This window comes from Benincasa hispida, chromosome 1, assembly GCF_027475165.1.
Source record: "Benincasa hispida cultivar pf3 chromosome 1, pf3_genome.v1.1, whole genome shotgun sequence".
Classification (NCBI taxonomy): Eukaryota; Viridiplantae; Streptophyta; class Magnoliopsida; order Cucurbitales; family Cucurbitaceae; genus Benincasa; species Benincasa hispida.
The window spans coordinates 65146695-65218783 of NC_143478.1; the positions used below are offsets into that span (position 1 = coordinate 65146695).

The following is a 72089-nucleotide window of genomic DNA, read 5'->3' on the forward strand; positions in this document are numbered from 1 at the left end:
ACTCGTATACCCGGTACACGATTCGCTTATAACTTTTTTTTTCTTTTTTTTTTAAGTTAATTGTTAAACTTAATTCCTTCATTATTGCTTATAATTATTTTTTTAATTGTTAAACTTAATTATTAAACCTAATTTCTTAATTATATATTTAGTCTACAATGAAAACATCTTGCACTTATATTTAAAAAAAATACCATGATATTAAAGAATATTTACAATTAGTTTTTTAATTTACAATTTGAAAATGATACAATGTGGGATTTAAAAACGACCCCCAAAGGCCTTTACTCCTCATGGGGGTTGTCTTCGTGTCCCTCTAAATTAGGTTCACCCCATTGTCGCTGTCATCTACGACGAATACGTCTTCGATCGGTGTCAACAACATTGAGTTGTCTTGTTTGTTGAATAATACCTTCTACGTTGACCAATGTTTGCTGACACATTGAACCCAATTCTGGTAAGTTGTTCTACACTGAATATTGTTGAACATCGCTGATAAAATTATTATGTACAATAAAAAAATAAATATTAAAAAATATTCATATCATATATATGAAAATGTCTGATTTTAAATCTCTTACCATGTAGTAATAGTAAGCGTCGTCAGGTGAGATAAATCACCTCGTGATCAAATTGTACCAGGGAAAGTAGTCGTCTGATATAACTGGTCCATTTGTTAATTCTTCCTGTACACAATGATCACGTCGTCCATGCCAATAGGATAAATATTCCACATGGATTCGACACCAGTCTTGGTCGTGCTTACCTCTTAAATCGATCTGGTGTAGTGATGGGAGTGTATAGGACAACGAAGGTATAGTTTGTCGCATACCGAACTGTCTTAGCACACGATCTGGATGATGTCACTCTACTATATGGAAGCATATAAAAGGGCTAACAGTCAACCAGATGTCTTCACCATCACGACAATATTCAGGTAAGGATGACCAAATCTGTGTGTATGGCGTCCAAATAACCTGACAAAAAAAATAATAAGTATACATATAAAATGTTTTAAATATTCATTTATATACATATTTACTACCTGATTGTGCATCAGCATGTCGGATATTTTTCTGTACATGAGCAACATATTTGTTGACTGTTCAGAGGTAGCTAATACATTACTCCATCTAAAATTATAAAAAGTACAATTAATTTATATTCTTACATAAAATGATAACGAAATAAATATATAAATAAAATAATACCTGGCACTAAGTGGACGATGATCTAGGGCCTGTAGTTGGACTTGTGGTGCTATAATTGGAAATCGATCATAAGCCCATACTTGTAATAGTATTAGTGACCCCGCTATTTCCAACGCTTGTGCATTGGAAGCCCGACAAAGTTCTCTGTACAACCATGCAAGACATACACCACCCCACGGGTACGTATCAGCGTGCTCGAAATTAGACAATAATGGGAGGAACATGAGATGCACCAGAGTATTTGACTTGTTTGCAAATAAAAATCCTCCAATAAGCTGCAGGATGTATGCTTGTGCGTACCTACGTACATTGATGTCGTCAGCATCGGGAGATAATTCGGAAAATTGGGACGCCAACCAAGGGATACTCAATCTTGACCCTTCAGATCCTCTGGTAGAACGACTAAGAGCTCTTCACAAACGTTTTTCCAGTCATACTGTAGTGAGCCTGTCAGTGGTTGCTCGTCCACTTGTAACTCAAATTGTATGGCAACATCTTGCAACGTAATCATACATTCCCCACAGGGCAGGTGAAATGTGTGGGTCTCTGTTCTCCAGTGCTCAACTAAAGCAGTAATAAGGTGCCAATCAAGCTGGATGAAACCAATCTGTGCAACCCCAAGAAAACCTGCCTCCTGAACATATGGAATAATGCGGTGATCAAATGGGATAGTATGTTATGCAGTCGCCTCCCTTCTCCGACAACTCAATACTATAGTGGAAGAACTATCCCATACTGTCTGTGAACGATGCATGTTTTGTTGGTACAACTGTACAGGATTAGAAGGACTAGGCTCCATTACCTAAAAAGTTCAAATTATATTACATAATAAAATCCATGTATAAAAGATATATAAAAAGTACCTAAAAAAATACAATTAGATAAATTAAATTTATTATATAAATTCATTACATAAGTTCATTATAAATATATAAAGAATACAAATACATGAAATATACAATTACATGAAAAATATAAATACATAAAGAATGCAAATACATGAAATATACAAGTAAAAAAAAAAATACACCTAATGACCCAAAAACGACGAAGCACCTAGTGTACGGTGTGGACAAGTGCGTCTGTTATGTCCTTCTCTTTTACAAATTATACATCGCACTTTTTGGCTTGCTTCTTTCCAATCCATTTCATTATGAATGCACGAACTTTTTGGTCGACCTTGTTCTCTTAGTAAGTCCGCATTTGGACGAACTTCTGTAAATGATAATTCTGGCCAATAATCTGGGTGTTGAATTGGATGGAAGTGGCCTTCATAACAACGCTTGAAATTGGACAATTTGTAGCATTCATCAATAAGTGGTAGGTATGTCATATGCATGTAATTACAAACTGCAATTACATGAAAGCATGGAATCTTGAATGATTGCCACTTATTGCAAGAACATGTCCCTTCTTTCAAGCTTAAAACTTGGGTGTGTTGTCCTTTGTAGGGAGAAATCATACTTATGTCAGTTTGTACTTCGAAAGTTTGACTTTCCCTGTCAATGGATGTCACCATATGTGTCGATCCTCATTTTTCCCACCTCTTTAGTTTCTTTAGGACATATTCTGTATATATGTCCCTACGATCGAGTGCTTCACCGATTTCTTGTCTCTGGCGTTCAAAATACAATATTGTGCGATAGAATGTTAGGCTAACCAAAGAAGTAATTGATAACATTCTAGCACCTTTGAAAATGTCGTTCATGCATTCAACTGCATTGCTGGTCATCCACTCGTAGCGGTACCCACCGTCATGTGACTGTGTCCTTTTTTCCAAGTCAATGTCTGAAAAAAATTCGAGACATTCAGGGTGCAATTGTTTCAATTCTTTCATGCACCAAATGAACTTATGCCTTTGGTGTTGATTTCTAACCTTAAATACCAAATTTTTTAGTTGCTTCGATTTGTATTTTGTATTGAAATTACTGGCAACATGGCGAATACAATATCGGTGGTACGCTCTAGGTTCACTCTAACCAATTTCTTCATTATTAATTGCAGCAAGAATGCCCTTATGTCTATCAGAAATAAAGCAGATGTCCTCTCTTTGGGTAACATATTCACGCAATGTCCACAAAAACCATGACCAACTGGACGAATTCTCACCTTCTACGATATCAAAAGCAAGGGGAAATATATGTCCGTTTGCATCAATAGATAAGGTTGTCAATAATTTCTCCTTATACTTTCCGTAGAGATGAGTTCCATCAATCTGGATTAATGGCCTACAATGGTTGAACCCTTCTCTTGCAGGACCAAAAGACCAAAAAACTCGTCCAAAAATAGTCGTATTTGGCACATCAGAGGGAAGGAAAAACCAATATGTTCGTGTTTCTGGATTGTAATGAACAACAACACTTAGCCAATACGGAAGCTCCGAATATGATTTCTCCCAATCGCCAAACACAACAATTAACGCTTTTCTCTTAGTTTGCCACACCCGTCTATAATTGACATTATAGCCATATTGTTTTTTAATGGCTTCTTGAAGTAGGACCACAGGTACTCCAGGATCAACTCTAACCAAATTTTGAATTTCGATACTCATGAAACTTGAATCCAGCTATGAATGATTCTGTGTCAATTTTGAAAAAAAACATGAGGGTTCTCCTTGAAATTTTGTGATTTCGAACATCCCATGAGTTTTGTGCCGACATGCCCGTAGGCTTCAAGCACAACCGTCACTCCATGATTTACATTTAACATACCAAAGATCCTGATTTGATTCCACTACGACAATTTCATAGTGTTCTGTCACACAATATTTTTTTTACAACAAGCTGTAAATCTTCTTTGGTATAAAACAACATTCCCTTTTGTATTAAACTACAGTTATCTACTCCTACATTCTTTTCTTCTAAAGTAGACCCTAGTTCACACGTTGAATTTGTCATTTCCCAATCTATTTGGGTGAACATTTCCGACGGTACCAACTTAAGATCATGTTTACATTACTGTCGTTTCCAAATAATTCATCAATTTCAACGTCAATGTCATTATCTCTATCATTTCCAGGTTCAATAATTACTAAATCTTCAGGACGCATCGACATATTTATTATGTTTTTTTTCAACTGTTATAGTTGACAAAAAATATGTTAATATGTCAACCCAACAAACTCCAATTTCTAAATTTAACATATAAGATCTAAATATTATAGATTTAAATCAGACTAAATCTAAGATTTATAAATTATATATTTAAATCAGGCAAAACAAATAAACAAATATAAGATCTAAGATTTAATATCTACAAACATATACATATAAGATCAACCCAACAAATACATATAAGATTTCTAAGTTTAAATCAACCCAAACAAATAAAAAAAATATAAGATCAGCCCAAAAACATACTATACATACAGATAAAAAACATATATAAACTAGATCAGCCCAAAAACATACATAAACTAAATCAGCCTAAAAACATACATATACATACATATAAAAAAGATACATAAAGTCAGCAAAAAACATACATAAATTAGAGAAAGAATTCCAAAAACATACATATATTTCTAAGTTTAAAATATATTTAAAAACAACTAGAGAAAGAAATATACCACAGAAACGAGCAAAAATCAACAGCAAAAAAGATATGAAAATCGAGCAACACGACCGTTACAATGGCGGATTCGGTGAGGATCAAATGGAAGACTGAAAAATCGAGCAAAATCGAAATTTTGGAAGATTTCGGTGAAATGGAGGCATCGGTGAGGAAAATCAACGAGATTTTGGAAAGTAGAAAGCAAAATAGAAGAGGAAATCGAAAGCAAAAATCGACGAGAGGAAGAAATCGTTCATGCAAAAACAATCCAAACGGTTTCGGTGAGGAAGAAAAAGGGGCCGTTTCGGTGAAGAAGAAGAAGGAGCGGGCGGAGTTTTTAATGCGAGGAAGTCGTGTACCCAGTACACGACTTAGGGTAATCGTGTACCTGATACATGATTCCCTCAGTCAAACCTGCATGACTGCCACGCCAGACTGGGCGTGCCAGGTAGCAAGGTACTCGTGTACCCGGTACACGAATTAAACACCTATTTTTGGGAATACTTTCCCTCCAACCCTATTTTTGTCATTATTTATTAAAAAACATTATTTAAAAAAAAATCTTTTTTTGTTTAAAATGGTAATTAATGGTGTATTGGGAAGCGTGCATTAAGCGAAAAAAAGGAAAAACCTTTTTCTTCCTTCCTTCTTTTTTGTGAAGCATACCCCCAACCTCTTATTCTCCCAGCCACCAGTTGTCTGCGTCATGCGCTGTCGACTCCACGCCAGCCGCCTGTGTCGTGCGTCATCCGTGACCGTGCGCCGTTGAATCCACGGCAGTCGATCGCATCATATCTGACCGTGCGACCTCTAGCTGTCCTCGTCTGCACCGTGCGTCGATAGTCCGTTGCTATTACTCGGGGTTGAGCCTCGTTCGTGGTGAGGCTTGATGTTTTGGGTTTTATTGAAAAATATTAAATGGCCATTGAACCTTTGACTAAGTTTGACATACTATCAATGTGTTGATGTTAGATTTAGGGTTTTAGAGATCGGTGGCTCGCTGTCCAGCAGATTAGAGGTTGTTTTGGAAAAGTTTTGGTGAGTATTAAGATCCTGTAAATCTCTTTGGTAACATTGGTGTTTGCTGGAATTTTGGGTTTCTAACCCTTGGAATGGAATATTGCTTAGGTTGGGTTTATTGGTTGTCATTTGTGGAGTAATTGGGAGTCAAACTACGATTTGGACAAATGATTTGAGAAATTTTAAGATGGTTTTGTGTATGGAACTAAACCTGAAAGTCTAAACTGATTTTGCTTCAGGTAGACGTGTCTGGCTCAAGTTCTTGAAGCTAAAAGGGAAGACCAAATTGTTTATACTAGAGGTAAGCGATTTACTACCGGTTCGCCCCCGCATCCAACCTGATTTGAGATTGTGATTGCACTGAAAGCATGATTATGTGTGGATTGGTTTAATTGCTATGACTTATTACGGTGGGTTGTTGGTATTTGTGGAGACCCATGTTTATGTGATGAGAAGTATGATATTATATGAATGTTTGCTACATTTTATTGATGATGGATTTTAGAGACTGTTTTGAAATCTTTTAAGCATGGGTTGAGACTATGCCTAAATGCCTATGATTATGTTGGATTGACCGTGGTTGTTAGCTTTATTTTTGGGCTATGCACATCGCATGTCATGAATCTTCGGGTTCACACCCTATGTCTATGTTGCAGTGTTCACTTGGGATCACCACTTATGCTTATGACTGTGCCCCTCTCCGGGGTCACTACTTATGAATGCGTGCCTTCAGGTTCGCCCCTTATGCTTATACCTATCCCTATGCCTACGTTGCGTAATGTGTACCTAGCCTCAATAGGAAATTTAATAATTCACTCAGTGGGCCCAGTAGTGGGTCGTTTAGTGGGTATGTTTATTTACTCATCCCTTCCCTTTCATGTTTTTTAGGTAAAAGTAGAGATAGACCGACAAATGACAAGAGGGATCCGTGACCCGACCGTTTGGGTATATTACCGCTTCCGCACTTAGGTTTCATTTGATAGGGTCCAATTAGGAATCTAGCATTTTAAAATTTATGAATATCTCTTTATTTCATTTATTAATTTGTCTAACTGCTATTTATTTTAAATTTGGGGTACCCCGAATGATATTTTTTTTTCTAGGATTTTTTTAGCTTTATTTAATGAAATAAAAGTTTTACCTCTTTTATTTTTTTTCCTTCGAGAAGTTTATTTTCGAGTCTAGGCATGAATACAATAACATCCTAGAAACATAATAGAAATTTGGGTCATTACAACTACATTCAATCTATTTCTCTAGCAGGCATTCAAACTTAAGTCTCACCCAATTTTTTTTTTCTTTTCTAAAAAAAACTTAAGACACACTACTAACTTAGTCATGATTACTATACCTCTCCATCAATGAAATGAGTTTCCGAATTTGCAGGGCCTCATCTTGATCGGTTCAATATTTTCATTTAAAAGATCAAAATTTTTTTAGTCCACACTAGTTTTGAAAATGTTTCTATGATGGAGGAACCATTTGGGGACATGTTAACTTGAAAATTGGCAATAATTGGCTATGAGACTATCAAATTTTTTATTGTATAGATAGACTATCACACCCATACATGAAAAAGTTGTGTTGTTTTGATTTGGAGTTGCATGGGAAGTTAATTTTCTTCATGTATCTATTTTTTTTTTAAACAAAGAGTGCGTGCAATCATATAAATGCAAGGGCAGAATAGTCTTTACAAAAAAAAAGTTAAGGGTAAAGAGGGAGGTGAAAAATTTTCTCATCTTTTAATACAGTATAGATAAATTGTATGTGATGCATATGAAAATAAATAAAAAATGGAGAGAAAAAGATTGTTTCTTTTTTCTTCCAAAATTTTATCTAATTATTATATGAAAGAATAAATAGTTTCTTTTACAGAAATTTGATAAAAAGCAACACATTTAGTCGATTACTGACCAATTAATATTTCTAAGGACAAAACTCTATAAATTTTCAAGTTTTGGAGCCCAATGGTGGTATAAGTTTGAGTGTAATTTTTTTTATCTCTTAATCATAAATATATCAAGTTAGGCACAAATTAAGAAATACTATCTATTAATTGATGTGGTTGATAAAATATGATATTTAAAATATTATTACTTGTACAATAAAAGAAATATTAGAAAAAAAATCTAAATTCGAACTAAAATAGCTTATACCCCAATCATTGTTACTCAATTAAAATAGTATTCATTTCAAACCAATGGCAGCTCTAGAAATTTTGTTAATGGGGCTAAACGATAAATTTATTACTGGGTTAGTTAGTGATTTTGATATTATGGCAGTTTATATATATATATATATATATATTATATAAAGAGCATAAAGTTGGGGCTCGAGCCCCTAGACCCATACTAAACCCACTCTTGCTTTAAACACGTATTATTATAACATGAATAATACACGGTCTATTCTCCCATTTCCTTTACACATAAAAAAATATTTAAATTTTCTTTTTTCTAAATATAGAGTATTGCATGTCAATTTTAATTGGATGAAGTTGGGGTTGCACAGTACCTAGTGCATCCCATATTACATCCAAGTTTTTTTATTTAAAAAAAAAAAAAAAACTATAATAACAACTCCAAATAAACTATAATAAAATAGAAACTAAAATGATGGGTGAGTAGGGTTCAACTCCTTTATTTCTTTTTTAAAAAAGAAAGATAAAAAACTCCTTTATTTGAAAGGGGCAGTTGCCGCAATGAAGTCGGATGTATTTGATCTGTTGGGAACGGCAATCGAAGATGTTCTAATTGAGAAGACGAGATGGTGCACAGTGCTTACGATTCCTTCGAGCTACTCAAGGATAATCCCTCCAAAATCGAATCCATCGAGTCTTATGGCTCCAAACTTTTCATCGGTTGTTCCGATGGATCTCTTCGTATTTACTCCCCGAATTCCTTCGGTTCCGACCGCTCTCCCTCGTCTGATTTCCACTCCAAGTCGACGGAGTTGCAAAAGGAACCATATGTACTGGAGAAGAACGTGTCCGGGTTCTCCCGGCGGTCTTTGGTTTCAATGGAGGTCATTGATTCGAGGGAGCTCCTTTTGACTCTCTCTGAATCAATCGCCTTTCACAAGCTTCCCAATTTGGAGACTCTTGCTGTAATTACTAAGGCCAAGGGTGCTAATGCCTATTCCTGGGATGATCGCCGAGGATTCTTGTGCTTCGCCAGGCAAAAGAGGGTCTGTATTTTCAGACACGACGGTAATTATCTATCCAATCTATGCCTTCTTTCTTCCCTTTCCCAGCCAGTTTGTACACTTCGAGTTTGAATTTGATTCGGTTTAGAAAAGCAGCAATTCAGGGTTTGATATTTTAGTTTGAATTGTATGTCGTGGAATTGATTTAACCTTTTACAGTATTTAGTTATGGAGTCTAAATTCTTGCTCCTTTACGTTTGCTCAGTCACTCAGCAACGTGAAGGAGCATTTGCTAAGAATTTCAATATAAAAGTAACCCATTTTCGAGATATATCTAATTTTTCGCGGGGAAGTTAAGATGTTTTTGACATTGTAGGCGGACGAGGATTCGTGGAGGTTAAAGAATTTGGTGTCCCTGACACAGTGAAGTCAATGTCTTGGTGTGGAGAAAATATATGTTTGGGAATCAAAAGAGAATACGTGATATTAAATGCTACCAGTGGTGCATTGACTGATGTATTTCCTTCTGGGAGGCTAGCCCCGCCTTTGGTAGTCTCCCTACCTTCTGGAGAACTTCTTCTTGGAAAGGTATGTATCAATTCTGTAATATACTCTTTACATTCCGCTGCTTATGTGTTTGCTCTGGAAAAAAATGTTTTATTCTAATGCAGAGGGTAGAATTAAATCATTGATAACTATAGAATGGAGAGAATCAGTTTAAGGGATGAAACATGAACCGCCTCCGCCCCTAGTCTGTTGTATTTTTTAAAAAATATATCTTCTGTTGTTTCTTATATTAAAAAAGGGATAAAACATGAACCTCCGTACCCTCTAAGAAGTACGGCTTTGAAGTTGATACCCTACCTTAAAATATCCCTTGATTATGGGCTTCTCTTACTCCTTAACGCTATATTGCCATGTCAGCCCCTCATATATAGAGTGCAGGTAGCGTTGCTTCCTTTGCATTTTCTGAAACAAATATTATTATTTTTAAAACTTCTTGGTTTAGTTAGTATGCTGAGGACGAGCTTTGTTATTATGTGGAAGAGAAGAGGAGACAATAAAAAATTTGGTGCAATGCCATTATGACTGCGTAAGCGTTAATGGAGGTGCATTTGGAATGGAACTGAAATGGGCCAAAAGTATATCCTTTTGTAGTAAACAGCTTTCACTGAACATATGAAATTGCAAAGGGGCGAGGACCCTCAACCCAAATCAAGCAAGATCACAGAAAACTCCTACAGTAAGTGAGCGTTTAAACCATAGCATGAGAGATAGTGGAAATTAGGGAAAGTAATAGAATTTGGATGTCAGAATAAGTATACTGCGGCACTGTACCAAATGATACTTGTATACCCAATTATTCATGCATGTTTGCTGGTGTTCATTCTAGACGGGCAGTTAGCTCATGTTCCACTTGGTTTATGCTGCATTTAAATTGAAAACAAAAACAACAGACAACACTGTGTAACTTTTACTTTATTTTATTTAAATTTATTATTATTATTTTTGGGATAAGAAACAGTGGTGTGTATATTCATCAAAAGCACGAAAGAAAAAAACTAGGGCAAGGGGTTGAGATTACCCCTTCCAAAGAGCTAGACAAGGAGATCATTCCAATTGTTAATAATCATCAAAATGTTATAATTACAAAAGGATATGGTGTAATTTTTTTACCACCAATAAGCCGTGTATTGCACCAAAAGCCAAAGGGAACAAAAAAGGGGCATTTACCTTCAAACACCCTACTATTTCTTTATTTCCAAAGACACCGAACAATACTGTATAACACCAGTAGTCATTTTATTTGATGTATAAGGAATGGGCACATTATGTCTCACTTTTAGGATAACATTGGTGTTTTCGTGGACCAAAACGGGAAACTGCTTCAAGAAGGTCGGATTTGTTGGTCAGAGGCTCCTTCTATCGTCGTCATACAGAATCCCTATGCAGTTGCTTTGTTGCCAAGATATATTGAGGTATCCTTGATCCATTGTTAGCAATTTAAAACACTTCATTATTGAAATCTCTACATATACTTCCATTATTTAAATTTGCAGATTCGGTCCCTCCGGTCTCCATATGCATTGATACAGACCATTGTCCTTCGAAATGGTCGGCATCTTATTGACAGTAAGCATGCTCTGGTTGTTGGATTAGACAATTCTGCTTATGGCCTCTTTCCTGTTCCTCTTGGTGCACAGGTGATCTTCAGCCCATTTACCATAATGTGTTAGTTATGGATGGTTGTAGTTATAGATGTCCATGTTCACATTTTGATTGTCAAAAAAGAGAAATATGTACAAAATTAGATCGTTTTATGATTTGAGTACGATAGTAATAGTTTCAGTATTTTAAGTACTTCCATTTCCATATCTATCCTGTGTTATTAAATAGATCTGAAGGGTTATTTGGTTTATATGCTCCAAAGTCTGGATACAGCACAAGCATACTTCAATGTCACATATGTGTAAGAAACTGGTTTTTGGGCTGCAGATTGTACAATTAACAGCATCTGGTAACTTTGAGGAAGCGTTGGCTCTGTGCAAATTGCTTCCACCTGAAGATTCAAGCCTTCGATCTGCAAAGGAGAGTTCAATTCATATCAGGTGGGTTGTCCTACTAAGAAACCTACTGCTGTGTTTTTTCTTCTTTCCAATTTAGCAGTGAAAGCATTGTTTGTTAATCATCTTACTTAATAACCCTTTTCTTTTTATTATTATAATTTTTTTTTAAATAAATAGGAATTCATGTAATTCTTATTCCAGATATGAAAATTACAAAGAACTTAGTTTTAAATCCCCAAAAAACCCTTGAGCTTATAGAAGGAGCTCAAATTGGAATAAACCAATAAAGAATCATACTCACCTAGACAGAGTATGCCAAGTAGAAGCAAAAAGTTAAGTTGTTTCTCCAATTTTATCCCAGTCACCATTCTCTATAATTTATCATAACTTCTCTGATTTCCACCTAACCAAATCTCTCAAAGTATAGCCATGACTACAATAGTCCATGGGAATTATGAATTGCCACGGATTGACCTAGTGGTGATTAAGGATCAATATAATGATAATGACTTTAGAGAGTGGGCTCAAGCCATGGTGCCATTTATATAGGATTAAATATCCCACAAATTTCTTTGGCAATTAAACCTACTAGGTTCAAATGGTTGTCCTGTGAAAATAATTGAGATGCTTGCCATGAAAACTCATGGATATAATAAAAAATACTCCAAGGAAATGTTGTCCTCCTTTTCAAAACTTATGATCACATGACATACCATAACTTTTCTCGACTATCCCTTTGTTCACACAAGGGAAACATCAATTCAGCCCAAAAGATTGGATTAATTTGTTCCAACATTGTAAGCTGAGGAGCACTGACTGAAAATACGCTCATTTCTCCTGCCAAGTACACGACAGTTTGGACTAAAGGCACCATTGGGTGTCTTCTCTTTTCCCCAAATTCTATTAGCTCCATTAACTTCACCCCAATTGGCTGACAATAAAATAATTTAATCTGTTTAGGGTTTTCTTGTTTCCAACTAGCCTTAGTCAACTAGCTTCAATTAGGTGTGTATGCAAATTTTTAAAAGAAGGTACCTGACCCCTCTTGAACTCCATCTCCCAATGCCCCTGTTGTGGTTAGGGTGAAGATCATAAATCATCTTCCTTCATCATTCGTATTTCTTCAAATCTGCAATAGTGATGTAGCCTAAAGGAGATAAAAGGAGAATTCTCTCTAAAAATCAAGATTGTGGATCTTTCATGTTTGATACAAGAGTGGAATAATGTGTTTGGTACAAGAGGGGAAGGTTTCTAGAGTTTTTTTTATAAGCGGGGGTAAAAAGGGAAAAGAAAATTTGTCCTCGAGTTTTAAAAAGAAAAAAATTATGAAGCAAACAAGGAATAAAATAAACTTGTTCAACGGAGTATGGTCAAACAAATCTCCTACATTTTGGACAAAAATATTATGATTAAAGGGATAAATTCGAGACAAAAAATCCAATATTGCCACCAAAAGATGATCTTCCATTGGCCATAAACCTAAAAAAGATGTTTCCTTTAAGCTCATTCAAAACCATATTCAAAGGACCAATCATTAAAAAACCACCTTCCAAAGAGAATCATTCAAAAATCATGTCTTCTTTATCATTTGCTTCAAGTTCTTCGACAGTTTGGTGATCATGCGTCGTCGTTCTTATTTGATTCTTGCTTGGTGTTCAATACTTCTCTTTCATCTTCTTCGTTGAATTTTTCTTCTTAACTTGCGACTATTTCCAAATCAACATATTCAAATTCTTGTTTCTCTTTAATTTTATCTTCAAGATTTTCTATTTGAAAATTTTCCAACCGTGATTCCTTTGCTTTTTCTTCGGTACATGAAATCAATCCATTTTTTAACTCTTGCAAATGAATTGATACTTGATCAATATGTTGAGTCATTTTCCCCCATGAACATTGGATTTCTTTTGTTATTTTCTTTATTTCTTCCAATGCATGGGATCAAAGTAGTGATTTTGTTGGATTCTTGGATATGCCTCAATCTCGTAGTGAGTATAGGACACATACATTGATTTTCTTGAAACCACCTTTCTTGATCAGGTTTCACAACCAAAAGAATAATTTTGAGTCTTGAACGTTCTTCTTGGGCTGTAAAAATCCATTATTGATGATTCTGGATGATTCTTTAATTCATCTAACTCCCAATCTTTGCATTGATTTTTTGGAAAATGGGTTTGATCGGATCATTGGGCCCTTTTTTGATATTGTCTCCTTTTTATTCCGTCCCAAATTGCCTTAGAAACATCATCAGAGTCACTAGAATCACTAGAATCTAATTTTCCATGTGGATAATAATAGGTTCTTGGAGAAAATTGAGCATGGGCAAAATTAGTATATTGGAATTCTTCTTTTGAATCACTTGAGTCAGAATTCCAGCATTGTTTTTTGGAAGTAAAATTGATTTTCTTGCCTATACCAATTGCTGATCTTTTTTCTTGGACGTCCTCTTTGATCAATAATAGTCCATTTTTGTAGAATCTTAATAAAAATCTTCGGTTTTTTCTTTTTTTCTTGGAATTTCAAGAGTTCCCCCAAATTAGATGTGTGTTGTTTGGCAATGAGCACAACTCACGAAGCTCCCTCTTGCGATCGGCGTCACCAAGAATTTCCCGGTCTTCCACCGGTGGCAGTCAACATTGGCCCAGATAGATACTCTAATACCAAATTTATGTAGCCTAAAGGAGATAAAAGGAGAATTCTCTCCAAGAATCAAGATTGTGGATCTTTTATAAGAATGAATAATGTGTTTGATACAAAAGGGGAAGGTTCCTATTTATAGAGTTTTATTATAATTGGGGTAAAAAGGGAATTAACCTAGAACATTACCTAATTACCCAATTAACCCCTATTCCTCTTACATCAAGCAGGCAGCAGCCATCCTCCTCCCAGCATTTGCTCACAGTGAAGTTCTTTGATATCATGTTATTTAAACTCTTATGCTATATAATTTTGGAACATGTTGCATTGCCTGATCACATTTAATATTTAAGTACTTCTAGGAGAACTTTGCAAGAGCCTTCACTGTTCTTTCCAGTAACTTCTGTTAGAAATGATTTCAAATATGTTTTGTCTTATATTTCAGATATGCTCACTATCTTTTTGATAATGGGAGCTATGAGGAGGCAATGGAACATTTTTTGGCATCTCAAGTGGATATAACCTATGTGCTTCCCTTTTATCCTTCAATTGTCCTTCCAAAGACAACTTTGATTACTGAAACAGAGAAATTGATGGATTTGGGTGATCCTCATCTGTCAAGAGGTTCTTCAGGTTTTTCAGATGATATGGAGTCACCTCCAAACCAACTACTGGAATCTGATGAGAACACGTCACTGGAGTCAAAAAAAATGAACCATAATACTCTCATGGCTCTAATCAAGTTCTTGCAGAAGAAAAGGCACAACATCATTGAAAAGGCCACTGCCGAAGGGACAGAAGAGGTAGTTTTAGATGCTGTTGGAGACCGGTATAAGAAATCTTATAAGGTAAAGTCCCGATGTATTTGCTTCTTTGTGTCTGTCATGTAGTGTGTATTTATTTATTTTTCTGACAGTGACACCATGTTCTAGTATGAGTTTTGATTGTGAACAATTCCATTTTCTTACTCCTGTAAAGTGGTTGAGATTTCTTTGGATATAGGACGATTTAAATGTTTGAATTTTATATTTATGTCATTATCTTTGACCATGACAGATGTCGAGGGAAGAAAAAAGTATGTTGGGCCTGATCTAGATAAAATTATCATGAGAGATTTCCATGAATATAGTATTGATATTGCATGTATAGTAGTGTGTGGTGTTATTGATAGCTTAGTTAATGTCTCATACTTTAATTGAAGTTTACTCTATTTATTTTAAGTCACCTCTCTACACCTATAGATTTATCATTTATATGACTCCAGTGAAGGGAGAATATCAGGGTGGCTGCTCCCAAGCTTCTGTTAAACTGCAAATATTTTGAGTTAACTACCCAACTATCAATAGGAAATACATTCCTAGAAACTACTTTGTTAGCTTTGGTAGAACATACATACATATATACAATTTTTTTTTCCATTTTTTTGGTAGAACATATCATTTTCCCTCGTGGGGAGGAATCATGGGCTTTTAGGAGATTAGAAGAAGATGCTTGGATTGGCCAGACTCATCAAGGCAATGTTTCCAAAAAGTAGTTGCCGCAATTTAGGCCACTAGGTAGGGGGGAGGGTCCCGGGTACCTTTCAGGAATGCAATTAGGGATATTAGTAATTATTGAAAAATAAAGGGTAGAAGAGGAAACACCAAAATTACTTGGAAAACCCTAGACCAGGGAGAAAAAACCACGATAAGAGTTTTTTATTAATTTCTGATACACAGTACACAATACAGGAATAAGTATAAATAACCAAAGTTAAGAAACCCTAGACTGTAGACACCACGTAAAAAGACTAAAATGCCCTTAGATCTAAACAACATTTTCAACACTCCCCCTCAAGTTGAGACGTAGATATCGATGAGACCCAACTTGCTAACACAGTCAAATGTCTGTCTTGGTAACCCTTTGGTGAGGACATCCGCAATCTGTTGACTAGACGAAACATAGGGAATGCAGATACTACCGTTATCCAGTTTCTCTTTTATGAAATGTCAGTCGATCTCAACATGTTTGGTTCTGTCATGTTGAACAGGATTGTTGGCAATATTAATGACAGCCTTATTATCACAATAAAGTCTCATCGGGTCATGACTTTTCTAATGAAGATCTACCAGAACCTTTTTCAACCAAATTTCTTCACAAATACCAGGCTCATAGCTCTGTATTCTACTTTGGCACTGCTTCTAGCTATGACACCTTGCTTCTTACTCTGCTAGGTAACTAAATTTCCCCACACAAAAGTACAATATCCCGAGGTAGACTTTTTATCAGTAACAGAACCAGCCTAGTCTGAATCTGTGTAGGCCTCAATGCATCTTTTGTCATGTTTTCTGAACACTAAGCATTTTCCAGACGTAGACTTCAGATATCTCAGAATCCGCATAACTGCCTCCACGTGTCTTTCATAAGGAGCTTGCATAAACTGACTGACCAAACTAACTGCATACGATATATCAGGTTTGGTATGCGAAAGATAGATCAGCTTCCCCACAAGCAGTTGATATCTTTCCTTGTTAATAGGGACATCATCTACTAATTCTACCAGATTGCTATTGAATTCTACTGGCGTATTTGCAGGTTTACACCCAGTCATTTTAGTTTCTCTCAACAAGTCTAATGTATATTTCCTCTGAGACACTGAGATCCCTTCCTTTGATCTTGCTACCTCCTTTCCTAGGAAATATCTCAAGTCACCCAGATCTTTGATCTCGAACTCATCTGCCATCCTTTGTTTTAACCTGCTAATCTTTACTGAATCATCCATTGACAGGATAACATCGTCAACATAGACAATCAAAACAACTATTTTCCCTAGTGTTGACCTTTTAGTGAACAAGGTGTGATCAGAATGCCCTTGAACAAACCCCTGGAACTTGACAAAGGTAGTGAACCTATCGAACCAGGCTCTAGGAGACGGCTTCAGGCCATACAAAGACTTTTTAATTTGCAAACTTGATTGCCAAACCGTATTTCAAAACCTGGAGGTGGGTTCATATAGACCTCTTCTTCCAACTCACCATTTAGAAACACATTTTTCACATCAAACTGATGTAAGGGTTAGTCTTGATTAATGGCAATGGAGAGAAGAGCATGAATAGTGTTAAGTTTTGCCACAGGTGAGAAGGTTTCTGAGTAATCCACCCTATATGTCTGAGTGAATTCTTTTGCAACTAACCTGGCCTTATATCTATCGAGAGTCCCATTAGACTTGTATTTGACAGTGAACACCCAGATCCCACGTTTTGTTTTTGGTGGAGTGGATATCCAACCAACACACATTTTTGGGCCCGAGGAGCAAACTTACTCTGGTGGGGTCTGTGATTATGAACAAAAACAGTACAGCTAAACACCCGAAGGGGAACATTTGGAAAAAGGGGAGTTGACGAAAAAGACTCTTTAAAATACTTTAAGGGGGGTATGGAATTTAAGCACACGTGTGGGCATCCGATTGATGAGATGAGCTGCAGTAAGTACACATCTCCCCATAGATACGAGGGTAAGAATGCAGGTATCATGAGAGATCATGCTACTTCGATAAGGTGGTGATTTTTTTCGCTCAGCCACCCCATTCTGCTGAGGGGTATAGGCACAGGAATTCTGGTGGATGATACCTTTAGAGGTTAAAAACTCACGGAGGGACTGATTAATAAACTCACGTCCATTGTCACTCCGAAGAATGACGATTTTGGTATTGAATTGAGTTTCAACGGTAGTGTAAAACTGTTGAAATACCGCCGTCATTTCAGATTTGTCTATAAGAAGAAAACCCATGTAAGACGGGTGTGATTGTCAATGAAGGTGACAAACCACCGTTTACCTGACACAATTGTGACATTAGACGGACCCCAAACGTCATTATGTATCAAGTGGAAGGGTCGGGAAGGTTTATAGGGTTGTGAAGTAAAGGAGGCTCGGGCTGCTTTGCACGAATACGAACATCACAAGATAAAGACGACACATTCACATTACGAAATAAGTGGAGAAACAGATATTTCATATAATGAAAGTTTGGATGTCCAAGACGAAAGTGCCATAATAAAAAATCAGTTTCAGAAACAATAAGAGAAGACAATAAACTAGTCCTAGACAAACTCCTAGAAGAAGCATCATCGGAGAGGAAATAGAGCCCCCTATTGTGTCGGGCAGTGCCAATCGTCTTCCCCGAGCTCAGGTCTTAAAGCAAAATATCATCTAGTGAGAAAACAACTTTGCAGTTCAAATTTCTGGTTATTTTACTGACCGATAGTAAATTGTAAGATATCTTTGGCACATGTAAAACATTCTGTAAAATCAATCTCTGATTCAGAGATAAGTGACCTTTTCCAGCAACGGGGGTAAAAGACCCATCTGTAATTCTTATTCTCTCATTTCCAACGCTTGGATAATAGGAGAGGAATTAATCAGATGATCCAGTTAAGTGGTCAGTTGCTCCTGAGTCAAGGATTTAGGATTCATCCCCCTCAACAAAGAAACTAAAGGATGGAGGAGTACTTGATTGGACAATATTGTCGGTTCCAACTATACCTGGATCCACATGACTGGCCTCGACTGGATTTAGACTTATCATTTGGAGGGCGCCGCTTGCCATTTGGTGGACGACCGTGTAATTTTCAGCATTGGTCTTTTATGTGCCATGGTTTCTTACCATGTTCACAATTGGCAGGGACTCTCCATTTTGTTTGTCATTCTCTGATCCAGACGACTTGACTCCAAACGCAACAGAGTCTAAGGTGGTGGTTGCTGTATCATTTGGTTCTATCCTCTTCTAATCCGACTTCTGAGCAAACTTACGTCAGGGACGACCTCGGTTTTTGTCCCAAAATCGGGCTCCGGATGCCATCAAATTTCAAGTTCAAGCCACCTAGAAAATCATATACGCGGTCAGCCTCCTTAATCTTCGAATACTGAACCCCGTCAACTGGGCAATTCCAAACTACTTCGTGACACAGATCCATTTCTTGCCACAATAGTGACAATTTATTGAAATAGGACGTTACATCAAGAGTCCCTTACTTGCACTCATGTACCTGTTTCCTCAATGTATAAAGTCGTTAAGCGTTCTGTCTCTTCAAATATAGTTTCTGGATAGCTTCCCAAATATCCCGAGCTGATGCTGAATAAAGTAGGGGCTTCCCCATCTGTGGTTCCATACTATTTATCAAAATCGAGCGGAGGAGAGAATCCTCCCCCTTCCATATACGTTCCTAGGGATCCCCAGGGTTTGGTCTTGGTATCTCCCCGGTTAGATATCCGAACTTGTGCCGTCCCTTGAGGACCATTTTCACAGATTGAGACCAAGAAAAATGGTTATGGTCGTTAAGTTTTTCTCCAATAGATATTCCTGTAGAATTGCCCACAGAACCTGACATAATGTTTGCAATAGGTAAAGTAGCGTAAGTAGTTATTGGTGTTTCTGAACATAATGGAAAGCCCGAATATGCATTTGGATGGAAGTCAGTCGAAGGATTTTCCATGGATCTAACGGCTGCCCCAAGCGCAGAAATCTGCTGCTGCTGCAAATTTGCCGTTGCTTTTGAAACCCAATGGTCCCACCAAAACTCACTGTGGGTTGTTTCTGCCCATAAACGCCTGAAAAAACGGTCTCTGCTAGCGTGGGGGAAGTGACCAGTTAAACAAAGAAAGGAGCCTGATGAATCGGCTAGGCTTGCTGGACTGGGTCTGGCTGGACCGAGTTTGGCTGGACCAGTTGGTTCAAAGGACGGGGCAGAAGCGATTGAGGGCTGACTGGAACGCGATTGAAGACCGTCTGGGCTGTGATTGGAGGTTGTTGCGAATGAAGACCGACTGGGTTGTGACCAGGCAGGAGTGACGGCTGCGATGGAAGACCTGACTGGAGCAATCGCTCGATCGGGAAATATTGGCCAATCGGAGGCGCCCCATTGTACGGCTGTGCGGCGGAAGAAAAATGACCGGCTGGGTCTGTTCGATCAGTTGCTGTCTGCCCTACGAACGGCTGGATCTGTAATAGCCCAAGTAAAGAGCATAAATATTGGTCGACGGCAGCCCTAATTTTAGCACTTTGGAATTTTCCACTGGAGTTCCATCCCCTACTAGGGTTGACGACTGAATTTCTTCTATCCCAGCTACAGTCTCATCACCGTGCTCTGATACCATATTGAAAAATAAAGGGTAGAAGAGAAAACACTAAAATTACAAGGAAAACCCTAGACCAAGGAGAAAAAACCACAATAAGAGTTTTTTATTAATTCCTGATACACAGTACACAATACAGGAACAAGTATAAATAATCAAAGGTAAGAAACCCTAGACTGTAGACACCATGTAAAAAGACTAAAATGCCCTTAGGGCTAAACAACATTTTCAACCGTAATTAGTTGGGAAAGTAGTTAGGGAGATTGGTTATGCGAACTAGGACTTGGGAGAGATCTCGAGATGGAGGATGAAAGTAACTCAAATTACTTGTTTATATTGTAGTTCCTTCATTAACATTGCAATATAGTTATCTTTGGTGTTATCATATATTTTTTGTATTTGGGTACCTAACAAATTGGTATCAAAGTACGTTCATCTTGGGAGCATCCTTTCTGGCTATGGATTTGGATTGAGATACACTCAATCATGTGGTCGAGAATTTGTTGGAGGTATAGAGGGAGCTCAAAGATTTATATCAAACACTGAAAGGAATGCAAATATGGGAGGAGAATGTTGAGTTAGTGATTGAGGTTGAGATGGTTGTTACAAGATTGTTGATGTCCAAGGCCAGGAGTCTTCTATGTAGGGCCATTAGAAATGGCGGAGGCAACGGTTTTAGTGGTGGCGGAGGAGGAAATCAAATGAGGAAGATGAGGACGAAAAGGAGGAACGATGAAAAGGGTAAAAAATTTAGGGCAACAAGGCAAGGAAAAGTATTGGGATTGGGCCATTATTATGGGTGCCCTCTTTAGTCTCTCCTATCTAATACAGGAAAGTTGAATGAAGAAATCATGGGTGGGCAATACAGCCCACACCTTGGGTAATGTTAGGTATGCCACATAAGTGGTGGTCCATCACTTAGGCTGGGGTTGCAAGAATGTGGGCTTGGCCCAGTTGAAAAGATTAAGGGCTGGATACTTTTTAGTTGTGGGTTTGCTTATATTGTAATGCTCGAATTGGATTTGGGAGTGGGTATTTTAGTGCTTGCAATTCAATGGTTGCAATACAGCCCACACCTTGAGGACAAGGTGTTTTTTTCTTTCAGGGGTGGGTAATGTTAGGTATGCAATTAGGGATATTATAAAGGTATATTAGTAATTAGTTTGGAAAGTAATTAGGTAGATTGGTTATAAATAAGAGAGACTGGGTAGGGATGAATTTGGGCATTTGGTGAGTGAAGTAGGATTGGGAGAGATCTCAAGAGAGTTGGTGCAAGTACCTCGAATTACTTGTTTATATCGTAGTTTCTTCATTGACATTGCCATATAATTTTCTTTGGTGTTTTTGTATACTTTCTGTGTTTGGATGAAATCAGCAGTGCTGACATCTTGGAGAGACAGTCCATACGAAAATTTTTCATCTTCCTGAGAACATTCAGCCTGCAAATCACCTTGCTAGAGTCGCTTTCGGTACACTGGATAAAATTGGACAAATCAACTTGCTAGAAAATGAGGGTAGGATGGATGGTTGGTTATCCTAGAAGGTGAAATTATTGAAAAAGAATTTTGAATAGGAATCTCCTGCATTTACCAACTGGAAAATAATCATTTCTCTTAATTAAGTTGATGTAGCAGAGCAGTGGACTGGAGAGGTCTGCCGTTCAGTGATATCCTTTTGATTAAGATGCCTCCTAAAGCCTAAGTTCCATCCGTTGAAAATGTTGTTTAACCCCAAGGGCATTTCAGTCTTTTTACGTGGTGTCTACAGTCTAGGGTTTCTTACCTTTGGTTATTTATACCTGTCCCTGTATTGTGTATTGTGTATCAGAAATTAATAAAAAACTCTTATCGTGGTTTTTTCTCCCTGTTCTAGGGTTTTCTACGTAACTTTGGTGTTTTCTCTTCTACCCTTTATTTTTCAATGTGGTATCAGAGAACGGTGATGAGATTGTAATTAGGATAGAAGAAATTCAGTCGTCAACCCTAGCAGGGGATGGAACTCCGGTGGAAAATTCCTAAACTGTTGAAATTAGGGCCGTCGTCGACCAATATTTACGCTCGTTACTTGGGCCATTACAGATTCAGCCGTTCATAGGGCAGACAGCCGCTGATCGAACAGACCCGAACTACTATTTTTCTTCCGTCGCGCAGCCATACAGTGGGGTGTCTCCGACTAAACAATATTTCCCGATCAGTGATTACTCCAGCCGTTGATTGCTCCAGTCGCCGTTGAAGGTCCTCCATCGCAGCCGTCGCTTCTGCTCGGTCACAACCCAGTCTTCGTTCGCAGCCTAGACACATTCGGTCTTCATTCGCAGCATCCTCCATCGCAGATGAGCCCTCAATCTCTTCTACCCGGTCCTTCGAACCAATTGGTCCAGCCGAACAAACCGGTCCAGCCAAACCCAGTCTAGCCGAACCCGGTCCAACAAGCCCAGCCGATCCATCAGGCTCCTTTCTTTGGTCAGTCGGCCCATCAGGCTCCTTTCCCCACGCCGGCAAAGACCGTATTTTCAGAGGTTTACAGGCAGAAACAACCCACAGTGGGTTTTGGTGGGACCATTGTGTTTCAATAGCAATTGGCAAATTTGCAGCAACATATTTCTGCGTTTGGGGCAGCCGTCAGATCCACGGCAAATCCTTCGACTGACTTTCATCCAGATGCGTATTCGGGCTTTCCATTATGTTCAGAAACACCGATAACTACTTACTTTACTTTGCCTATTGCAAACATTATGTCAGGTTCTGTGGGCAATTCTGTAGGAATATCTATCAGAGAAAAACTAATGGCTAGAACTATTTTTCTTGGTCTCAATTGGTGAAAATGGTCCTCGAGGAACGACACAAGTTCAGATATCTAACCGGGGAGATACCAAGACCGAACCCTGGGGATCCTCGAGAACGTGTATGGAAGGGGGAGGATTCTCTCCTCTGCTCGATTTTTGATAAACAGTATGGAACCACAGATCGGGAAGCCTCTACTTTATTCAGCATCAGCTTGGGACATTTGGGAAGCTGTCCAAAAACTATATTTGAAGAGGCAGAACGCTTTACGACTTTATACATTGAGGAAACAGGTACATTAGTGCAAGCAGGGGATTCTTGATGTAACGTCCTATTTCAATAAATTATCACTGTTGTTGCAAGAAATGGATCTGTGTCGCGAAGTAGTTTGGAATTGCCTAGTCGACGAGGTTCAGTATTCGAAGATTGAGGAGGTTGACCGCGTATATGATTTTCTGGGTGGCTTGAACTCGAAATTTGATGGCGTCCAGAGTCGAATTTTGGGACAAAGACTGATGCCGTCCCTGATGGAAGTTTGCTCAGAAGAGGATAGAACCAACGCTATGAATGGTACAACAACCACCATCTTAGACTCTGCTGCATTTGGAGTCAAGTTGTCTGGATCAGAGAGTGACAAACAGAATGGAAAGTCCTGCCAATTTGTGAACAGTGTAAGAAACCATGACACACAAAAGACCAATGCTGGAAATTACATGGTCGACCACCAAATGGCAAGCGGTGCCCTCCAAATGATAAGTTTAAATCCAGTCGAGCCTTCATTGGTGAAATGGTTGATGGTGCTCTCCAGGTGGCCAGCCATGTGGATCCAAGTACAGTTGGAACCGACAATATTGTCCAATTAGGTACTCCTCAGTCCTTTAGTTTCTTTGTTGAGGGGGATGAATCCTGGATTTTTTACTCATAAGCAACTGGCCACTTAACTGGATCATCTGATCAATTCCTCTCCTATTATCCAAGCGTTGGAAATGAGAGAATACAAATTGCATATGGGTCTTTTGTCCCTGTTACTGGAAATGGTCACTTATCTCCGATTCAAGTATTGATTTTACAGAATGTTTTATATGTGCCAAAGATATCTTACAATTTGTTATCAATCAGTGAAATAACCAGGGATTTGAACTGCAAAGTTGTTTTCTCACTAGATGATGTTTTGTTTCAGAACCTGAGCTCAGGGAAGACGATTGGCACTGCTCGACACAATAGTGGGCTCTATTTCCTCTCTGATGATGCTTCTTCTAGGTGTTTGTCTAGGATTAAGTTTATCGTCTTCTCTTACTGTTTTTGAAACTGATTTTTTATTATGGCACTTTCTTTCGTCTTAGACATCCAAACTTTCATTATATGAAATATCTATTTCCCCACTTATTTCGTAATGTGAATGTGTTGTCTTTATCTTGTGATGTTTATATTCGTGCAAAGCAGCCTAGAGCCTCCTTACTTCACAACCCTATAAACCTTCCCGACCCTTCCACTTGATACATAGTGACGTTTGGGGTCCGTCTAATGTCACAACTGTGTCAGGTAAACGGTGGTTTGTCACCTTCATTGATGATCCCACCTGTCTTACATAGGTGTTTCTTCTTACAGACAAATCTGAAATAACGACAATCTTTCAACAGTTTTACACTACTGTCTAAACTCAATTCAATACCAAAATTGCCATTCTTCGTAGTGACAATGGACATGAGTTTATTAATCAGTCCCTCCGTGAGTTTTTAGCCTCTAAAAGTATCATCCACCAGAATTCCTGTGCCTATGCCCCTCAGTAGAATGGGGTGGTTGAGCGAAAAAATCGCCACCTTATTGAGGTAGCCCGATCTCTCATGATACTTGCATCCTTACCCTCGTATCTATGGGAGATGTTGTACTTACTGCAGCTCATCTCATCAATCGGATGCCCTCCCGTGTGCTCAAATTCCAAACCCCGTTAGCATGTTTTAAAGAGTCCTTTTCATCCACTCGCCTATTCTTAGATGTTCCTCTTCGAGTGTTTGGCTGTACTGTTTTTGTTCATAATCACGGGCCCCACCAGAGTAAGTTTGCTCCTCGGGCCCAAAAATGTGTGTTTGTTAGGTATCCACTCCATCAACGGGGCTACAAGTGTTTTCAGCCTTCCTCTCAAAAGTATTTTGTTACCATGGATGCCACCTTTCAAGAGGACAAACCCTTTTTTCTCGTTAGTCCTCTTCAGAGGGAGACCACTAGTGAAGAGGCTAACGCATCCACCTACTCTGTTTCTTTAGACCTGTTTCCTACGCCTATTCCTGAAACAAATGATCCTGTCCTTCCTACAAAACAAGTACCTTGGCTTACCTACTATAGGAAGAATCTCTGAAAGGAAATAGTTCCTGAAATTGTTCCCCCCATTGCTCTGTAGGAAGGTGTTTAAGAGTCAAAACCAGAATCGGCTCAAGGTACCTCTATTTTTGATGATAATGAATGTGTTGAAGGTGATTTAGTGAACTCTGGCGAAGTCAGGATCGATGGTAGTGGTGAATTGCCAGGTGATACACAGGGAACTGAAAATGTGCAACAGGTGGGTACAGATGAACAAGTAGACAAGACCAGTGAGATTGATGCTACCTTGGATTTACCAATTGTCCTACAGAAGGGTACGAGGTCGTGCACCAAGTACTCTATGAAAAGCTTTTTGTCCTATAGTAATTTGTCTATGGGATTTAAGGCTTTCACTACCAGCTTGGATACCGTGATGATTCCATGCAATATCCACAAGGCTCTGGAAGTTCCTGAATGGTGAGCTGCAATTATGGAGGAGATGCAGGCTCTTGAGACAAACAGAACGTGGGATCTGGTTGTTCTTCCGAAAGGTCACAAAACAGTAGGATGCAAGTGGGTGTTCACTGTCAAATACAAGTCGGATGGGACTCTCGATAGATATAAGGCTAGGTTGGTTGCAAAAGGATTCACTCAGACATATGGGGTGGATTACTCAGAAACCTTCTCACTTATGACAAAACTTAACACTATTCGTGTTTTTCTTTCTGTTGCTGTTAATCAAGACTGGTCCTTACATCAGTTGGATGTGAAAAATGCGTTTTTGAATGGTAAGTTGGAAGAAGAGGTCTATATGAACCCACTTCCAGGTTTTGAAGCACGGTTTGGCAATCAGGTTTGCAAATTAAAGAAGTCTCTATATGGCCTGAAGCAGTCTCCTAGAGCCTGGTTCGATAGGTTCACTACCTTTGTCAAGTTCCAGGGGTTTGTTCAAGGGCATTTTGATCACACCTTGTTCACTAAGAGGTCAACACCAGGGAAAATAGCTGTTTTAATTGTCTATCTTGATGATATTATCCTGTCAGGGATGATTCAACAGAGGTAGGTTGAAACAAAGGATGGCAGATGAGTTCGAGATCAAAGATCTTGGTGACTTGAGATATTTTCTAGGAATGGAGGTAGCAAGGTCAAAGGAAGGGATCTCGGTGTCTCAGAGGAAATAGACACTAGACTTGTTGAGAGAAACTGAAAATATACACTAGACTTGTTGAGAGAAACTGAAATGATTGGGTGCAAACCTGCAGATACGCCAGTAGAAATCAATAGCAATCTGGTAGAATCAGTAGATGATGTTCCTGTTAACAAGGAAAGATATCAATGGCTTGTGGGGAAGCTGATATATCTTTCGCATACTAGACCTGATATATCATATGTAGTTAGTTTGGTCAGTCAATTTATGCAGGCTCCTTATGAAAGACACATGGAGGCAGTTACGCGGATTCTGAGATATCTAAATTCTACGCCTGGAAAAGGCTTGGTGTTCAGAAAACATGACAAAAGATGCAATGAGGCCTACATAGATTCAGACTGGGCTGGTTCTGTTAATGATAGAAAGTCTACCTCGGGATATTGTACTTTTGTGTGGGGAAATTTAGTTACCTGATGGAGTAAGAAGCAAGGTGTTGTGGCTAGAAGCAGTGTCGAAGCAGAATACAGAGCTATGAGCCTGGGTATTTGTGAAGAAATTTGGTTGAAAAAGGTTATGGTAGATCTATATCAAGGAAGTCATGACCCGATGAGACTTTATTGTGATAATAAGGCTGCCATTAATATTGCTAACAATCCTGTTCAACATGACAGAACCAAGCATGTTGAGATCGACTGACACTTCATCAAAGAGAAACCGGATAATGGTAGTATCTGCATTCCCTATGTTCCGTCCAATCAACAGATTGCGGATGTCCTCACCAAAGAGTTACCGAGATAGACATTTGACACCTGTGTTAGCAAGTTGGGTCTCATTGATATCTACGTCCCAACTTGAGGGGGAGTGTTGAAAATGCTGTTTAGCCCTAAGAGCATTTTAGTGTTTTTACGTGGTGTCTACGGTCTAAGGCTTCTTACCTTTGGTTATTTATACCTGTCCCTGTATTGTGTACTGTGTATCAGAAATTCATAAAAACCTCTTATCGTGGTTTTTTTTCCCTGGTCTAGGGTTTTCCGCGTAACTTTGGTGTTTTCTCTTCTACTATTTATTTTTCAATACCATCTGTTGTTGACTACACCCTACAATTTTCCACTACAAAATTTTGAGATCCAGTTTGATCAAAGAGCTTAGAGAAGTTAGGGAAGGAAGCATTCAGGGTAGAGGTTTCTGATAGAAATCTGACCTCCTTAAGATGGGGTCACACTTCTGCCATGAAGGTAATCATTCAATTTCCAGGTTGTACAAGACCCAAACTCCATGATAGGATTCCCACTCTATTGGCATTAAAACATTGGGAAAAGGGATCATCGGCACAATTCCCCCCAAAATTTTACTCATGATGGTTATTCTCTTCTTTTTTTCTTGGGTTGGCTGGAGGGGGGGGGGGGGGGGGGGGGGGGCGGGAAGGAATCAATACATCTTTGTCTGTAGTGATTGACATGTTTACTAAAATCCATATTGATTTATTGATTACTCAAATTTTTTGATCAATTGATTGTAAATTATCTTTCGTCTGCAGGGACGAGGGAACATCCCCATCAGCTCCGGTGCTAGGGAGATGGCAGCTATATTGGATACAGCTCTACTTCAAGCTCTGCTTTTTACTGGACAATCATTTGCGGCTTTGGAATTATTAAAAGGCCTGAATTATTGTGACGTGAAAATATGTGAAGAGATCCTTCAGAAAAATAAACATTATTCCGCACTGTTAGAGTTGTATAGGTGCAATTCTATGCATCGTGAAGCTCTAAAACTTTTGCATCAATTAGTAGAAGAGTCAAAAGGCAATGAGTCTCAAACTGAAGTTATCCAAAAGTTCAAACCCGAAATGATCATTGACTATCTTAAGGTAAGTTTTCACAACCACTTGAAGAAGACACTTTTGATGGAACTTTTTTGTGTTCAGTGCACGGTGACTGTAATGGCTGGCTTTAGATTGTAGATTATTTTTTTAATGTTTTCATGATAGGAATAGGATATGTTGATGATAATATTTAATCAGTTTTGTTTATTAACAAATCACAAGCCAAGCGGAGATTTGAGTGCTTCCACACTTTTCTCAACAGTGAATACCTAAGAGAATTGCCAAAAAGATACCCCCAGCCCCCTCACTACTCTCTTGCTACATAACCTTCCCTATAAGAAACCCTTCCTTTGGATAGCTTAATTGGAGCGTAATCCTCATATTTTTGAGGATAAAGCCATTGACTTTGGCTTTTTTTTAACCTTTAACTTATATTGCTCTCCCTTGGTGTAAAAGCTTCTTTTATTTCCGTGATTATAGCATTTCTTCTTTCATTGTCTAATAGAAATGTCTTTTTTTGTAATTCCTTTGGTACATAGCTGGCCCTCTTTTCTAATTTAATCTCATCAAGGAGCCCATGTTTTCCTCATAAGGAAAGAAATAAAAAAAACCTTTCCCCCACTCTCTCCAGTCGTAGACCTTCTAGCAAAAAACTCAGGCCCACTAAACACATTGTTCCTATCTCATGGGTATCCCACCCTTTACCCGTTCTGGGCGTACACTTCAGTAACCTAAAATATCATGTAATTAATAATTTGAAATTCAAGATTCCAGTTGTGAGCTTCTGGTGCGATAGTGATTCCATATCTAATATGGGTGTGGTAAGGTATCGACATCCAAATGAAAATGAGAAAATGTTTTGCTTTCTTTTAATGGGAAGGTGTAAAACTGTGACTGAATATTCATGATATAAATCTAGAACCACCTTAGGCGTTATGATTATTATTTCTGTAACCAGCATCCTTCACTAGTCAAATTTACTTGACCCAAGGCTATATGGTATGGCCATAGTTTTTTTAGTTGATTATATTATAGACTAACTACTATAAAAATTATTGTTTTAACTTTAAGGCAAAAAAGAAGTAAAAAAATTATGCTTGTTCGCTGGCACTAGCTATAGTTTCTCGAACTTATTATTACTTTCTTCCAAATCGTTTCTAATTTTGTTAAGGTTCGTGGGGGAGGGTTCACATTTATATTTTTATCTTGTTTCAGTCTCAGAAGCTCAAGAATTTAATAGTTCAGTAGTTTTGACACAAATTTTCATACAGCCACTTTGTGGAACTGATCCCATGCTGGTCCTGGAATTCTCGATGACCGTTCTTGAAAGCTGTCCAACACAAACTATTGAGCTCTTTCTTTCAGGAAATATTCCTGCAGACTTGGTCAATTCCTATTTGAAGCAACATGCTCCTACCTTGCAGGCAACATATTTGGAACTTATGCTTGCAATGAACGAGAGTTCAATTTCTGGAAATCTCCAAAATGAAATGGTAAACGCATATAGAGGCATAGAGCTGCTTTGCTGAGTTTGATATGGCTCTATTTCATGTCTCAAACATGACATTTACTTTCTTCCATTCATGATATAAGAGTTTCCAGAACAGTATGTGCAAACTATCCTAACTGATTTTTTGTACTTACTGTTGATTGGAACTGATCATGGCATCCTTCCATTAATTCCAAATGGTACCGATATTTAAAATTACTTCTTGCAGCTTCAAATATATCTTTCGGAAGTTCTTGACTGGTATGCAGATTTAAGTGCTCAATGTAAGTGGGATGAAAAAACTTACTCCTCCACAAGAAAGAAGTTGTTGTCTGCTTTGGAGTCAATCTCAGGGTATCAGCCGGAGGTTCTATTAAAACGCCTTCCTTCAGATGCATTATCCGAAGAACGAGCAATTTTATTGGGGAAGATGAACCAGCATGAGCTTGCCTTATCTCTCTATGTTCATAAGGTATCTGACTGTTTGAACTAGATTTGCATAGTCAACTTTCTCTTCGTTTCAGTTAGCAATAGTGGCAAATAGCTTTCATTTTTCCTGTAGTTCTGTTATCTACAATATCTTTTATACTAATCCAAACGATGAAGTATTTTTCTTCATTTCTTCTAGATCCATGTTCCTGAGTTGGCACTGTCCTACTGTGATCGGGTTTATGAATCAAACCAGCAACCAACAAAATCTTCTGGCAATATATACCTGACTCTTTTACAAATATACCTCAACCCCCGCAGAACAACAAAAAATTTTGAGAAGAGAATTACTAACTTAACATCTCCTCAAAATATGGGCACTCCAAAACTTGCTTCAGGTTCTTCATTCAAGGTTAAAGGAGGCCGTGCAGCTAAGAAAATTGCTGCAATAGAAGGTGCAGAAGACATGAAAATTAGTCTTGGTAACACTGACAGTAGTAGGAGTGATGGTGACACAGATGAACCTGGTGAAGAAGGAAGCTCTTCAATTATGCTTGATGAAGCTCTGGATCTGTTGAGCCAAAGGTGGGACAGAATTAATGGAGCACAGGCACTTAAACTTTTACCTAAGGAAACTAAGTTACAGGTACTCATTCTGTCATTAGACATCTTAAAATATAGAATAAGTAGACAATCGACATGCTTTAGGTGCGAGCGCCTAAATTATCTATCTTGTTTCTTTCTGGATGTAACTGTCTCTGATTTAAATCGAACTGTTTTTAACAGCTCACCGCCTAATTACTGCCAATCTGTCTTTCTAGTCAAAAATTATATTTCAGAAAAAAAAACGTTTTTTAATGCGCCAGTAATATATTAATTTACTGATAATATTCTATTGTTGATTTTTTATAGATGAATATTTATATAGAGAAAATAAGAAAATTTTAAATAATTGATTTTATATGCCAACGTTATGGGTTTAAAGGTAAGTCGGCGGTTACTTCAGCCTTCTTCAATATATGGACTATAGAGTCGTAGACTATAGATTGTTAATATTATTTTCAAAACTTCATATAAAAATTTGAATAATTTGAATTTAATTAAATAGCAAGAATGTGATTAATTAATACTAAAAGAAGGTCGAAGAGAGATCCAAATTCTCTACTTAAACTTTTTTATTTTTATTTATTTATTATTATTATGTATAGTACAGATAGTTATGCTTCTAAATCTCTTTCTAGTTTGATCATAGCATCTTCTTTAATCCTAAAATGCAGAACTTGCTTCAATTTATTGGACCACTTTTAAGGAAATCCAGTGAGGCGTACAGGAACTCTTCGGTGATAAAGAGTTTGCGACAAAGCGAAAACTTGCAGGTATGCACTGAACAAAAAGAAAATGAAGTTTATGAGTGATGCCATTGCAAATCACAATTCTTATTCCAGTTTGGGAATCTTGATCTCATTATTTGTATATGCCCTTACATAGTTTGATTAACTTATTACCCTTCAAATCACATGGTAATCTATTGAACTTGATCGCAACCATATCGTTACATGGTATATGCTTTTATTTAGAGGTTAAGAAACGCTACAAGAAATTAACCTCAACTTCCCAATTGACCTTCACATGGCGATCTATTACCATTTTGATACTTGATACTTGATTAGATCCGTTTCAGAGAGAGAAAAAAGAAATGCATCTGCTAACGAATTTCTAACGAATTTCAAACTTCCCAAAACATGCCCTCAACGATCATCCCCATACGTTTATTACACATTTACACTAAACCCACAAATAAGTGACATCCTCACAATCTGTAGCTTGTTGTGCCTGCTGAATTCTCTTCATCCTTACACTATTGAGTTTCATTATAGTGTCTCACATATGATCTATTCTTATGATACTTCGAGTGGAACCGTGATATCATCTCGTATACCTTGGTAATTTCAATGTGGAACAGGTGAGAGACGAACTCTATAACCAAAGGAAACCTGCTATAAAAATAACCAGTGATAGCATGTGCTCCCTTTGCAAGAAGAAAATAGGGACGAGCGTTTTTGCAGTCTATCCGAACGGGAAAACACTTGTGCACTTTGTCTGCTTTAGAGACTCACAGAACATGAAGGCTGTGTCCAAGGATTCACCGCTAAGGAGGCGTACATAATTCAATGTGATGGCTTCTCCATTTTTAGTTATCAAACACAAAAATTGAAAGCTCTAACAGGGAAAAGAAAACTAACAAACTCAGGTGTCAAGAAAGTATTGCCTATTCATGACAAAGGAAACTACCGTTGGTGAAAAAACTTGGAAATTGGCATGGAGGGTTTTTTTTTTTTTTTTGAGTCATTCATTGGATTGGCTTCTTGGGTGTATTTATTTATTATAATTTTATTTTCCAATTGAGTGAAATATGTGAGGTTTGTATTTATATGAGGGTTATGATTTCTACCATTTATATGTATATCTCTTTTGCTGTAAAATATTGCAAGTCCAGCTTGAATGAAAAGAACGAAAGGATCCTGATTTTGCTGTGATAATGTGATGAAATCAAGTATTTCTTTATTTGCGAACAATTTTTTTTTTTTTCAAAGAAACGGAACTCGCTCAAGTTTAAAAAAATAAAAAATAAAAAATAAAAAATAAAAAATAAAAACTCCTTTTAATAGTCGTTTGGAAAGGGAAAAATGAAAGGAAAAGTTATTATCAAAGCATTAAATTTTTCAATAAAAATTAAAATTCTGGCTAAAGTCGAAAGAAAAGATCATTAAGCAATTCATGAGTTTTATTTCAGTTTAGTAATTTGAATGGTAGAATTTTAGTCTCCGTACTTTTAATCAATTTTAAATTAAACTTTATTTTGGTTCTTAAACTTTGAGTCTTGTTTTATTTTGAACTCTAAATTTTAAAAAATGTTTATTTTAATCCCTGAATTTTAGATAGTATTTATTTTGGTTTAAAATTATGTTCGTTAAAGATGAAGTTTATTTAAGGATGAAATTGTATTTAGCATGCATTGAGTAAGATAAATGTGAAGTAAAATGTCAACTACCAACTTGTCAAAATAATGAATGACCAAAATCGTAGACACAAATGGATTTTTGAGATCTATAAAAAGTTGCTTTACCAACTAATTCAAAATTAAAATAAATACAAGTCACCTAATTGAAGTGCTAACAGAATCTCAATAGCAATGACTAAAGTAAACATTTTTTAAAAGTTCAGAAATTAAAATAGATTTTTTTGATCAAAATAGAACAAGATCCCGTTGAAGTTAATTAAATTATATTAACAATAATAATGTAAATGAATATATTTTTCACAATTTAGGAAGAGAATGATGTTTATATAACTAGCAACAAACTCATATGGATGAATTTTGTCACTCGTTGATAGGGACGGTATTGTGTAAAATTTATTATTATTATTATTTTTTCTCTAAAGTGATTTTTAAGACAAAATTGAAGGATCAAAATGGTATTTTACGCAAGTTTAAATTTATGTTTTGATTCCTATTCTTGGGATATTTTTTTCAATTTAGTACATATTGTTTAAAATGTTTCAATTTGGTCCTTTACTTTTTGATTGCTTTCTATTCTACATTTTTTTTAAAGGTTAATAATAGTTGTTGATAAAACATGATACAAATTTAGATGAAGAATTAATTTTGGAATTTCAAAAGTTTTTAGGGTTTTTTTTTTTCCAACTCTCACCCTTCAACTCTTATAAAAGGGAGTTTTCTTAAACATTTTTAACATCTAGTTTCATTCTTTCTCCATTTTTGTTCTCTCAATTATTGTCCTAGAGTCTTTTCAGTTTGCATAGCATCTCAAGATGCTGATGTTATTTTTATGTTGCAGGAGATGCTGATGTCGAATCTAATTTTGAATTCTAGGTTTTTTTTTTACTTTACAACTCCATTTTGATTAAGCTGAATATTAATGTGTCTAGTAAGTAAACAAAGTTATCTTAAGAAATGTGTATCGTTGAGGCCTTGATATTTTTTTTGTTACTATTTTCTTTCTTATATAATTAGCGTATTGTTATTTTACTCAACTTAAAATATTTGTTGGAAAAAATAAAGCTTATCGATCAATTACAAACTTAAGCTATATTTTTGTTGAGTAAAAAGTATATACAACCCTATGCTTCACAAATGTTTTGATCAATTAAAAATAGCAATTAAATTCATTATTAAAAATAAAAAGATTGAATGTGAAAAGTTTTGTGAAACAAATTTTGTTTAATTATAATATGAAATCAAGTTAGTAAATTAATTATATTTTTCTTGAGTTTGATACGTTTATTAGATCACAAAAGTTTGTTTAATTTTTTTTTTTTTGGAATTTTTAGAAAACAAAGTAATTAAAAAAGTTAATGATCGATAAAATAATATTTTAGAAACAAATCTTTCAAATTCCTTCGAAATAAAAAATGAAAATACCAATGGTCTTTTCAATTGAAACATTAAGAACTAGAAAATGTAACATAAATTTTCTAAAGAAAGTGGTAAGAAATAATTAATACATGTTTAATTTATCCATTCAGATTAAGTGAATGAATATAAAAAGCTATACCTCTACTTAAATTATTTTAAATATATATATATATTTAATTATAGAATATAAAAAATTTGGTATTTCAAAAGTTTTATAATTTTTAATTCCCTTCTTTTAAATGTTTTGTTGTAAGAAACTTAAAAAAAAAAAAAAAGGGAAAAAAAAAGGAAAAAAAAAGCTTAAGCATATGCGGCTAATAATTTAGACTCTTTAATGGACTGAATGACATAATATCGACAAATTCAAAATACATAAACTAATTTAGATTCCATTTTCATCATTATAAAAAAATAATAACTATTTACATAAAAACCAAAACTAATTTGAAATATTTATACATTTTAAAATTTTAAATTATTTTTATAATAATAATAATTAGTCCAACTATTATATGTTTACAATTACATTTCTATTGGTTTATAGTTTTTCATTGTATATATATATCTATACATCATTTCAAACACACATATTATATTAAACCCTTGTCTCATCAATACCAATGTATTCATTCCATTCTATCATCATAATTTTTCATTCCATAAGAATCATCATTTCACTATTCTCTTTGCCACGTGTTAGCCATGCATGCTTCCACCAACTTCATCTACCCTACATTCTTTATGCTGCACACATCACGTGTCCATTTCTTCCAGTTCTTCCATGCTTCATGCAAATGATTCTTCATGCCACACATACATCAAAATTATGATGATAGAATGGAATGTAAAATTAAGGTGAATGATGAGTATGTTGGTATTTGATGAGGCAAAAATTTTAATATAATATGGTAGGATAGCCTCATTAAAGCCAAATATATCCTACCAATCATTAAACCATAATGGAAAATTTTGAATACATGTTTTGTCAAACATTATGAGCCAAGAATGATTATAATTGTTTAACCAAAACATATTTTACCAAATATTTGGAGTGGTATAAAAAAAGTTAGATCAATAAATAATTTTTTCTATAGCATTGTATAGTTGAAGAAAATCTAAAGATAGGAGAGTGTTTGGGGTATTTGAGTTGATATGTTGTTGTTAGAAAATTTGTATTTGAGGTTCAGAGTTATAAAATGGAATGTATCAATAAATGTGTAAAATAGAGAAAGAGAACTCGAAAATGAAATTTCTTGATAAATGTGTAAACTTCAATAGTAAACTTATAAAGTTGGTGGATCAAACATTCCCTAAATGTCACATAAATCATTCTAACAAAAATATATAAAAGAAAAGGAAAGATAATCAATACAAACTAGAAGAATTATTTTAAACGATAAAATTGCTGAAAATATTTACAAATAATAGCAAAATATCACAAATAGACACATATAGTAGTAGTCTATTGCGGTTTATCATGATCATTCACAAATAGTCAGTGAAATTTTACCATATTTATAAATATTTTGGTTCATTTTCCTATATTTGAAAATATTCATACAAAATACAAACATAAAAGTAAAAAAAAGTAAACTTACTTCAAAATAAATAAAAGGAAACAAAATATAGATGTTATATATATATATATATAGGAGAGAAAATTGTAATACTTTTTTAATTCTATTATTAATTATAATTAAAAATAAAATCATAAATTTTTAGAAACAAAGAGACCCGACATTTCCGGCCACACATAAACTTAAAATATTTATATTTATAAGAGGGGTTTGATTATTATATATAAATTAGAGGTTTTTTTTTTAATTTCTTTTAGAATTGTTTTTAAATATAGAAAAATGAACGAAAATATTTATAAAAGATAGTAAAATTTTAAAATCTATCAATGATAGATATTGATAGACTTTTATCCATGTAGGAAAATTATATTGGATAGCCAAATATAATTGTGTATTTGTAATTGTAGCTTGAGTTTTTAAACTTTTGCATCTATAACAAAAAAAAAAAAATGCCATATTTTTTTTCTTATTGTTATCACTTGCATATTTTTCTTCTTCTTCTTATTTTTTTAATCATTTTTTTTTTTTTTGCTTTTTTGTGTTTTTTTTTTCTTTCCTTCTCTTTTTTATCATTGTCATTGTCATTTTTTTTTTTTTTTTTTACAACGTGTTCGTGAATGTTTATTATTTTTTATGTGTGCGTTTTTTTTTCTTTTTAATTGTTGTTGTGATTTTCTTTCGCATAATTTTTGTTCTCTCCTCTAGGTCCTGTGTAGATCGTATTTGTTCTTCTCTCAATCCGACACAATTTTTTATTCGATTTTCCGTTTCTTTTTCTCTCAATTTCTTGTGATTTTATTCTCTCTATCGTTCATCAACTCTTTTTCATAGTGTGAGTTTTAAAATTTAGATATACAACTAAGAGAACAAGAAGGAAGAAAAAAACAATAAGATTTACACGTGTACTTGAAACAAATAATAATGTTATAACAATATGTTTGGTATATAAATCATGTTTGGAAGATAGCAAATCTTCATTTTTTTTTTTTGTATTTTCTCATATTTAGTATATCTAACAACAACCAATGTGCAAAGCATGTGCCTTTCACTTAAAATGTGGTATATTAACAGTATATCTTACAATAATCAACATTTCAAGTGTATTGACAATATATATAATATCAGTCAACACTCAATCATTAACTCATTTTAAAGTAATGTGTGTTTCATTTTATGTGCATGATATTCCAAGTGTACCAATTCTAAACATGTGTGCTTTTACCCTTTTTCTTATCATATATATATTGTTTCAAACTTCAAGTTTCATATTAAAACAAATAAATCAGAATTTCCTAATTCAGTTCTAAATTTCTAAACCCCAAATCTTTCAAATTCTCCAAATCTTCAATTATCAAATCTCATATCAAACTACGTCAAATAATTATTTTATCAATTATCCATATTATGACTCCAAACATTAAATAAAAATTGCATGATAATTAGATCACAATCACAAAGCAGTATCAAATAGCAATCAATATCACTGATTGCTATTTGATTGTTGTAATCAGACAACAATCAGGTAACGATTAGTATCATTGACAATTTGACAATCATTATCATATAGCAATCTGTATCATTGACAACCAGTATTAGATAGTAAATGACAATCAGACAACAACTAAATAAAAAAAAACATTCAATATTAAATGACAATCAAACAACCATTAGATAGAAAATCTGTATAAGATGACAATTAGATAACAATCAGTATCAAATAGTAATCAAACAGTAATTAGACAATAATCAACATCATTGACAATTAGTATATCATATAATAATAAGATAACAATCATATAACAATAAATATTAAATGAAAATCAGATAGTAATCGCATAACAATCATATAAAAATCAGATATCAATCAAATTCTAGACGGAAGTCGGTGAATCATGGCCGCATGGGTGGAATTTGCTATGTTTACAAAAGAGCATAAACTAGGGATACGCTCCAAAATTTCAAATTATTATTTTTTAATTAAAGTTACAATACTGCTATTTTGTAAATATTTTCAACAGTTTTGCCATTTGAAATAATTTCCTTATCTTTTATCTTGTATCAAATAACTTTTTCCTTTTGTGCATATGTAAGGTAAAACTAAAACATATTTATTAAAACAAAAATCTTAGTAAGATTGACTATTGTAAAATCTATACACTATAATTCATAAAGTTTTGGATAATGGAACTGAAAAATAGGAAGAAATACATACAAGTTATATTCTTGTAGGAAACAAATTATAGAGCTTATATAGTTGTAAATGGTAAGAAGGTTGCAAAACTATTATGATTAAAAAATTTTTGGATTCCATTTTTAGTTATAATTTATGAAAAATTCATAAATTTTAGAATTATTTTCTACCACCACCCTTTATTAATAGTAACATTCCATGGGAGTTGAATATTTTAAAACAATTGCTCAACTCTGTAACTGAAATGGAATATGATAATAAAAGTGGAGGTCATTGTCACAATGGAATCTAATATGAATTTTTGAAATAAATTGATAAAACCTTTTAGAATTAAAATTTGAAATTGATAAATTTTTAAATAATATTTTAGATAATGGTAATTTGTTTAAGGAGAGATAATCAAAAGTTAGTGAGAGAAATAAGAACTTAGTGGATAAGAGAAAAAAATGTTGAAATGAGAGAGACAGATATAAAGTTAGAGAATACTCATTTGTGTTTTCATTTTCTTTTTAATATTCAATATAATTTCTAATTTAACCCTCCCCATTTTCTGTCTGCTGTCATAACCTGTATGTTGATTTGCCTGAAAGACACCAGGCACCTATGGCCGCGTATATTTATGTAGATTTGTATACTAAATTATTATATATATGTGCGTTATTTGACTTGATTTGTTGGTTCAAAAATGTTTTTTTTTGTGTTTGATCATATAATTTGTTCTAGGTCCTTTTATTTGTGAACTTTCTTGTTGGAACCGACTACCCTCCAACAATGAAACTCGACAGCAGCGAGTAATTTGAAAGTGTTGTCATAAAAAATGTGATCCTGCAAAACAAAAATTCTTTACAAGCTGAGTCACGGATCTTGCTCTCTTTACGACGTTTCATGGCTCTGCCCAGGTATGCAAGCAGGTCAACATTATTGCTACATCATCCCTAGGATAAAACAACTCCAAAAAGGTATCGACCGAAGATGCACGGTCACCGACTGAAAAACTCACACCATTCAGACTGATTGCTCAAAAAAAAAAAAAAAAACAATTGGGAGAATATAAACTGGAAAAGAGAGTTGAGAGAGGAGAGTAGAGAGTATTCTGAATGAATGAGATGGTTTGAAAGGCTGAAAGCTTGCGCCTTTTATAGGTGTAGAGAGTCAATAGTAATAACGTTGAAAAAAAATTTATTATTAATAATATATATTTTTTTAAAATAATCACAGACACGCCTTGCCTCGCCACTTCTGTCCTGACGGCGGCACGTGTGTGGGATTTTCACTATACCCACATTGATCTATCTCCTCACTCTCTAAAATATGGGCACCCCTTGGGGCCCAAACCCAAGGTCCAAAATGGAAGTATATGAAGGAGACTTCAGTTCCCAACTTAACCGATATGAGATTCTCAAAGGCCATTTTTCCTTTTTTAAAAACCAAATTTCACCAACAATCCCCCACTTGAAAATTTAAATACATAAGAAACACATTTTTCATCGAGCAGTTTCAGTCTATACAACACTGTGCATAAGCAAAAGTGTCTTACGACTTGAACCTTTACATAGTGTAAATGATTCAGAATATACAAAAGTAACTCTTGGTTTTGAACTCTATCTTTAACAACATCTCACACACAGTATCATTAGCATGTAGTTCGAAAAGCCCATGCTTTAAGGCCTAGCACGTGTATCTCGATTTCGTGAACACTCTAGAGAGTTTGCCTAAAAACTCCATAGGAAGCGGCCTCCACTTCTACATTCACATAGGTAAGTCTATCAAGAGTACTCCTGTAGCTAGGTACCCCACTTGACATCAAGTATAGATCTCATTAAGAACTAAGTTCAACCTTTCTTACGGTTTAGGATATCATGCTCAGACTCTAAGTCATAGGAAGGAGACTCTGTGTTTGTTTTAGCATGATTCACTTTGTGTGACTTGTGATAAGTTATTACCCCTTACTCCTTGAACCCGTTTCTTGGGATCTCTAGTCTACAGGTTGGTTTTCCCTCACAATGATTCATTTCTCTATAGGTAAAAGTCCCATCCTTTCTGAGGTTTTGAGAACCTTTTCTCTAGTCAGTCCTTTTGTCAAAGGATTTGCCAAGTTTTCATCAGTCCGTATATGATCTATTCTAACTGCATCAATAGTGAGAAACTCTCTAATGGTACTATGCTTACGACGAATTTGTCGTCTCTTTTCGTTGAAATAACGATTATGAACTTTTGCGATTGTTGCAGTACTATCGCAATGAATCAATACGGCTGGTACCGGCTTTTCCCATAGGGAAATCTCTGATAGCAGACTTCTAAGCCACCCTGCTTTTTTACTAGCCGTTGCTAGTGCTATCATTTATAACTCCATTGTAGATTCAGCTAAAATAGTATGTTTCTTGGACTTCCAAGAGATAGCCCTGCCTGCTATATTGAAAATATAACCACTTGTTGCTTTTGAATCATTCAAGAGGGAGTTCCAGTCAACATCGCTGAATCCTTCCAAGATATTGAAAAACTTCTGATAATGTAATCTTAGGTCTGGGTTTTCTTCAAGTACCTATAACCCTTTCTATAGTATTCCAATGCTCTATACTAGGTCTGCTTGTAAACCTCCAAAGTAATCCTATAACATAAGCTACATCAGATCGTCAGCAGCGTATCTAAGATTGCCTATGATACTCGCATATTCAGATTGATTAACACCGTCACCAGTATTCTTGAACAATTTAACACTAGGGTCATAAGGAGTACATGATGGTTTACATTTAAAGTAATTATATTTCTTTAGAATCTTTTCTACATAGTGAAATTGATCCAAAGAAATTCCATTTTCAGACCTAGTCACTTTAAGCCTAAGATTACACTTTCTTCTCCTAAGTCTTTTGTGTCGAAGTTTGCACTCAATGTAGATTTCACATAATTTATGACGTGCAAGTTCGACCCAAAAACAAATCATCTACATACAGACACGGGATAGTGCAAAGATTATTTTCAACCTTATAATAGATGTATTTGTCATTTTCATTGACCTTGGAACCTTTAAATAGCATTAAGTTATCAAAATTTTCATGCCATTGCTTAGGAGCTTGTTTCAGACCATAGAGAGATCTAGTTTACAAACCTTACTTTCTTGACCATGGACTACAAAACCCTCAGATTGTTCCATGTAATTCTCTTCTTCAAGTTCACCGTTTAGGAAGGCGGTCTTTACATCTATCTTATGTACTAAGAGGTTATAAAGGGCAGCGAGAGAGAACAAAACACGGATTGAGGTAATTCTAGTGACAAGGGAGAATGTGTCAAAGAAGTCTATGTTTTCTCTTTGTCTAAAACCCGTTGCCACTAACCTGACTTTAAACTTGTCAATTGTTCCGTCGGGTCTAAGTTTCATCCTTAATATCCATTTATACCCTATTGCCTTGCAACTTGGAGGTAGGTCTACTAAGTGCTAAGTCCTCATTGACTTAAGAGAGTCCATTTAATCATTTATGGCTTCTTGCCATAAGATGACATCTATAGAGGACAAGGTAGCTTTTAGGTCTTTAGGATCTTCTTCTACATTATAGGTCTGGAAGTCATCACAAAATCCTTAGTAGTTCTAGTTCTTTTGCTTCTTCTAGGTTTTGGGTCGGCTTCCTCTATAGAGGTAGGATTTCTAACTAGGGTTAGACTATTGGATCTCGAGCCCCCACCATTTCTTGATTTAAAAGAAAATCTATCCTCAAAGAAGTCGACATCATTTGACTCAATGATCACTTGGTTTACTAGATCATAGAACCTATAGGCTTTACTATTTATGGCATAACCTATAAAGACACATTCATAGGCTCTACTGGCTAGCTTTCTTTTTTTAGAGTATGGAATTCTTATGAAGGTCAGACAACCCATGTTCTAAAATATGATAGGTTTGGTTTCTTATTCTTAAGGAATTTGTAAGGGAAGTTGTGTTTTTAGACTTTGGTATTCTATTGAGAACATAACACACGGTAAGGATGATTTCACCCTACCAATAAGACACGGCTACTGAACTAAGTAAAATAGCAACTACTAGCTCAGCTAAAATTCTATTTTTCCTTCTGAATTTTTCGTACATTTTAGGAGAATAAGGTGTAGTCTTTTCGTGTATTATTCTATGAGAGTTAAAGAACTCATTAAAGTTGTCTGAGTTGTACTCAGTTTCCCTATCACTACGAAGACTTCTAACCTTACTATTAAACTGATTTTCTACCTTAGTTACAAAAAATTTGAAGGCATCAAAAGCATCACTTTTGTTTTTCAACAAATATATAAAAGTAAAATTAGAGCAATCATCAATAAAACTAATAAATATCTTTTACTAGTCCTAGTTAAGATGCCATCAAATTCACATAAATCAGAATGAATTAAATTAAAGGCTAAAAAATCCTAATTATAGATTTATGCAGAGTTTTAGTAATTTTAGTCTGACTACAATACTTGCATTTATCAAATTCATTCACGGATAACTTAGGAATCATTTCTAACCTAATCATGTTACTAATTAATTTCTTATTAACATGACAAAGTCTAGCATGTCAAACATTCATAGAACACAATATATACACAGAAGATTTCATTTTATTAGTGTCTAAATTTAATCTGAACATTCCCTCAGTTGCATACCCCTTCCCTACGAATACATTGTTTTTAGTAAGGTTACATAAATCTGCCCCTATGGTTTGCGTAAATCTGACCTTGTTGAGAAGATAGCCCGAGACCAAATTCTTTCTTATCTCCGGAGTGTGTAGAACATCCTTCAACGTGAGGGTCTTCTCGGAGGTAAACTTCAGCTCCACCTTGCCGGTTCCAGCAACTTTTGTAGAGTAGTGATCCCCTAACAGAATATTCTTATCCTTAGTTTCAATATAAGTCTTAAAAAGACTAAGGCCGTGATAGACATGGCGCGTGGTGCCAGTGTTTATCCACCACCCCTCAGAACCACCAATCACATTTACTTCTGTGATCATGGCACGTGGTGTCAGTGTTTATCCACCACCCCTCAGAACCACCAATCACATTTACTTCTGTGATCATGGCAACTAACAGTTCCTCTATCAAGTTCGCCTGACCAGTAGGACGACGCCTGTTCTTATAGTTCCTAGCCATGTGACCAGGTTTATTACAGTTAAAGCAAATGAACTATACCGTTTCTCCTGGGGGGGGGGGGAGGGTTTCTACTTCTTCGATTGGTTTTGGTTGCTTGAACCACAGTTATGATATTTTTCTTTTATCCCCTTGGACTTTTGGTCAGACTTTATCACGACAGAGGTGGATCTCCTAGGTACGATGTTCACTTCCTCCTTCCGGTTCTGCTTCCGAAATTCCTCCTCAATCCTTAGCCGGGTGATAAAACTCTCCAAGGAAAAATCCTTGGTTTTATGCCTCAAGGTGTTCTTGAAATCTTTCTACAAAGGGGGCAGTTTATCAATAATAATAGCAACTTGGAATTGTTTGCCAAGAGGCATACCTTCAGTTATTATTTCATGGGCTATCTTCTATAGTTCATGGGACTGGGTCTTAACAGATTTTTCATCTATCATCGGGAACTTGAGGTAACCGCTGACAACATATTTTTTTTTACCCGACCTCCTTGGTATCGTATTTCTTTTGTAGAGTGTCTCATACTTCCTTTGTTGTCTTCATCGTGCTGTAGTAGTCATAAAGATCATCAGTCAAACCATTCAATATAGAATTTTTACATAAGAAATCTCTCTTCCTAATCAACAACTTATTTTATTTGTTGTTCAGATGGATCTTCTATCGGGACGGTTGGCTTATCCGTGCGTCGACAACTTTTTTGATAGTAAGAAAGAACAATATCTTTTGCTTCTACTGTTTGAAGCTTGCTCCTTCGAACCGGAATGGACGGTTGAGGTCGGATGTCATAATGTCGTTGTTGCTTGTGAGGGCCATGACAAAATTGGCAAAACGAATTGTCTTAAGAATGTTGGAATCGACCACCCTCCGATGGTAAAACTCAACAGCAACGAACAATTTGAAACCGTGGTCATCAGAAATATGGAACCTGCAAAAAAAAACTCGTTACGGGCTGAGTCACAGATCTCACTCTCTAGACGTTTTGTGTCTCTGCCCATGTGTGCAAGAAGGTCAACAATATTGTCACGTTGTCTCCAAGATAAAATAACCCCAAAAAGGTCTTGATTGGAGATGCACGGTCACTGACTAGAAAACTCACACCATTCAGACTGATTGCTCGAAAAAAAGAACAATTGGGAGAATATAAACTGGAAAAGAAGGTTGAGAGAGGAGAGTAGAGAGTATTCTGAATGAATGAGATGGTTTGAGATACTAAAGGCTTGTGCCAAAGACTCGACACTCATTACGACATGTGGAGTGTTGAAAAATAATAATATAATAAAATAAAAATAATTAATAAATTTTTATAAAAATAATCACACGTACACGCCTCGCCACATCCAACTAGATGAACAATGACGCATGGGATTTTACTCAAACCCAAGGTCCAAAATGGAAGTATATGAAGGAGACTTCACTTCCCAACTTAACCGATGTGGGATTCTCAAAAGCTATTTTTCTTTTTTAAAAACCAATTTTCACCAACAACATTATTTGACTTGATTTGTTGGTTAAAAAATGCTTCTCTTGTTTGGTCATATAATTTGTAGATCCTTTTATCTGTGAACTTTGAAGATAATTCTATGCAATAGTTAGAGTATAAAATTTGTGACTTTGCTTTCTTGTTTGGGATATGATAAATGGAATGGATATATTTTGTTGATTTGAATTTTGTGTCACTTGAGATGGTAAGTCTATTTTTTACTCTAGTTTATAAAATCAATGAACTAGTTGTAGATGTTAAGGAGTTGATTTATCTCCACCCATCAACTTAAACTTTTAGGTCAATCGATGATTTAAGATGGTATCGGAGTCCATGAAGTCCAAACGGGTATTCACCATCAAATAAAAAAGAGAAATTGAATGGTGAACCCAAAAGAGGCATCATCTTGAAGGGCATGGTGAGAATATCTCACATTGGAAAAACCAAAGGATCTCACATTCCTTATAAAATAGATGAACTACTCATCTCATTGCCAATTGGTTTTGAGATGGAACCTCACACTAATATGGTATCATAGCCATAAAGCCTAAACGAGTATTCAGTCCAATAAAAAGAAATTAAGGTCCGACCAAAAATGATGAACTCAAAAGAGGCACCATCTTGAGGGGACATGTTGAGAAACTGGAAAAACCAAAGAACTCACACTTCTTATAAGATAGATGGATTACTTCTACTATTGTCGATTGGTTTTGAGATAGAACCTCATACTATTAGAGTAGGTGGTCCAGAGACACATGCTTTTTGCTTTATGATTTAACTTATTTTCTTTATTAGGTATAGTTTGTTCAAAGGAGACTTATTCACTTGTTGGAATAGATAGTTTTTGTAATTATAATTTTGAAATGATTCATATAGAGTTTAGGGGTTGAATTAATACAATTATTAATTTGGGGTAAATTGATACAACCTCAACATTCAAACTTAAATTGATATAATTATTAATTTAAGATTTAAATTGATAAAGTCCAAAAGTTTTGATTATAAATTTATATTTATTTTTTTAATCAAAAAGTGTTTAAACTAAAATAACCTTTTAAAATATATATATATATATATATATATATATATATTTATTTATTTATCAATTCAAATGGATTGATAATTTAGTATGTTCTTTTCAAAGAACAAGTTGATAACAGTTGTCTTTTTCTTTTGTCCTCTTAGTCTTGAAGACAACAAAATATTATCTTTTACTTTGAATTTCTCTCTATCTTTTAATACTCGTGACTCGTGAATGTCCTAGTACGTTCTCTTTAATTTCTATTTTATTTTTATTTTCTATTTTTATATTAAAGCTAAAATTGGACAAAACACTCCAAAAACTAGTTAAAAGGTCTGCATGAATGAAACAATTCATAAAGTTCTTTTTTAAAACAAAAAATGCATCAAAAGAGGAGGCCATAATTATGTTTCTGTCCACGCTAAACGGGAACAACTTAGGATGGAAAAAAAAACTCCTAATCCTTTTTGAAAACTTACATCCCAAATGATTTAAATTACACAAAATAAATTCTCAATTTTATACTTTGATTTCAATTATCTCCTTGAAATTAAAAAAAAAAACATTTATTTCTTATCATGGGATATTTTTTGTTGAAATAATATAGAAGCTACTAAAGCGAATATAACTCAATTAACATTTGAATGCAATAGTAACTACGAAATCTATGATTCAAATCTTTCTACCTTTAGTTATACTAAAATAATAATAATAATACAGGGGTTAATGTTACAACTAATATGTAAAAAATAAATGATTTTAAAGATATCTATCTAACATTTAGAATGAAATAAATGGTAACAACAATATTTTTTTTAGTCATCAAAGTGGAAGAGGAAAATATTATCATGTCTTCTAACTTCAAACATAAATAATGACATCAATTTTCATCTTTTATTTTAATAAAAAAGAAAAATAAATTCTCTGCTCGGTTTCCAAATTTACCCTCGTTTGTACTATCTTCTTCTTCCATACCTAACACCCACGGCTTCTCTCTTCTCTCACAACCATCCTTCTTTTATCTCTCACTTTCCTCCATTTTTCCCTCGAAGTTTAAGTTGAAGAAGAGATTTGGTCGACCGTTGATTGGATTTTGTTTGGCTTGATTATGGGTGGTGGGCTTTGGACTTTTCAGTCCTTTCAAATATATGGGCTTAAATTTATGCTATAAGTACTAATATTTAAGACTTGATTACTATTTATTAACTAGTCCTAAACTTTAACATAAATTTCTTCCTGGTAGTTGAAATAATATCTAAATAATATCTAAATAACCAATAATAAGTGCTTATTTGGAAAACCAGACTGAGGAAAGGATCAACCTGGCTTCGTTTTGTTTCCGATTGAGTTGAATGGACAACTATTGTTATATTTATTGTATGTCAAACTATAGTTCACTTGATACATATATTAAAAGAAATGTACTCTGTAACTATAGACTTTGGACAAATAGAATAATATTGTCATTTTTTAATGACAATCATTAGAGTATACCTAATTTCATGTATTCTCACTTTTTTATAGTAAGAAAACCAAATCAATTTTTTCTTTTGAAAAAAGTTTGCTACATGATAATTTTCTATTAGACAACAATCCAGACTGGAAAAAATAGATGCATGTGCAATCTAGACAAAATTCATTTTTCTCTAAAGAATCAATGCGAATTTAAAACTATTTAGAAAATAACAAAATGAATTTTATCATTTGGTGAGAATGCATCTCTGAATTATAAAAACCTAACTTCGTTTGTTTCGACATTATTTGAGAAGGAATTAACCCAACTTCAAGTTTGAACATTTCAGAAATAAATTGATCATAAACATATATGTATGTTCTTGGCATGTAACACTATCTCAAGAATTCAATCCAAGACGTTTAATTTAGAAAATCAAAACTAAAAAAATAATAATAATTAAAAAAAAACATTGTGCAGTGTACTTTCAAACCCTTAAAACTATTTTGCTTAACCTATTAGCTAAAAAACCATATTATCTAATTAATAAATAATGCTCAAATTTTAAAATAATTGAACTAAATAATAAAAATAACATGGTTAAATTATAAGATTAGTCCCTATGATTTAGAAAAAGTTAGAATTTAGTCTATGGGTTGAAAAGTTAAAATTTAATTCTCATGATATGATATTGTCCACTTTGAACATAAACCCTCGTGACTTTATGACTTTGTTTTTTATTTACCCTAAAATGCCTCATACCATTCATTTATATATACATGACGAATACCAAGTTCGGATGATCGATTTTTTTTTATTTTTTTTATTATTGTTCTTGGACATCTAGTCAACACGAGAGTGTAGATGTCGAGTCTCGGTACAAGGAATGATATTCTAATATTAGCATGCAAGATATCATGAAAGAACAAGTCGTAAAATGATCACTTGAAAGTGTTAAGGTCAACTACCCACAAACTATCTCCCACAATGGTATGATATTGTCCACTTTGGGACACTTTGTTTTTGGTTTCACCCCAAAAGGCCTCATACCAATGGAGATAGTCATTCTCACTTATATACTCATGATCCTCCTTTTATCTAACCAATGTGGGACTTTGGTCACATTCCCAACAATCCTCCCCTCGAACAAAGAACCACCAAGCCTCTAGTCATCCATCCATCTAACTCATATCTAGGCTAACTCCTTTTCACCCGAGCATACTACCTATCCAATAGAGTTCAACCACGGATCACACCATGACTACTTCCAAGACTCTACTTTGGTGGCATTCCCAACAATCCTCCCCTCGAACAAAGGACCACCGAGCCTCCAGTCATCCATCTGTCTAACTCATATCTAGGCTAACTCCTTTTCACCCGAGCATACCACCTATCCAATGGAGTTCAACCACGGATCATACCATGACTACTTCCAAGGCTCCATCTTTGTTCGGCACCAAGGATTCTACCGAGCATGGCTCCATCTTTGTTCGGCATCGAGGATTCTAACATACATGGTTAATTCAGAAGCATGGCTCTGATACCACTTGATAGGGACAACGACCCTCAGAAACGAACTTATTGTTGGGAGTAATTTTGTGCTTTTGGCCCATAATAAAAGAAGAGGGAATTTTTAACAATTTTGTAACCATTTATTTAAATTAATTCCAATAATTAATTAGTGAAAAGATAACTTTTGAATTACTTGCAAAACGACTTTTATTTAATTCTTCAATTAAATCTAAAAATGATTTTTATTCTCCAATTATTTTTCCTTTAGAAAGGGTTCTTAGTTTTTGAAAAAAAGAGATGAAGAAGATTTTGTCTTTTCTTCTTCCTCATGTTTTCCTCTCTAGATCTACTATTTTCTGAGTAATTTTTCATCGATTCTAACCCGTTTTTTCGACGAGTGCATGTAAAGATCGGGAGTTGTGTTAACCTTGGGGAGCAACCGACTTTGGCGATTTAACACTAAGGTTGCTATCTTGCTTTCAAGGCATTGAGTTTATCCACGACACAACGATTGACATTTGGTTCCAACAATTTCTAAGTAAGATAGTTTTCATTCTATTCCAAATGTCGATCAAATCCAGAAAGATCCTTCTCAATAATAATGAAGGATGGCACAAGAAGCCAATGGGATAAGATCCTTGTTTGTTGGATTATAGTGATAACATCATATTTTGGAATGATGCACCATCTTCAATACTCTCCATAATCAAGAAGCTTGTGGCAGGAGGCCTTCGCATATGGGATGAAACTCCATATCAATTGAATAATTGTTGATGTTAGTGTTTGGTAATGTTTATACCCTATATCTTTTGTCCGTAATGTCTGGATTTTTTTTATCTGATTAATGGAGTTGATGAACTCTTCAACTTGGTTGCATAGTGTTAGAATAATTTGTGTTTTGGCATAGAATTTAGTTGAAATGTGAGATTTTGATAATAATATCACGAGTTTCTACATGAATATATGTCAATAATGGATGTGTAATTAAGTCATATAAAAATCAAGATACATACTCAAGAACATAAAAGGCTCTCAATATTTTAGTAGTGTTAGGTCATTGCACTGAGACTAGTAGATGGAAAATAGAAAATGTGAATTAGCTATTGAAGGGATTTTCTTTTCCAGGGAAGCTTCCATTCCAATTTTGGTAGGATTACTAGTTGGCATTGACATATGGTTCACATAGAACCAAAGATTTAGAAGTGCAAACAAGTTTCTTCGTTAGAAGAACAAGTTTTTTTTTTTCTATTGTAATTTTGTGGAAAAGATTTGGGGGAAAAAAATGAAAAAGGGTTACTGTTCAAATTGAAACTTTAGCTCAATTCATGAGTTAAAGAATATGATGGAAGATGAGGAGATGAAAATGAAGTGGGGAATTATATATAGGCGCGGACGAACAGACCATGTCCACCGAACCCACATTGGTGGGTCTCTTCACTCCCTCCAAAACATGGGTATCCCTTGGGGCCCAAACCCAAAACACAAGGTTGAAGTATATAAAGGAGACTTTCAACACCAAATTTTCTAATGTGGGATTTTCCAACAAAAAAAAGTTGGTTCCCTCCTTATTTTGAAAGTTAAATTTTCACCCAATAGATGTCATCTTTACCTTCAATAGCCTATGGAGTTTGAGGTGGGGAATTGAAGTCTCTCTGCTTGTGAGTTTACAAAAGCTCTTGCTCAAAAGCAAAAGCAACTTTACAATGAAAGGAGCTTCATCACAATTTCTGAGGCATTGTTGCCCTCCAACTTCCAGAAAAGATAATGAGTTCTCGATCCATGCTTGTAGGGTAGAATAATTTGGAAAATAGTTTCACTTTCCGCACAAGGAGGTTGGCTATATATCATTTCTTTTGGGATAAATCAATTCTATAATTGTTGGAGTTTGGCTATATAAGTTATGCATTTATTAGTTGCTAATTCTAATTGGTTCTTGATTTGTTTTGTCCTTGATGAATAAATAGTTTTATAGGGAAGATATTTTGAGAGAGATTATATTTTCATTTCTAAGGGATGGTCTAATATCAGGAGAAATTATCATTCCAAATTGAGAAGTAAAATCAAATAAAGATGGAAAGGAGATATTTGACGGATTAAATTAAGTAAATAATTTCCTCTATATATATATATATATATATATATATATATTATTTAGGGCAAAAATCAATTTATACCCCTAAATTTTGGGAGTTGTATCAATTTAAACCTTAAACTAAGAATTGTATCAATTTAAACCCTAAACTTTGAGAGTTGTATGAATTTAAACTATAAACTTTGAGGGTTGTATCAATTTAAATCCCAAACTAATAATTGTATCAATTTAAATCCCAAACTAATAATTGTATCAATTTAAACCCTAAACTTTCATAAATATATCCAAATAAAAAACATAATGGAGGTTTTAAGTTGATACAATTGTGAAAGTTCAAGATTAGTTCAGGGTTTAAATTGATACAACTCCCAAAGTTCAAAATTTAAATTGATACAATTATTATTTTAGGGTTTCATTTGATACAATACCCAAAATTTAGGGGTATAAATTGATATTTTTCCTATTATTTATTTACTTTCGAAATGATTACGAGGTTTTGGAGAAACAACTCAGCATATTGAGTTTCCATTTTTATGATGAGTAAATTAATGGATTCGTTTAGATTGATTATCATATGTGTTTGTGATAGCGTTTTGGAATGCTTGGGTTTTGTAGCATGTGATAGTGTTGATATTCAACATGCGAAAGCAATTAGGATCTTAAGTACTCTAATTACATTAATTTTAGATCTAAAACACGCAAATTCAAGAAAGCAGTATTTAGGGTTTCAAGAGAATACCTTTGTAGAATCCACGAAATGCTCCAAATTCAGTTGAAAATCTCCTCTTCAATTACTTGTAGGCCACCATAAGATTTTATCTACTATTCTCTTACTATTAAATTGGATGGTGGAACCCAAATTGATAGGAAATTGGATGGAATTTTGGCGTTGAAGAGAAATTGTACATAAAAATTAAAAACATAAGTTTTTCTTTCAAATTGCGATTTTGCATGAACCATTTTTCTAAATTAAATCTACTATTTTAAAGAAAAATAGTATGCAACTCAATTACACCACAATTTTACACACAATTAGTCAATATAATAAAATAATTAGGTGTAATTCAATTGGAAAGGTGGGATAATCCCACTTTCTACTATTTTACTTATTTACTTTAATTTAAAATAATTTAAACAAGTTAGTTTAAAAATAAAAAATAAAAAATTGAATTTCCAAAAATTCAAATCTAAATAAATAAATAAACAATTTAATTAATTAAAAAATAATTTAATATCTAGTATTAAATTAATTAATAAAACACCTAATTCAAATATGAATCACTATTCATATACATAATATTTATATCATATTTAAATATTTTAACTCTCCAAATTTGTTTAATTCGAAAATTAAAAGTTAATTATATCATATATAATAATCCAAACCCTAAACCAAATTTGAACATTTCAAAGTCTCTCAAGACACTATTATAAGGTTTAATCTATTTACGAGCTAGTAGATCGCGAGCTCCAATGATCCAAGATTAATGGGTTACATCCTTTTAACCTAATTAACCAACTTTCGTTAACTACCGGGTCACTCCACTAAAGCTCAATAGTTGCACTCTCCTCACTAGAGATATATGTTTCTATTCATCTGTTTTAACTATGATCAGTAAATCAATCCTTCATAGATTATTCGTATTCATAGTTGGGTCAAAATTACCGTTTTACCCCTACAATACATCTTGCTCCTTAAGTCTCTACTGATCCATTAATGAACAATTGGTTTATGGTCTTACCAATAAACCGAGTCCTTCTCAGTCATAGAGAGGGGGTGTCCTCTTTTTCAAGGCTAGGAGTCAGTACTTAAGGGAACAACCTATCTACTATCCTTGAAAGTGAGTAGGAGTAAATTTCATCTTGCAGGACTATGTCCCCAACTATCTACCTAGTCTTACCCTTAAAATGGGAGGCTTATTGAGTGGTGATGTTGAGCCATTCTCACCTATGCAGATTAAAAGATAATCCCGAATAAATAGGAATTTATAGTTAGCTCAAGATTGAGATCGAGTTACCTTAGGTCATCGAGTTGAAATAGTAAGTTTTAACAGTAAACGATGTTATAAAGAAAAATGACTATTTTGTGGTCCAGTCTTATGCAAACATCTTTTGCATAGTATACCCCCATTCACATGTCTCTACATGAACGATTCTGGGGTCACATCGTTTGTGTCATATACAAAGCGGATTGCATCCATAGTGTCCCCAGGATGAGATACCTAACCTTATCCTTATACTTATAGACTGTTTTGACTATATACTCAAACTTGATCCTCTTTTATGTCTCTACATAAAGTTGAAGCATTCATGCTATAGAGGTTTGTTAGTTTATTGGATTTAGGCTATTATAAGTGTAATTTACATGTTCAATAACAATTTTATTGAATAAACCTCAATAACAGCTTTATTGCAAATAGAATATGTTTAAAGATTACAAACTGGGAGTTTTTAGGACATACGACCCAACAACATGATATTAGGTCTTCTGATTAATCGGCACTGTTAATTTAGATGATGATGACAGTGATTTTTTCTTGATTTGATTAAATTTGATACCAATCAAAATTCAATTTTTAAATATATTGAAAATATTTTGAATGATGATTTGTTCCACAAGTTCATTTTTTTTCCTATCTTATGGTATGAGAATTTTACAATTTTATTCCACTGCTATATTTGAACATGATATTTAATATATAGTTGATTGGTAGATATGAATATTTCATGAGTAGAAACTATATTACCTCAAATGGGATGCTATCGTGATCAAATCTAAATAATGCTACATGTGTTACTTTTGACAAAGTTTATGCATAATTCATGTTAAAAAGAATATTATGTTTGACCATTAATATCCATGAAGTTGAAAAGTATTATAATTACTCTTAGTTTAGTTTGGCCATATAACATTATTTTTTGATAGCATGATAATATGCAAATTCATTATATAGGAAGTGTGTAGAATTTGATGGTAATTTTTATAAGGCATAGGGACTTATGCCCAAAGTAGATACAATATCATACTATTGTGAAAATATTTGGAGAGTTGTTGTCTCTAATAAGTGGTATCAGAGTTGTGTCCCTAGTTTAGCCATGTTTATATAATCCTCAGGTATCAAACAAAGATGCAGTCGAACCACGAAAGTAGTTATGGTGTGATCCATGGTTGAATTCTAGCGGACAGAAGGTATGCTATAGTAAAATGGAGTTAGCTTAGATAAGAGCTAGATGGATGGATGACTACTTTAGGGGAGGCTTAGTCGATCCCTTGTTCAGAGGGAGGATGGTTAGATATAGAGATGACCATCAAGTTGGTCAGACAATGAGATGATTATGGGTATGTAGGTGTTCATATAAAATTTTAATTGATTGAAAGTATAAAGTCTTTATTTTATTGAGCTTATCTAGAATCTTGAAAAGAGAAAATGAAAATTGATCTTTATAGTTTAGTAGAATTTCTTAATAAAAATAAACCAGTTAGGTTTAAATGGACCTTCAAATATTTTGACGCATATTCTCATATGACTAAAATATTTGAAATAGCTATTGCAAAGTCTTGTTAGCATTTTTATAATACATTACATGGATATAAAGAAATAATTTACTCAAGTTGTTTGAACTGATTATGTGAATATTTGTTAATATTATTTGATACATGTGTTTACCCAAATTTATTTGAGTTGATTGTGTGATTATTTGTTTGTATGTTGATGATATATTGATATTTGATACAAACATAGATGTAAGTAATGATACTAAGTTATTTATGTCCTCACAATTTGAAATGAAAGATTTATGTGAGACTAATGTGATGCTTAGTATAGTGAAAATGATTTTTTTTTTTTTTTTATGTCAATCACACATAGAAAAATGAGATTTGATTGCTTTGATAATGCTCCCATAAGAACATCTTACGATGCTAATATGAATCATAAGAAAAATAAGGAAGATAGTGTTTCTCGATCTGAATATGCAAAGATTATAAGAAATATTATGTTTTTATGAACTATAATAGACCTATGATTAAAGATCATTTAATTGCTCTTTATCATTTTTTAAGGTATCTTAATGGTACGATAGATTATTGTTTGCATTTTAATATTTTTTCTGTCATATTAGAAGGATAGTGTATGCAAACTAGATAACTTAGAATGACGAAGTAAGCTTTATTAGTAGATGTATTCTTATTAGATAGAGGAGCTATTTCATGGAAGATTGCAAAACAAACTTGTATAGCAAGGTCCACCATGGAGTCTGAATTTATTACTCTAGAATTACCAGTCTCTTTGCACTGTGATTCATAGGTTGCCACAGAAATTGACAAGAGTAGTGTGTATGATGGCAATATTGGGGTTTGTGCCCTAAAGTCTCATGTCCTGTAGTTTGTAAACAACTTTGTACGGACATTTGTGATGTATAATATATATAATATTTACTTCACTTTTTGACTTTGCATGTTTAGATATTTTTTATTTTACCATAAATCAATAAACTTAGTATCCCTGGACATACAAGTGGATCATGTTTTAAGTGACAACCAAAATAGTCTGTAGTATATGAATATAGAAGGGAAACCTTATCCTGGTAACACTACGGACACGGCCCGCTTTGTGGAATTGTTATAAATGTTATGACTTGTCACAGATGGTCGGATCCTGATCATTCGTATAGTGGACATGCAAGCGGGGGCGTCCTATACAAAGAGTTTTTATAAGACTTGACCTTGAAGTGTTGATGTCTCTTCATATAACTCTGTTCATGACTGAGACCTCACTTCACTAGGATGACCATAGGTAATATGACCTCAATCCTGTCATTGAGGGCGGTCCTTTGATTTTCATGGGCGCGAGTGGCAAGAGCACCGACTCAAACCTACCATTTTAGGGATTTGTCTGATTTGGGAGTTGGGAACTCAGCTTCACAAGATGAAATTCACTCGTTCCTCAAAGTAGGGGTAAGTAGATAGATTGCTCTCTTAAGGGCTGATCTCGGAGCTTGAACGATGTGGCGCTATGCACCTTCTCATGGCCCGAGAGGTGTTCACATATAGTAGGACTATGTTGTATTGTTCATTAGAGGGATCAGTGGTACTTAAGGAGGAAGATTTAATTACGGGACAAAACGGTAAATTGGCCTGCTGTAATTACGAGCATCTGTGAAGGGTCATCGTACTGATGATTGGTTATATCCAATGGACATAGAAATATATCTATGGCAAGAAGAGTTCAACTGTTGGTCTTTAGTGAAATGTCTGGTAGTTAACCGATGGTGGATGTCATGACTAAAGAGTTTAGTCAGCTATTCACGTACCGTTGGAGCTTCGAGCCATAGGTTCATAAGGTCCTCTTGGTAGCTTGGATACAAGTTGAGAGTCAGTTTTTGGGTCAGTTTGAAATGTTTAAACTGACAAGAGAGAGTTCGATTATATATGATATAATTGAATGAGTTAATTAAATATGATATAATTAACTTTATGTATGAGATACATTAATTTGGAGGAAATTGGATATAAATATGATTTATATCTAGTAGATAAAAATATTATAATTAATATATGATATTAATTTATATGTTATGAATATGATGAGATCACATTCATTGGACGGTTATAAAGGAAATGGGATGGCGTCTCTTCTGTTCTAATAATGGATGAGTGTATTGAAAGATCACGTTGAGATGCATAAATAGCTGACGGTGTGTTAAGCATGAGATGCGTGGATATTGTGTTAAAGAGAGTGTCATTGCTTAGAAAATCAGTGCCTATACGTTAGTGCCTGCACAATCGCTTACATATACAATATTGCTAAGCGACCGCTTACCGATTACACCTTTGCGCGCTATTGAGATCGTTTACCTTTTCCTAAATGATCGTTTAGCTCCCAATATTTACTAAACGATCGTATAAAAGATCACTTAGTTTTTCCTACACGATCGTTTAGACAATCGCTTACCCTTTTCCTACACGATCGTTTAGACGATCACTTACCATTTTCCTACACGATCGTTTAGACAATCGCTTACTCTTTCCTTCACGATCGTTTAGACAATCGCTTACTCTTTCCTTCACGATCGTTTAGACGATCGCTTACTTTTTCTTACACGTATACTTCACCTAAACGATCAAGCATCTTGTCTATGCGATAGATGCTCTCATCTCCCACTTGCTTGATTATTGTGTACGGTCTCTCTTCCTCCTTCCCTCTACCAAATACGAACAAAGTCCACACTTTGGATTCTCACTCCAAGAATACTGAGGGCTCTGAGTGGTGGTGTCATCTCCGTTTTCTTCTGTTCGAGTGGTGATTGTTCGAGGTAGACGATTGGATTTTAGACATGTTGTGAAGAAGAAACCTTCAACTGGTATGATCTCTTGATCTCTTAAGCATTATGAATGCATATTAGTATGTTTGAATGTATATCTGGTAATTCTGTCACAATGAATTGGAAAGATCCGGCCATGAGAACATGCGTAGCGTCACATCGTTCAAGCCCTGGGATCAACCCTTAAGAGAACAATCTATCTACTTACCCCTACTTTGGGGAAGGAGTGAACTCCTTCTTGTGAAGCTAAACACCCAACTCCCAAATCAAATGAATCCCCAAAATGGTAGGTTTGAGTCGGTGCTCTAGCCACTCGCACCCATGCAAATCAAAGAATTTCCCTCACTGGCAAGTGTTCTCAACTCACTCAGGATTAAGGTCATGTTACCTATAGTTATCCTAATGAAGTAAAGTCTTAGTCATGAACGGAGTTATATGACAAAACATTAAAACTTCGAGGTCAAGTTTTATACAAACTCTTTGTATAGGACGCCCCTGCTCGCATGTCCACTACATGAATGATCAGGATCAGATCATCTGTGACAAGTCACAACATTTATAATAATTCTACAAAACGGGCCGTGTCCATAGTGTTACCAGGATAAGGTTTCCCTCCTATATCCATATACTACAGACTATTTTGGTTGTCACTTAAGACATGATCTACTTGTATGTTAATACATACATACTTAAGTTACATAAAGACAACTAGGGATATTAAGTTTATTGGTTTGTGGTAAAATAAAAAACATCTAAATGTGCAAAGTCAAGAGGTGAAGTAAATATCATATATATTATACATCACATGTGTTCGTATAAAGTTGTTTACAAACTACAGAACACGAGATTTTATGGCATAAAACCTAACAATACCTTTGTAGAACTTCTTCAACTCTTGATTCTCAACTTCAAACTTCTCTAAATCTTATTGTAGACCACCTCAAGATCTTTGCCAACTATTCTCTTGGAGCTTTAGATTGAGTTGTGGGACTCAAAATAAGATTGAATGAAGGGAATATGGAGAGAAGCTCACTATCACCACCACGTGAAGAACAACTTCTTCAACACGATTTTTCCAGCAAAACTCTATATTTGCATGCCTCAATTCCACTCCATTCTTCTCAATATATTGCAGATTATCATGCAAAGAAGATGGTTGCATGAGATTATAATGAGGTTAGTTTAGTGTGAGCAATTTGAAGATGATAATGAAAAAAACCGTTATTCCATTTTTGTGTTTTTAAATATTTTTCAATTTTTCAATTGATTTCAAAAAATCAATTTATTTTCTAAAATTGAAAATATTATTAATTTTACAAAATTAATTTCATAAATTAATTTTTCTAATAAAATTAATAAATAATTATTTAAAAATTTTAAATAATTCTAATTAATTTAATATCAAATATTAAATGAATTTGCACGAAACCACATTCATATATTTAAATCATATTTAAATATTAATTCTCCTATTTCGTTTAATTCTCAAAATTAAACGTGTAATTATATCTCATATAATTACTTATTCTCTTAATTCTAATTTGAACGTTTCAAATTAACTTATCACGCTATTCTAAAGCTAATTCATTTACGAGCTAGTAGGGGGACCTCGCGGACCTACAGATCATGGGCTCCAACGATCCGAGATTAATTGGCTAAACTCATTACACCAAATTAACCCTCATTCATTAACTAATGGGTCACTCCACAAAAGCCCATTGTTGTACTCCCCTCACTATAGATATATTATGTCCACATGATTTAACCATAATTAGTAAGTCAACCCTTCATAGGTTGTTCATAATAACGGCTAGGTCAATATTTGTTTTCCTCTCGAGATTACGTCTTGTTTCTCAAGTTCCTACTGATCCTCTAATGAACAACTAGTTTGTGATCCAGTCACTAAACCAAAACTTTCTCAGCCCAGTGAGAGGGTGGGGCCTCTTGTTCAAGACCTGGATTCAGTACTTGAGATAATAACCTTTCTTCTATCCCTAAATCGGGTAGGCATGAATTCCTTCTTGCACCCTATGTCCCCAGCTATCTATTCAGTCTTACCCGTGAAATGGGAGGCCTATTGAGTCGGTGTTGTTGAGCCAACCCTCACCTATGAAAATCTAAGTATAATCCTGAATAAACAGGAGTTCATAGTTAGCTTAGGATTAAGATCGAGTTACCTAAGTCATCTAAGTGAAATAGTCAATCTTATACAGCAAACAACGTTATAAAGTAAGAGTGACTTATTTCTTGATCCGATCTTATGCAAACTCATTGCATAGGATGCCCTTACTCCTCATGTCATAACATGTATGAATTAGGATCACTTCTTTGTAGCAATTTACAACTCTTTGTAACAACTACAGAGTAGACCGCATCCAATAGTGTTACCAGAATAAGACACCCAACTTTATTCATATATTATAGATCATTTTGACTATTTTACTCGAACCTGATCCACTTTTATGTCTCCACATAAAATTTAAGTCCTCATGTAATAGTCATGGGTCTTAGTTTATTGGATTTAGACTTTTATGTATACAATTTATAAAATTAATAATAAGTTTATTGACTATAGAAAATGTTTATCTTTTTACAAACTGCGAGTTTTAGGATATAAAACCCAACATAGATTTTATTCCAATATATGCTATTGTGATTTGATTTTCTCATTAAGTATAGATACAAATGTAGTTACATTCTTCACCCATGAGATGACTTGCTCTTAACACCATCTTTTCTGCCACTTTAATACGTTTGGTTTAGCAAAGTTACACTTTGTAGGTATTATTTAATCTAGATAAAAGAGTTGCATTACTTGTTGCATTTACCAAGTAATTTGAAATATAAAAATCACCTTTGGAGTTTAGACTTCTTTGCAATCTATACTTTCACAATGATTTCTCTTCGGAATGTTACCGAAGGTGTCTTGGAATTACTTCTCTCTGGGGAAGATTTTGTGTTATTTCTTGTTATTTTGAACTCTGTGTGATAGGTCTTTCGGACTTAAAGTCTTTTGTGAAGGTTCTTATGTCAAACTTTAATGTCATTTTCATGTCTCTATTGTTGTCTAAATTCTTTCAAGTAGCTCAAGCAAGGTTACCATCTTGTTTGATTTTATTGGTTATTTTTTTCTAAAAAAAATTTAATTATAAGAATTTTCTTCTTCTAATTTCTTTAGCTATAGTCTCTTTTGTTTCATTATTTGTTACAAGATTTTGGAGATCAATGACCTATTTGGTTTATAATATTCTCACTTAAACAACAATTAAAAGAGGTACGATAAATGTTTCTTATGGATATATTTCAAGAAATTTTATTTAGTTTAGTTTGTTGAGGTAAGGATGTCACAAGTTCTTGAAATGATCTCATTGGTTTATTTAACTCTTAAACTAGAACAAATATTTCTTTATGCTTACTTTGGTAAAAATCTTTACGTTATGGCCGTGGTGGGGTAGTCATTGATATTGAATGTGGATGATATGATCTCTCTCTTTTCTTTCAACTTTTTGCTTGATTTAATTTTAGACTTAAAAGTAAGCATCATGGAGTTTTCATTCTATGGTTTCTCTTGAAAGGTTTAATGTAAGTGAGATTTTATATCAGCTTCATCCAATAGATTAATCATATATATGAGATAGTGTAATAAGTTAGGAGATTATAGGTAGCTTTTAAGGTTTATTTAAAAATGTAAGGACTTAATATATGCCCATATTGAACCATATGAATTAATCTGAAGAGTAAACTTTGTAATTGATCGTACTGATTTAAGTAAACAAGGTTTATGTTATTTTAGTTATCTATCGAAGTGTCTTATTTGGGAGTAAATGTGGATTATGATAATTTTTCTTTCTTTCAATTCTTTTTTTGATTGATTGATTTACTTCTAGACTCATCTATACCCATTTTTTCTTTGGCAATGGCATCTTTTGATTCATCGCCGTTCTATTCCATATATGCCTGTGAACAAGCATTTGTGAGTCAGTTCTAAGCGATATCAAAGACCAACTTTTTGTTGAGAATTAAGTTTGTATGGTGTGGAATGTCCACAGGAACCAGTAAGAACTTTTGTTTGTTTGTTTGTTTTTTTTTTTTTTTTTTTATTCTTGGTTTTGGCTTTCATTTTAGTATTGCATTCCAACAACTAAAAATGGTACGAGGTAATTGCCTCAGAAAAATTCACTTAGAAAATTTATGTGCTCTATATTTCTCCTATCTACTAAAGTTGTTATTCGTGGCAGCTTATTGATAAATAATTATTTTTCTGCTGTAAATTTGACATTCAATTTTTCTTTCCTTCTTTTAATGGTGTATCCTATTACATTAATGCTTAGTTGATCTTGACTAATTATTTGTGGTTGTACTCGGGGAACATTTTCTCTCTTCTTTTGACTAGCAGACTCTTACATACCATTGTTTGTAAAGGGCTCCAAAAGATCTTAGTAATTCACAGTCTGTTGTAAGTATATGCAAAATTAAGGTATTTTTGTGAATTGAAGTGTGTTTAGTCGTATGAATACGAATGAGTACTATCTTTCTTTTACTGAAAGCTTAAGAAATTTGGGTATTTGGATCATGATATTTGAGAGCTTATTTAAGAAGGGTCAACTTTCTTTTTGGCGACAAAGTTCTTACATTCTTATAAATCGATGAGTTTTAGAATAAGAATGAGTAATATCTTTCTTGTCTATAAGTTTTTCAAATCTCAACATTTGGGTTGGCTTATTCATACATTTTCATAGATTTTAAGAATTATACTTAATTTGTATAGTTAATTTGTATTTGTATATATATGTATATATTTTTTGTAGTTGATGCGTGTGAATTGTGATGCGATTATGGTGTGAGTTTGTGGTGATGTGTTATGCGGTGAACATGCAAGTTTTCCTAATAAGACCCAAGTATAAACCTCACTAGGTTTCCTGGTAAGTCCAGGGTCGAACACAGGGACTACTAAGCAAATATGTGACAGTTACTTTGATTCTCTTGCGGTGGTGAAAACAAATGAGTTGGATGGTGTTTTGATTAAGAATTTTTCCTATGCGACGGAGTTTGAACACAGAGTGATGAAATTGAGAGTTACAATGCGTATGTGACGAAGGGGTTGAGAAGGGGTTCAGCTAATACTTCCTAAGATTATGTACAGATTATGTGATCATGCTACACACAAATAACAGCACGTCATCTCTCAATACAAAATGCCATAATTCCTATTTCTAGGACGCATGCGATGTATATGAAAAAGTCTATAGGACTTATGCCTAAGCCTCTATTCTTATCTATGCGATGATGAATGATGCACACATAAACAAGGTGACTACATATCATCATATCCTACTTCTAGGGTGCATGCGATGTGTGAATATCAATATAACTTATGTCTAAGTTTCTATTTCTTGCTTATGCAGGTCTAATCTGACTTTCTCAAGCCCAGATTCTAATCTGACTCTCTCAAGTCTAGATTCTATCTTTAGACTACTTTGTCAAGTATCTCCAAAGGGTGAATGACGCATACATAAGACAAGATGATCGCATAAAATGTAAATTTTAAGTCATGCTAGCTAAGTACTTCTCAACCCATTCAGAAATTTAGCTAATCATGTGAAGTATGGAGAGATTGAACATAGATTGAAATGAGATTTCTATTTTCTATAAGTAAAGTACTGGATACAAAATAATAAATGGAATTTAGAGATAAGAAGTCTGGTAAGCAATGTCTTGCTTCCCGTGGCCTTTTGCACTGTTCTTTTTCACTCCAACTCTGTCCAGATGTATATCCTTGTTCTCGCAAGTGTTGGCCCTCTCTCCTTTGTAACGCTTTCTGGCAGTCTCTCGATCTGTCCGGGAATGATCTCTTAACCTCCTCGTCTCCTTGCTCGTCTATGTTCTTTAAGTATAAGTATGAGTATGTACGTGAATAGACTAATGGTTCTCTAACTTATTCTTGTTTTCCCTTTTACACTGGTGGCCTTCGGTATTTATACAGCTCAAGGTGATGCAGCCTTCCTTTGTAATGAGTGCAATGATGGGCGGTCATTAAATCCCCTGCTCTGATGCACCGATTAATGGTTACCGAAAGTTGAGTGTACTTGCTACAGTGTAGCTTTAATGGCTTGTCAACTAAATTCGGATTTGACCGTTATCAGCTTTCCATCCCATCGTGATTTATTGTGCTTACACCTTGATGCACAGTCTTTATGCGACCATCTTTTTTGAGCAGCTTCTCATGATCGCAATCTTCAAGCGTGCTGACGCCTAATTCCTTTTGGATCGCAATTTTACTTGTGCCATCGCATTTCTCCTGCACAAAATAAGTAAATTAACTGCTTTTATGCGATGGGCGCATGCGATCACAATTCCTTTCAGTTTAGCGCTTTTGGACATGATATTGCTTATTTTACCGTTGCATTCTCTTATTGTTTTACTTATTTGAGTTGTAATAACTTATATTTCAACCCGTTATTACATCTCCAAATTTAAAACAATGCTTGTTCTCAAGTATAAACTAAAGATTTTCTCTAAAAAGTCAACCGCTTTTACCCTACCTAGATTTCTTAAGGTGCCTTATTCAAATTTCATGAACCAATGTCTTCTTAATTTCTATCCTGATCTCTTCCTAAAATATTTCTAATCTTTAGAGACCACAAGTTTAACCTTAAAATAAAAAAACTTTTCTTGTTTCCAGGACATCGCATGATTTATTTCAAAACATTCTACAGTCAGGGTGTTTCTAAGTGATTTTTATCCTTGCGTGATTTAGATATTCTTTTTGTGATCTTGTGCTGATCCAAGTGCCTAGCCTTCGTTTTGGCTTGCCCCTACGGGTGTCATGCGAGCATCCAACTACTAGCAAGGTACTTTTTCTCAGTCTAAACTCATGCAAATTTTTTTATTTGGAAGCGGAGTTGCGATCACTTGGTTTATGCGTTGATCACGATTCTCATCTTCGTTTTGGCTTGCCCCTACGGGTGTCATGCGGACATCCAACTACGAGTAGGATTCGATCTCAACGTTATGATTTTTTTTTTGAAATTTCTAAAAGTAGCAAGGTAGAAAATATCAATATTAGTACCCCCAAATTTATACAAAGTAATGTCCTCATTGCTGATAGACGAAATAACTCATGCGATGCTTTTAGGAAGTTTCGCAAAAATCGTTTTGAAGGAAAGCTAGTGGACCGCTAACTTTTAGAAATGTTTCATGAATTGACTGTCCTGAAATTAAATTGACTCTAGTACATGTGGTAAGAAATAAAGGCATGAATTTCATCGTTGAAATCATAATTGGTACGGGGAAGAATGCGGTGACTAAGTAAAGTAATCAAAATTCAATGATTATGTCAAACTAAAGAGGATGCGATAATAAAATTTAGCAATATTAAAATGAGATGCGAGAAATACAAAATTGGAATAAAAGAGTCAAGGAAGAATACAACCCCTAAATTTGCTCTGTTGTCCGCATTATTTGTGATCGCATCCTTGCTTGCAGTGGGCTGATCGAACTGGTTGCGTGTTTTTAGGTTATTGTGTAGCTCCATCGCAATCATTCACTACGATCATTGCTAAATATCAAGAGGGTGAAAAGTATGAACGAACGAGTTGGAAATTCTAAAGAGTAGTGGTTATACAAAAAGTAAGGTAAGTTCATGAAAGAAAGATATCAAATGGATACTAAAAAAAAGTGCGTCCCTGATGAGTTTGTGTCGCATATCAATGCAGGGACCGCTCATTTCTTCTTCAGTCAGAATTCCTCATGTCCACGGATGTTTTCTCGCGATGAAAGTCCCTTCCGTGATATATCTTGACACTTTGCCCGTTGACCTTAAATGTGTTGGATTTTATGTCCTAAAACTCATAGTTTGTAAATTAATAAACATATTCTGTTTTGTTTTTCGATAAAATTGTTATTGAAATTGTAATCTTGAATCCAATAAACTAAGGTCCTGAGGCTATTTAATGTAGTTTGAACTTTATGTAGTGACATAAATGTGGATCAAGTTCAAATATATAGCCAAAAAGGTCTATAGCATATGAATAAGGTTGGGCGCCTTATTTTGGGGACACTATAGATGAGGTCCACTTTGTAGTTAGTACAAACGATATGATCCTGAATCGTTCATATAGAGATATGTGAGTGGGGGCATCCTATGCAATGAGTTTGCATAGGACTGAACCATGAAATAGTCACTTTTTATGTTCTAAATGTCGTTTTATGTATAAAACTGACTATTTCGTTAATTGATGACCTGGGTAACTTAATCTTAATCCTGAGCTAATTATGAACTCTTGTTCACTCGAAATTATCCTTAGATCTGCATAGGTGAGGGCAGTTCATCATCGCTGGCCCAATAAGCCTCCCATTTCAGGGGTAAGATCAGGTGGATAGCTGGGAATATAAGGTGCAAGACGAAATTCACTCCTACTTGTTATAGGGATAGTAGATAGGTTGTTCCCTTTAGTACTGAATCCAGGTCTTGAACAAGGGGCCCCACCCTCTCCTTGGCCCGAGAGGGATTCAGTTTATATGTTGGACCTTAAACCAATTGATCCTTAGAGGATCAGTGGAACTTAAGGAATAAGATGTAGTCTCGGGGGTAAAACGGTTTTTATGACCCAGCCGAGATTACGAACAACCTGTGAAGGATTAGCTTACTAATCATGGTTATATCAAATGAACACAAATATATCTTTAGTGAGGGGAGTGCAACTACGGGACTATAGTGGAATGACCCGTTAGTTAACGAATGTTTATTAGCTCTGTCTAAAGAGTTTAGCCAACTAATCTTGGATCGTTGGAGCCCATAATCTATAGGTTCATTAGGTTCCCCTACTGGCTCATATGGAATAAACTTAGAACAGTATGATAGAATGATTCGAATTGTTCGAATTAAGTGAAGAGAGAGAAACTGACAACTATATGTGATATAGTAGTTGAATTTCAGTTTAGGGATACAACTTTAATATTTAAATATGATTTAAATATCAAGAATATGAATACGATCATATTCGGAAGCTCAGAAATAATGGAAATGGTCAAAGATGTAAAAAGTCAAAGAGTTGACTTTTGACTTTGAAAAATCAAACTTTGACCGACCTTATATTCAAATGTGGTTTAAATTTCAAGAAAATGAATTTGGATTCATGCTCGGGAGGTCAAAATTAGTCAACACGGAAAAAATCAGAAAAAGTCAAAATGTTGACTTTTGGGTTAAAATTTGACTTTGATCAAATGACTATTTTGTCCTTTGACTAAAGTTAGTGGGAAAATCCAAACTTTTGTTGTATAATTCCACTAACAAAATAGTGGGCTAGGTATTGGCTTATAGTGGAGTCCTTAAGCCCACTTAGATAGTAGGTGTTGGGTTTTTATGAATTGATTTCATGCAATTTTGCATGGCCTCTTTCTATAAATATGGGCTTTTCTATTTGATTGAAGAACTTTTGACATTTTTGCCAATTTTACTTTTCAAAATTGGGCTGGAAAAATAAAAACCCAAACCCAAATTCATTCTTATATTTCATCTCTTTCTCTCTCTCAGTTTTCTTCATCCATCGGGTCCCACAACCCGGTTCTGAGTCCAGAGGATAGTAGGTCAACTCTTCTGCAAAATTTTTCTATGTCATCTTTATTTATTTCTTAGATATTAACTTGTTTAGATATTTGTTTAATTAAGATTTTTTTTGTCAATTATTCAAGGATATCTATGGACCAACTTTTAACCTTATGTATTAAATCTAAAATTGGTCTTCTTTAACAAGTCTTACAAAATAAAAAATTTTAGCTTGTAATTTATGCAGATACTTGGGTTGTTACATTCTTTCCCCCTTAAGAACTTTCGTCATCGAAAGTTTCTTGGTTCCTAAATAGATAAGGGTATTTGGCTCTCATTTCTTCTTCTCGTTCACATGTAGCTTCTTCTACTTGTTGATTTCTCCAGAGAACCTTCACTAAACTTATTTCTCAATTACGAATTGACTTCTTCTCTCTTACTAGGATGCAGATTGGAGTCTCCTCATATTCCAAGTTTTCCCTTATTTGTAGGGGTTCATAATTTACTATATGTGATGGGTCAAACACGTATTTTCGAAGCATCGATACATGAAAGATATTATGTATTGTAGAAAGGGTTGATGGTAACGTCAATCGATAAGCTACTTGGCCAACATGTTTTAATATTTCGAAAGATCCAATAAAGCGGGGGCTAAGTTTTATTTTTCATCCGAAACGCATAATGCCTTTGATTGGTGCTACCTTTAGAAATACGTGATCTCCTACTTTGAATTCCAGTTCTTTTCGATGGTTATCAACATAACTCTTTTGCCTGCTTTGAGTTGTTCGCATTGTTTCCATAATTAATTTAATTGCCTCTGTTTTTTGTTGCACCAACTCAGGTCCTAGTAGTGTTCACTTCCCTACTTCATCCCAGTGTACCGGGGATCTGCACTTCTTTCCATATAGGGCTTCAAAGAGAGCCATACCAATCGTCGCCTAATGACTATTATTATTTGAAAACTCTATAAGGTGCAGTTGTGAATCCCACGCTCTAGTAAAATCTAAAGAACATGCCCTCAACATGTCTTCTAGGATCTGATTAACTCGTTCTGTTTTGCCATCAGTTTGTGGATGGAAGGCTGTGCTGAAATTTAGTTGTGTGTCCATTGCTTTCTGCAAACTTTTCCAGAACTTGGAGACAAAACGAGAGTCTCGATCTGAAACAATTGATATTGGGACTCCATGTAACCGGATGATCTCTTTTAAGTACATTTGAGCTAGTGCTTCCGTAGTGTGAGTAGTCCCGTATGGTAGGACATTTAACAGTTCTCAGGAGTCCTGAGATGAAGTCCATGGAAATATGCTCCCATTTCCATTCTAGAACATTTAGAGGCTGGAGAAGTCCTTGTGGTCGTTGCCGTAGAGATTTCACTTGTTGACAAGCCAAACATTTACTTACATAGTCGGCTATATCCTTTTTCATGTTACACCATCAGTAATGTGCTTTCAAGTCTCGATACATCTTGGTACTCTTAGGATGTATTGAAAAGCATGATTCGTGAGCTTTCTTCGGTAGTTCTTTCTTGATTTCTTCATCATCTGGTACACATAGACGTCCACGGTAGAGGAATGCAGAGTCTGGAGCTGTAGAGAATTCACTGTTTTCTCCATTCTCTGACTGCAGTTGTTTGTTTAGGTATTTATCTGTTTATTGTGCATCAATTATCCTTTGTCTTAAAGCAGAACTTGCAATTAGCTGTGCTATTCGAGTTGTGATGGTTTCTGGTATTAGTGAGATCTTAGCTCTTTCAAGGTCATCCATTATGTGTTTGGAGATGGTACTTAGAGCTGTCGTGTGAGCTGACTTCTGCTAAGAGAATCAGCCACAATGTTAGCTTTTCCTGGATGATAGAGGATCTCATAGTCGTAGTCTTTGACCAATTCTAGTCATCTATGTTGCCTCATATTTAACTCCTTCTGGGTAAAGAAGTACTTAAGGCTTTTATGATTTGTATAGATTTGGATCTTTTCCTCATATAAGTAATGTCTCCATATCTTTAAAGCAAAGACTACGGTGGCTAACTCCAAGTTGTGAACAGAATAGTTTTGTTCATAAGGTTTTAGTTGTCTCGAAGCATATGCTATTACCTTTCCGTGTTACATCAAGACACAACCAAGCCCCTTCTTCGATGCGTCACTATACACATTTAAACCCCCTGATCCGTCAGGTATAGTGAGAATAGGGGCTGTGGTTAATTTTTCTTTTAGTTTCTGGAAGATTTTTTTTTTTTTTTTTTCACATGCTTGGTTTCAGACAAAAGAATTATTCTTCTTGGTGAGGTTAGTTAAGGGTAATGCTATACTTGAGAAATTTTTCACAAATCGTCTATAATATCCTGTTAATCCAAAGCTTCGCACCTCGCTGACTGTTGTTGGGCGAGGCCACTTGCTAACTGCTTCAATCTTAGCAGGGTCTACTGAGATTCCTTCTTGTTTTACAATATGCCCTAGGTAGGCAACTTGTCGCGCCCAAAACTCGCACTTGGAGAATTTGGCATACAACTTTTTATTTCTTAATATGGAAAGGATGTCCTTAAGATGTTTTTCATGTTCTGCTTCAGACTTAGAATAGACCAGAATATCATCTATGAATACGATCACGAAGTTATCAAGACAGTTCTTAAAATTTTTATTCATCAAGTCCATGAAGGTTGCTAGGGCATTAGTTAATCCAAAGGGCATCACTACGAATTCATAATGCCCATATCTTGTTCGGAAAGCAGTCTTGGCTATATCAGACTCCTTGATTCGTAGTTGATGATATCCAGATCGTAAGTCTATTTTGGAGAATACTGAGGCTCCTTGTAATTGGTTATATAGCTCATCAATGCGTGGGAGTGGGTACTTATTCTTTATTGTCAACTTATTCAACTCCCGATAATCTATACACAAACGCATTGATCCATCCAATTTCTTAATAAATAAGACAGGTGCTCCCCATGGAGACACTCTAGGGTGTATAAATCCCTTATCTAAAATTTCTTGTAATTGTATTTTGAGTTCTTTTAACACCGCAGGTGCTATTCTATATGGTGCTTTAGATATTGGTTCAGCTCCGGGAATTAGGTCTATACAAAATTCTATTTCTCGACTAGGTGGTAAACCTGGAAGCACTTCTGGGAATACATCTTCAAACTCTCTTATTACAGGAATGGCCTTAATTTCATCTTTTTGGTTTCGTAAATCCACCAAGCTTGCTAGATATGCCCAAGCCCCATGGTTGAGCAAATGCTTAGTTTTTAAAGCTGAAATTATTCTTGGGGCTGATTGTATATTAGAACTCTTAAATTTAAATTTGGTTCTTGTTAGAAAGGTGAAAAGGACCTCTTTATTATAGAAATCTATGCTTGCATAGTTTGCTGCTAACCAGTCCATACCTAGTATTATGTCAAAATCACTTATGTCTAGGATGATAAGAGTCACACCTAGTTTATATCCTGATGCTGACAACTCACAGTTTTCCACTGCTGAGCTGGCCAGCATAGATACTCCGATAGGAGTAGCTACGGATAGAAAGTAGCCTAAGGGCTTTGATGTTAGTTGAGCATGTTTTACAAATGTTGTAGAGATGAATGAATGACTGGAGCCCGAATCAAATAAAGTGAAGGCATAATACCCGAAGATGGGTAATATACCTGTAACAACTGTATCTTGGTTCTCTACCTCTTGACATGTAATAGCAAACACCCGTCCTTTCTACTATTGGATAACCTTGTTATTGGTAGGTTGGGTGGTCTGAGAAGTTGATACTTGAGTGACGAGCTTTGGGCAAGCCTTTGCATAGTGACCTGTCTGGTCACAATGGAAATATACTCCTAAGTTTCAAAGACATTGCCTCTGATGGTATTTTCCACAATTTCCACACTTAGCATATGACAAAATTTGGCTCTTCTGTTGTGACTGTATACCTTGAGTGCCTTGGGTATCTTTAGCTTGTCGTTGTGAATGTCGGATGATTTATTGGTTGAATTTCCTCTTTTGATTTGGCATTAATCCTCATTCAGGAATAGAGGTTTTGGCAGCGAGATTTACGCCCATGAGTAAGGCCGAATCGAAGGTAAGTGCATACTCTTTGTATCGAAAGGCAATGACCGTGCCTCGAATGCCTTCTCTTAATCCCCAGATAAACCTTTCCACCTTCTTCTCTTCTGTGTCTACTAGCCGGGGAACAAAATAAGACAAGCGATCGAATTTTCGTTCATACTCTGCCACCGACATGTTCCCTTGACGAAGATTATGAAATTCCACCTCCTTCAGGTATCTTACTGTCAATGAGAAATACTTGTTGTAAAAATCCTGACTAAATTGCTACCACGAGATCGAACCTTTGATTGTTCTTTGTGTGGATTCCCACTAAAACTTTGCATCACCTCTTAGCATGAAGATGCCACAATTTACTTTCTGTTCTTCTGGATATTCATGTGGTGGAAAATAGTTTCTATTTCTATTTTTATTATCCAATTCTATGTTATAGTTGGATCCACGGATGATTCGTCAAATATTGAAGGATTGAACTTCTTGAATTCTAAATGATTTTCGAGTCATTTGTATCATTGATTATTGGTGTAGTTGATAAGGTTGTGCTTCCATTACCCATATTCTGTATTAGTATCTGTAGTGCGTCTGGTGTAAGTAACACATAAGGCATTTATCCATGTCCTAGATTTTGATCCCCTATGGGTTCATTTCGAGATCTGCCTTGTCGTGTTGGAACTCGTTGTGGTGCCATCTGATACACACATTCTTTCATAACAAGGAAACAATCTAGTCCTACATTTTTATTTATTTACTCATACTTATGTTTATTAAATTATTTACTAAATTACTTATTTGAAAATTTCACTTACCACCGTATTTAGCACAGCTATGGGCATCACTTAATAGGTCGAACCATCAAACGCCACGACTCTTCTAATACAATATAGCCTATTTGGCCCAAATGCTCTAATACCAAACTGTAACGACCAGATTCTTACATAATAAGGTCCGACCGCTATGACTTGCATATTTAGATTTTCTATCATGGGATGCGTTTTGGTAAAAATTTCAAAAGAACATATCTAAAATTTTATTAATTACGTAGCAAAAATATACAAAAGTTTATTTTACAAAATACCAGGATCCTTAAACATTAGCGTAGTG

General features: G+C 35.0%; 1 protein-coding gene and 1 pseudogene across 1 annotated transcript; one reads left to right on the top strand and one right to left on the bottom strand.

Annotated features, from left to right (window-relative positions):
* Positions 1-284: 284 nt before the first annotated feature.
* Positions 285-2010, bottom strand: LOC150038637 (serine/threonine-protein phosphatase 7 long form homolog; annotated as a pseudogene).
* A 6382-nt stretch (positions 2011-8392) lies between these two features.
* EMB2754 (Vacuolar sorting protein 39) lies at positions 8393-32747 on the top strand. The gene is made up of 12 exons (XM_039039281.2): positions 8393-8991; positions 9304-9515; positions 10775-10906; positions 10988-11131; positions 11424-11536; positions 14574-14976; positions 28005-28334; positions 29561-29782; positions 30008-30250; positions 30407-30853; positions 31485-31583; positions 32171-32747. Exons 1-12 carry the CDS (start codon positions 8550-8552, stop codon positions 32372-32374), a joined length of 2991 nt encoding a protein of 996 aa, XP_038895209.1. The 5' UTR covers positions 8393-8549; the 3' UTR covers positions 32375-32747.
* Positions 32748-72089: the final 39342 nt, after the last annotated feature.

Coding starts and splice junctions, on each gene's coding strand:
- EMB2754 (XM_039039281.2), top strand. CDS start 8,550: ATGGTGCACAGTGCTTACGATTCCTTCGAGCTACTCAAGGATAATCCC. Junction 11,537..14,573: donor GAGAGTTCAATTCATATCAG/GTGGGTTGTCCT, acceptor CTTATATTTCAG/ATATGCTCACTATCTTTTTG. Junction 29,783..30,007: donor GAAATCTCCAAAATGAAATG/GTAAACGCATAT, acceptor TACTTCTTGCAG/CTTCAAATATATCTTTCGGA.